Below are 72,089 nucleotides of genomic sequence, written 5' to 3' on the forward strand. Positions count from 1 at the left end.
TTTTGTTTGTTTATTTTGTTTTTTGTTTTATCTCTAGCATTTCTTTCTTAGGATTCCCATCTCTCTGTTTACATTGTCCATTTGTTCTTGCATGTTGTCTCCTTTATCCAGATAAATTAGAGTCTTTAGCATATTAATCCTAATTATTTTGAATTTTCAATCTGATAATTCCAACATCCCTGTCATATCCAAGTCTGGCTTTGATGCTTGCTCTGTGTTTTCACACTGTTTTCTGCTCTTCAGTATGCCTTGTAAGGTTTTCTGGATTGTTGAACATGATGTACTGGTAAAAGAAGCTGCCGAGCACTGGTGCCCGGTAAAGTTTGTTATTGGCACTATCTCCCAGGAAGGTTGTTGCTTGTGAGTTTCTATTCCCTTGGCTTGTGTATTTGCCTGCCCCTCTCTCTAATTTTAGGGATAACGATTTGCCCAGTGACCTCAGTTCTCTTGCAGATCTAGGAAAAGTTGATGGTTTTTCAGTTTGTTCAGTTTTTACTTGTTAGGATCTACTATATACATAAAATATATGCATATTATATATATAATATATAATATATATTTCACCCTTTGAATATTTATTTATTTAAGATCTGCTCCATAATTTTTAATGGATAACTGGTGTGTAGGACATAACTACACTTTTACATAAGTAATTGTGTAGTACTGGGAATTTTTAAAATAATTTTATTTATTTATTTAACAAAGAGGCACAGCCAGAGAGGGAACACAAACGGGGAAAGGGAGAGGGAGAAGCCGGCTTCCTGCTGAGCAGGGAGCCCCATGCGGGGCTCCATACCAGGACCCTGGGATCATGACCTGAGGGGAAGGCAGACGCTTAACGACTGAGCCACCCGGGAGACCCTAGTATTGGGAATTTTGATTGTTCAAATAAGGCTACGGTAAATATATCTGATCATCCTTTAACAGGTTCTTCTGGGGGAGTAGAGGGTGGGGGTTGTTGCTGGTTCCGAGCCTCCACAAGCAGGGGGCGCTGTAGGACCCACGGCAGCCCCAGAAGAACCAGACGCCGCTCTCTCTCGGAGGACACTCTACCCCTCCAGTCGTTGCCCCCACCCAGGCCTCGGGTTTGGGAAAGCGTTTCTAGGAGACGGCACCCGCCGGCTGCGCCTGCGCGGTTGACGCTGCCAGGGGGCGGGCTGACGGGCAGCGGCGCTGGCCGGCTGGTAGTTCCTGCTGGGCCTGGGTCGTTGGGTCCGCCCGGCTCTCTCGCTCCATGGTACGCTTGTGAGTCGCGTTGCCGGCGGACGTCTGCTCGGGATGGAGCACATCCGTACGACCAAGGTAGTCCGACGCGGAGAACTGTTAGCCACTAGCCGTGGTCTGACCTGGCATAGGTGGGAGGCGACGGTGGCTGATCTGGCCCGACCGGGGCTGAAGACCGGCCCCGCGGGACCGTACCCGGGCCTAGTCTGGGAGGGCAGGGGCAGTTTGGGCCAGGGTAGGTGCGGAGGCCTCCTGTACCTATGCGAGTGGGAGTCCCGTTTTCAGTCCTTGGTGTTGGGGTGTGGACGATTTGGGCTCGTGGGGGTTGAGTCCCATGAAATTGGTCGCGCTACACTTCTTGGGCGAAATTGGGGCTGCTTTAGCTTCAGCTCCTCTCAGGCATTCGCTGCCCCAAAGACCGGGAAACGGGTGGGTCCCCAGATCAGCATTGCGATATTGTGTAAGCTTTTCCTTGTTCACGTTGAATTGTCCCGTGTCCCAGATTCTTGATGCAAGTTTTGAAGGCGCTGAGATCAGCACTCTGCTCCACCTCACTTTGTTGTCTCGGTCAGCTGTCTCCGTCTCTGTGCTTCAAAACTTCATTGTCTTTAGTGTCAATAGTCAGTTAAACAGAGGAGTTACGGAGAAGGAAAACATGTTATCCCATGTTTTTAAGTGTCTGATGGAACTTTTTCAGTTGATCTTATTAATCCCATGCTTAATTTTTCCGTGTGAAAGGCATTTATTTTTAGGAACGAACAAGTATTATAATTCCATTACAAATATTGAAACGGAAGAAAATGGCATCAACATATTAACAAGTTACGTTACCAAGAATTAGGTTCAGCTTCAGCCTTGGGAGGAAGAAAGCATAAATCAGGACAAGAAGAACTGAATAATGTAATTTTAAGATCGCCTGGAGCCTAACAAAATCAGGGAGAGGACCCATTGTGAATCCTGACTCCTGGTGTTTTGCTAAAGCCATCACTCAATTGCCGCGCATCCTAAACTTACAGTTCATTTAGAAAAAATAGAGACATACGTTATCTTCATTTGTCCGATGAGAATTTGAGGTCTATGTCATTAAAATGCTTCACGAACCTTTTTAAGGTGTCATGGATTTTTGTTAGAGCTTGTTTATAACATACTATAATAATTCTGTAATACTATACTATAATAATTGAGGATGCTAAAAACTAACCCCTTTTTAAAAAAAATTTTTTTTTCCTTGTCTATGGCCATACCACCCTGAACGCGTCGGATCTGGTCTGATCTCGGAATCTAAGCAGGGGAGGGCCTGGTTGGTCCTTGGATGGGAGAGAAGAATCTCTCTCTCTCTTTTTTTTTTTACTTAGGAGAAGAATGGTAAAATAGCTATAATTCAAGTTGCTGGCTCTTAAAGTTTGAAAATAGAAGGGTGGTTTAGTAAATAACCAAACTAGTAGAAAATACAGAGATGGAAAAGAGGACTAGATCATGCATCAGATCAGGTTCTTGTCCTGGTTCCAGGGTTCCAAATGTGTATTATATAGTAGTTTTTCACAATGGGCCTATCCTGACAGTTTAGTGAGGTCCTTTTATGACTTTAAGGAGCAGAAGATTCATGAATAATTTTCTATTAAAATTACTTTTCAGGTTGTGCTCTTTCATTACTTTGAGTTACTCTTCTAGCATAAGATCACCAGTAATCTGGAATAATCGTAAGTGGCTGTAGGTGCGCTGCATTTAAACTAATACTAACTAGGTCCCAGTTATGTGCCAGGCACAGGGCAGACACTGGCTATAGAGCAGTGAGCACGATAGACATGACTCTCACTGTACATTATGATAATTGCTGTGTGAATTATAATATTTTCACAAATTATGACTTATTATTAGAAGATTGTTATGAACGTACCCTATTGCATTATTATACTACTTTCCATACTACTTTCCATAACCTTCACTTGGACTTTACTGCAAAAATGATTGTATTTCAAAACTAAAAATGAATTACTTTAAGTTTACTTAGCCATTTTGAACTATGCAGTTTCGTCACTATGATCAAGAATTGACCGTAGAGTAGTCCCATGTAATTATTTATTTGTTCTATGTTAAGGCAGCTGTATTTGAAAAGTAATAATTACCATTTCTTCAGCAACTCTATGTCAGTGTAGCCAACTATGCAATATTACTTTATAGTATTTATAATTTCACAAGTAATGCTAATTTATACACAATTGTCCTAATTTCTTAAGTAACCCTGCGAGTTGGGTACATTATCAGCATTTGCAGATGAGAAGGAAATAGGCTTGGAGAGTCGAAGTAATCTGCCCAGTTACCTCATGAGGGGGTAGAGTTAAGATTTAAAACTAGGGTTTGTCATCATTTTCTTTTCATTATTTCTCTAGTTTTAAAATAACTGTTAAAATGTATTAATACTCAGAAGTGAATCCTAATGATAATTCTAAGAGCTTTTTTCCCTCTAAACCCTTTTCTTGACATTTTTGTATTGTTTATGGTTTTTTTAAAAATTATTACTACTTACGAACCAGAGATTTATCAGATAAATATTTTAGCTGAGTACTGACTAAATGGCTTTATAATGATAAAGTTCAGGAACAGATATAATACCATCCTGTTTTGGTCACATTTAGTTTACTTACTGTATAGCATCACTAAAGATGTCCAGTCTGAATTTGTATTTCTGAAAGACTGTTTCCAAGCTCTGCTTATCATTTTGAGTTCTAATTTCGCCATAATGAGGTAGTCTTGCCAAAAAACAATGGGAAATATGCAGAGACAGTTCTTCTTTATGCTGTCTTTCTCCTTTCCCTGCCAGGCTCCAGGGCTTTGGCTGACATCATCTTTTGATGTCCAGTGAAGTGCTGTTTGTGAATGGAACTTTACAGAACGGTACGGAAGAATCTTTTCCTAAACTGTATATGGAAGACTGCTCTCTAGAGTTTGTTGAGGAATGGAATCTCCCATGAAAATCTGACCCCATTAGGGCTCAAGTTGAATTATTCCAAAAGTAACGCCTAGTTTGTTCTTAGCTTGCTACCCGTTTTTGTCATTAGAATGTGCAATCATAGGTGTTATGTACACAAATATGTGGAAGCAGTTACAAAGAGGAAAAGAGATGCAAACTAATAATGACTAAGAATAAGAGCCAGTAGATTGTGGGGAGCAGCACCTGAATGCTTTTCCTCACATGAAGTGCTATTTTGACTCACTAATATTACCACATTATATAGGTGAGAAAACTAAAATTTGCAGCAATTAAATAACTTGTCCTTACTCAAACAGCTCCTTCTAACAAGGACGAGGTGCTGCTGGGAACTTGAATATGGGTCTTTGTGATACCAGTCCTGTTCTCTTAACGGTAACACTCCTCTGCCTCACAGAGTAATGGTCTAATCAAGAGATTTGAGGGGTGCCTGGGTGGCTCAGTTAAGTGTCTGCCTTCAGTTCAGGTCATGATCCCAGGATCCTGGGGTGAAGCCCCAGATGGAGCTACCTGCTTAGTGGGGAGTCTGCTTCTCCTTCTCCCTGCCCCCACTTGTGCACCTGCACATGCTCCCTCTCCTTCTCTCAAGTAAATAAATAAAATCTTTTAAAAGTAATTAAATAAATAGATTTGAATAGTAAGATAGGTCAGTGTGAGTAGGTCTGGAAAAATAGTAGGGAATGGAGGAGAGGAACTTAGGTGATAGGATTTTGTCTAGTAGATAGCCTATTTTAAGGGTATAGGGTTAGGGAAAACGTGTGGTCCAAAAGAATACATTTGGGAGTTGTCATTGTTTAGGCAATCATTGATGTTTTCTTTTATGGATGAGTTTATGCAAGGAGTACTTGTAGAGGCTTGAAGGTTAAAACCCTAGGAATACTTCCAAAGGGGCAAGCAGAAGAGGATTCAGAGAAAAAGTATTAGGGATATAATGGGAAGAGGTGAATCACAAGAAGGGAAGTCTTCCCTATTCTGATTTCCTTCTTTGCTGCCCCTTCTTCTGCTTTCTCCTTTTCTTAGGGCCTGGTACTGTTCTGTGTATGGGGAAATGGTGGTTTGCAGACAAAAGTCCCTGCCATTCCAAAACTTATTTTCTAGCTGGGGGAGACATAACAGTAAACAAAGTTAATAAGCCAAATATATAATATGGTAGATGGTAGTGAATGCTATAGAGAGTGCCAGGGTGAGGTTGGGGGAGGATAGTTGTAAACAGGGTAGTTAGGGAAGTCCTTACAGAGGTAGTGACATGAGTACAGACAAAGTGATGAGGGAGCAAGTCATCTTCCCAGGGGCAGGGAGTGGGGAGGAGAGGCTGGGAGAACCCTATGTTGGACATGCCTGGTTAGTAAAAACTAGCAAGAAGACTGGTGTGGCTAGATCAGAGTGAGTGAAGGAGAGAGCACAGTAGGAAATGAGAGTTGGGGACAGGGGTAAGCCTTGAAGGCTAATGTGAAATCTTTGCTTTTACCGAGTGAGACAGGAAGCCATTCATGGAAAGTCACCTGTGTCCAGTGTTGCAGAAAAACAAAATAAGATAGGACTGAAAAGTGCCCTTGGGTTTATGATCTGTTTTGTTTGGTGATTTATGCACCCAGACGCTGTTGCAGGAACTTGGGATACATGAGCAAAGAAAGATGAAAATCTCTGCCCTTTTGAGGGTTACCTTCCACTTCACAAAGGCAACTTGATGCTCTTTCTTTTTGAAAGAGTGTGGAATAATGATACTAAGAGTCCCAAATGGGTGCCTGGCTATAGGGGTAGCTTACAAGTCAGAGAAGCCATGACAGTGTCTTTTGCTTCAGTAGCCCTTGTTTTATGTAGTTGTAAAGTACAACTGTTGGCTACAGAACGTTGATTGAAGATGGCCATTGGTCCTTTTTTGTCCCAGAGGCCACTTGATGTCCGAATATTCTGGATATGATACTGAGTATGTGTGGTCTGTATGTGTTTTTTCATTTCCAGCTTTGTATAATCAGCTGAAATTTGAACTTCCTGTTTAGAGTACCTTTTAGTGCAGGCCCAAAGTTGGCAACAGTTCAACTCAATGGTCCTCAAAGAAATGTGTTGGCATTCCCCATCCTTACCATAATGACTACACCCTCCAGTTCTCTTCTCCCTACTCTATTTCTTCTTTGTTTATTCTTTCTCTTCCCAAAACCTTGTTTTTCTTCCCCATTCTCTTTTTCCCCATAATCATACCTATAATTAAAGGGTCCTAACACTATTTCCATAGCATCTCAGTGCTGGTGACCAGAAAGAGATTGCTTCCTAAATACCTGACTTAAAACATTTCCGGGAAAGCATTGGGAAAAATCTGTGGCGACATCTGTAAAGTACTTTCAGTTCCTTGGTGAAAAAGGGAAATACGAGGCAGCAGTTGGTGCTTAGAAGTTGGCTACGTCTCTGGTTTGAAATTTCTATGCTGATAATTTTAGCAAAGGAAAAGCTCTGCTTTCTTTTGTTTTTTATAGTTACCTTATTATTTGCAGCTAAGAACAGAATAATCAATCAGTAAGTTTTCTCAGAACCTAAAGTTTCTCCAGAGCCTAAAGTATTAAATAAATGTTTTGGAATAATGTTCAGATTAATTTTATTATCAGTCATATCCATATAGCAATTGCCATATTGAAGCATTCATGTAATGAATTTTCTATTATATGTTCTTGATTTGAATATAATTTTCCATTTACTAAGGTAATAAATAATCCTCAATTTATTAAAGTCCTTTATAGTCTCTTTTCTCTCAGATTTTCATTTCTTTCTTTTTTTTTTTTTTAAAGATTTTATTTATTTATTTGACAGACAGAGATCGCAAGTAGGCAGAGAGGCAGGCAGAGAGAGAGAGAGGAGGAAGCAGGCTCCCCGCGGAGCAGAGAGCCCGATGCGGGACTCGATCCCAGGACTCTGGGATCATGACCTGAGCCGAAGGCAGAGGCTTTAACCCACTGAGCCACCCAGGCGGCCCAGATTTTCATTTCTTTTTATACCTTATCTTAGTAAATGGCAACCAGTCTGACAAGCTTAACATCTTCAAGAAGCCTCTATTTCTCCTTCCTTCTCACATTGGTTTCATTATCTCAAGATGGGCTTTTTCTTTATCCTGTCTATTGTAGCTTAATCATATCCTGTCTATTGTAGCTTATCATATCTCTCCCTGGCAGCCCTAGATAACATCATTAGCCTTTTACCTGGTTACCCACCTCCAGTCTCTTCTGTATTCTGCATTTTCTCCACATTGCCACTGGAAAGATCTTTAAAACCATAAAACCCTATTTGGTCATGGGCTACTGTGCTTAAAATACTCTATCCTTTTATCTACAACATAGATGCTCTACCTTAACAGGTGTTTCTTTTTCATCAAATGTTATTGCCTATCCCCTTTTATGTTCTCTGTCTTCTACTGAGAATTCTGTATTTTCTGTGTTATAGTTAAGAAAATTTTGTTCGGCTTTACTTTCAATATTATATTATGAAAACTTTTTTTTCCAGCTGTATGACACATTAGAATATTGAATTTGCTTTTAAAGTCTATGTGCCTCCTCCTTCCTTTCTCCATTTGAATTTGAACATTAGTTTAAAACAGAACTTACCTCATCAGCTTACTAACTTGCTAACAGTAGTCATTTTTGCAAATGTCTGAGCACTTTATTACTTACTGTTTGTCAAGCAAACTTGGAGTAAAGTACCTACATATATTATCCAACCTTACTTACTACAACCCTCAGGAAGAGATTGTTGTCCTTATTTTATACATAAAGAAAATGAGATCCAGACAGTTTGGCCTTTAGTTGATAGCCAGTAAATTTCTGTGGAGTGAATCAATAAACTCTCTTTCCTGAAAATGTATATTTATGTGGATGTTCTTCAAAGATGTGGGGGGGGGGGTATGCATACAACCATAATGCAGTTGTGTACTTTAAGGGACCATAGTTTTAAGAAGCTCTTCTAAAAAGTGGGAGGACTACACAAGCTGGGGCCTTAAATATTGGGAAAAGAGCAGAGAAGGAACCTAACCTAATGAGAGTTAAGAGCAAGAGGGATTAATTTGGAGTTAAAGTTAGAAGGAATATCAGTTGCGTAAAAATGACCTTGTGAGCTTCTTAAAAATAGAGATCTTTGGGGGCACCTGGGTGGCTCAGTTAGTTAAACATCTGATCCCAGGGTACTGGAATCGATCCCCATGTGGGGCTCCCTGCTCAGAGGGGAGTCTGCTTCTGCCTTTCTCTCTGCCGCTCCCCCTTTTGTGTGCGTGCCTTCTCTCTCCCAAATAAATAAATAATAAATAACCTTTAGGAAAAATGCAAATTTTTGGTCTCCATCTCCTGAGATAACTGAGTGAAGTTGAGTGGGGCTTAGGATTTGTATTTATGCAGAGTTTCAGATATGATTCAGATGAACGGCTAGGCTTTGGGACTTGAATGTAGGTAACCAGAATTAAAGATCAATAAATGGAATTTCAGATAATTTTGGATGTAGAAATTAGGGGGAATCAAGAAATAGGCGTGGAGTGTTAGGAAGAGTATTTTTAACCTGAATTTCTAATCTTGATAAGCCCGAAAGAACTATGTAGTGTTATGCAGCTCTAGAGGAAGAGTGACTTTGTCATAATTGGGTGGTGGGATGGGAATAGCAGACTGAGAGTCCACACATGTATTTAAAAACCAAAAAAGCTGAACTATAACTGTACACTCTTAGTAATTTTTCTACTTATTTCAAGTTTGTTCATTTATTTGTAAATTACTGAATATTTACTATTCACCTTCTATGTAGGGAAAAGGTGGCAGAGAGAAATGAGGGACAGTAAATGTTACAAAGAAGAACTTTATATAATAAATCTCTTGGGTGATTTCAGCAAGAGACCACTGGTAAGCTGGGGGCACCTTCTGTTTTCCCCCTGTGGGAAATGTTTCTTTCACTCTAGTTCAAAAAACATTTATTGTGTCAGATGCTGTATCAGTCATTAGGTAGTCAGACATAAATAAGAGACAGTTCTGTCCTGGGGTGTGTTACAGCTTTAGTAGAAGAGATGGACACGTGCACAGATGCTTTACAGTGTAAGAGCTACTCTAACAGTAGTGGAAGGTGCAGATTTTAAAAATATTTAGGCTATAAAATTTGATAGGAATTGGTGGTTAATTGAATATTGGTGGTGAAGAGGAAGTCATAGGAAGATTCCCAGATTTCTAATGTGGGTGACTGGATGAGGATGGAGTTATATTAACTCTAATCAGAAATACAAGATTAGAAACCTACTTGTGAGGGGTGAGGGAAAATTAGTTTCATTTTCTGTGTGCTTAACATGAATCTTAAGACATCCAAGTAGAGCAATATAGTGTAGTATGGTGGGACAGTGTTCTACCTCAGGAATCAGACCTATGACATAGGGTTATTACTATACTACTCCACTTACTACTGTCACTAGCTGTGTGGTGTTGGGACATTTAACTAACTTCTCTAAGTCTCAGTTTCCATATAGAGATAAATAGTACTTACTACACAGGAATTGTGAAAATTAAAAGAAATAATGTATGTTAAGCACTTATAGTACTGGTCATGTGATAAGACCTCAATACTATGTCAGGAATTATTATCGTTATGTGTATCGCCCGCAGTGTGAACTCAGGAGAGCTCAGAGTTGGGCATTTAGTTAGGAGAGTCATTAACGTATAGGTTAAAATAATGACAGTGGATAAGATGCCTATAGAGAATGGAGCCCCTGAAGAAGAATAGTAATGAATAGGGGATGGACAGAAGAGGGTTAAAATCCAAATGAAAGTGGTGTGGTTGTTTTGCATGTAGACAATTGTGTGTAGAGAATTTGTGTGTTGCCAAGAAGTTATTTATGGCTTATGATTGAAGCCTAACAAGAAATGTTTATGATCTTTTGAAAATCCACAGATTAAAAAACTTCATATGGACTTCAAAAAAAGCAAACTTTCTGATGGAGGCACAATACTCCATAGTGTATATGGACCACATCTTCCTTATCCATTCGTCCGTTGAAGGGCATCTTGGTTCTTTCCACAGTTTGGCAACCGTGGCCATTGCTGCTATAAACATTGGGGTACAGATGGCCCTTCTTTTCACTACTTCTGTATCTTTGGGGTAAATACCCAGTAGTGCAATTGCAGGGTCATAGGGAAGCTCTATTTTTAATTTCTTAAGGAATCTCCACACTGTTCTCCAAAGGTGCACCAACTTGCATTCCCACCAACAGTGTAAGACGGTTCCCCCTTCTCCACATCCTCTCCAACACACGTTGATGCCTCCATCAGAAAGGATGAATACCCAACTTTTGTAGCAACATGGACGGGACAGGAAGAGATTATGCTGAGTGAAATAAGTCAAGCAGAGAGAGTCAAGTATCATATGGTTTCACTTATTTGTGGGGCATAACAAATAACATGGAGGACATAGGGAGATGGAGAGGAGAAGGGAGTTGAGGGAAATTGGAAGAGGAGGTGAACCATGAGAGACTATGGACTCTGAAAAACAATCTGAGGGTTTTGAAGGGGCGGGGGGGGGGTGGGAGGTTGGGGGAGCCAGGTGGTGGGTGTTAAGGAGGGCACGTATTGCATGGAGCACTGGGTGTGTTGCAAAAACAATGAATTCTGTTACGCTGAAAAGAAATTTAAAAAAAAAAAAGCAAACTTACTGTTCAGTTAAATAAGTGGTAAACATCAACCACCACTCCCTTTAAACTACTTGCCAATATCCTTTTTTATATCACTTTTGAGTAGTTTGTGAAGTGCTACAAAATGATGTTGGCACAAATTGTTTGAGTAGTGTTGTTACTTTATAGTAACCTTTATTTCCATATATATTCAATAATTCTCTCTTCTTTAGAACCATTAACACTTTGCTTTAATTGCTTCAGAGATAAGGCAGGTGAGATTTATATTAGGTATTGCTGTTGGTTAGTTTCAAGTCTAGTGCAATTGAAGGGGAGTCAACAGTAGTTGATCCCATTGTTTTCTTTTTTTTTAAGATTTTATTTATGTGTTTGACAGAGATCACAAGTAGGCAGAGGGGCAGGGGTGGGGTAGGAAGCAGGCTCCCTGCTGAACAGAGAGCTCGATGCAGGGCTGGATTCCAGGACCCTGAGATCATAACCCAAGCCGAGGGCAGAGGCTTAACCCACTGAGCTACCCAGGTGCCCCAATTCCATTGTTTTAAAAGAGTTTAAATTTAAGGTTTTTTTTCAAAGTGAGTTGTGTAATGAAGTTAGATTTTTAATTAAGGAAGAAATGGTCCTAGACAATGAAGTAAATGCTGATCTCCAAGAGAAATTTTCATACTGGTTTATAAAAAGGAGGTTTTCCTATTAGCTTAAAGGACAATGTGTATAATGATTTGACAGTTTTAAAATATTTTTTTAAAGATTTTATTTATTTATTTGAGAGAGATCACAAGTAGGCAGAGAGGCAGGCAGAGAGACAGGAGGGAAACAGGCTCTCCTCTGAGCAGAGAGCCCGATGCGGGGCTTGATCCCAGGACCTGGAGACCATGACCTGAGCCAAAGGCAGAGGCCCAATCCACTGAGCCACCCAGGCACCCTGATCTGACAATTTTTATGTGTTAGATCAACTGTCAGACCTGAGCTACATAAATTAGGTCATATCTCTCTAAGTTTCCAGAAGAAAGTATTAAAACTCAAATTCATTTTCACCCCATATAAATAAAATTTTGTATCAAAAATAGGCATTTTAATTTTTTTAAAAGATTTTATATATTTATTTGACAGAGAGCTCACAAGCAGGCAAAGAGGCAGGCAGAGAAGGGGAAGCAGGCTCCCCGCCAAGCAGAGGGCCCGATGCGGGCTCGATCCCAGGACCCTGAGATCGTGACCTGAGCCAAAGGCAGAGGCTTAACCCACTAAGCCACCCAGGCACCCCTAGGCATTTTAATTTTACATTTAAATTTTAACTTACTGGGCGCCTGGGTGGCTCAGTGGGTTAAAGCCTGTGCCTTCGGCTCAGGTCATGATCCCAGGATCCTGGGATCGAGGCCCGCATTGGGCTCTCTGCTCGGGAGGGAGCCTGTTTCCTCCTCTCTCTCTGCCTGCCTCTCTGCCTACTTGTGATCTCTGTCTGTCAAATAAATAAATAAAATCTTAAAAAAAAAAACAAATTTTAACTTACTTGAACAGCTTGTTATTTTAAATTTAAAAAAAAGCTCTGGAATTAAATTTCTTTGGGAGAGTTAATTAGCTTTTTACATGGTAGTTATTATTTTGGAAGTCATAATTTCATAATGAGGGACATTTTACTTCTATTTTAGTAAGAAAAAATATATGTGGGGGGAAGTACAGAATTAATGATATAATTGTTAGTAATCTGGTTTTGAAGACATACAAGTTAAAGAACTATCTACAATCTGCTGTTATAGCTGTGAATTAAAAATTTTATGTTGGTTGTTTTACTTTTTTTTCCCTCCTGAAGAGAATGGACAGCAATAAATAATTGTGTTTTCCAAACAGTAGTCCCTTACACAGTCCTGGCCAACTCTAACCCCACTCTCCAGTGGCAGCCGTGTGTGTGTGTGTGTGTGTGTGTGTGTGTGTACTATTAAAGAAGAAGTACTATGTACCTCACCGTCTCAGCTGCTAGAAGACATAGAGCCAGCACACGATATAATCTGTAATGGAATTCGGAGCCAGGAGGAACTAACTACAAAGCTGAGACATTAAGTAAGTCAGTTAATTTTCTGAGAAGGATTCCAGTTAGGAGACAGGACATCATCAAACCCTGAAGAACGCTTAGCACTTGACTAAGCAGAAGAGACAGTCTTAAGAAGGGAGAATGAGTATAAGTATGAGTAAAAGCACAGAGCTGACCACGAAACACTGTCTTGGGTGGAGTGGTGAGGAGAATATAGAAATTAAGTTGGACTTTGCAACCATTTAAGTGTTTCTTGATTTAATTTTTCTGATAGTTTACCTCCATGATGCTGGATATATTACTTGATTTGCTAATTTAAATATATGGACTCTTGCATCTGTCAGAAGGCTAAAATTAATAACACAGGAAACAACAGGTGTTGGTGAGGTTGTGGAGAAAGGGAAACCCCCTTGCACTGCTGGTAGGAATGTAAACTGGTGCAGCCACTCTGCAGAACAGTATGGAGGTTCCTCAAGAAGTTAAAAATAGAACTGTCCTATCATCCAGCAATTGCACTACTAACGATTTACCCAGAAGATATAAAAATACAGATCCAAAGGGTCATATGCACCTCAGTGTTTATAGCAGCATTATTAACAATAGCCAAACTATGGAGAGAGCCCAAATGTCCATCAACTGATGAGTAGATAAAGAAAATGTATATATATACAATGGAATATTACTCAGCTGTCAAAAATTATGAAATCTTGCCAATTGCAATGATGTGGATGGAGCTAGAGGATATTATGCTAAGTAAAATAATGTCAGAGAAACATAAATACCTTATGATCTGACTCATATGTGGAATTTAAGAAAGAAAACAGATGAACATATGGGAAGGAGGAAAGGAAACATAGAAGAGAGGGAAATAAACCATAGAGACTCTTAATGGTAGAGAATAAGTTCAGGGTTGATACTGGGAGATGGTGGGGGATGGGCTAGATAGGTGGTGGATATGTAAGAGGGCACTTGTGATGAGCACTGGGTATTGTATGTAAGTGATCAATCACTGAACTCTACTCCAGAAACCAGTATTCACTGTATGTTAAATAATATTTAAATTAAAAAATGTATGGGCTCTTGGATACAAAAACTGTTGTTTATCATGTGCCTCCTTCCTGTTCTGCTTAGTATTTGTGGTTTTTGTTTTTTTTTTTTTTTTTTACAGAGTTCCTTTATGGGTTGTATTTCTAACTCTAAATTGTACCTATTATTTGTGGTTTACATGTTCCCCAAGATATGTGAAATTTGATGTTCAACATTAAATAAACTCATGTTTTTTAATAGAAAGGGGAAAAAATTTGAAAATGGTGCATTTAAATCATGAGATAACAAAGAATTTGTATCATTTTTGAAATGACAAATAACTTTTTTTTCTTTTCTTTTTCCTTTTTTTAGGTTGAACAAGTGAAATTACTTGACCGATTCAGTACCAGCAACAAGTCGCTAACAGGAACACTCTATCTTACGGCCACACATCTATTATTTATAGACTCTCATCAGAAAGAAACCTGGGTAAGGGCATCTGCTGTACTGCCTACCATACTTAGAGTAATGGACTTAGCCTATTGCTGTATTTCATTTTGTTTGTTTTTGGTTTTTTTTTTTGAAGATTTTTATTTATTTATTTGACAGACAGAGATCACAAGTAGGCAGAGAGGCAGGTGGAGAGAGAGGAGGAAGCAGGCTCCCCATGGAGCAGAGAGCCTTGATGCAGGTCTTGATCCCAGGACCCTGGGATCATGACCTGAGCCGAAGGCAGAGGCTTTAACCCACTGAGCCACCCAGGCACCCCCTGTATTTCATTTTGATCAGTACAAAAAATTTAATGAAAAAATTTTTCATAGTCACATGATCACATCTACTCTCCCTCCTAATAAAACAAGGATACCATGTAGAATATGGAGCTCTTGTCTACGGCCATACCACCCTGAACGTACCCGATCTCGTCTCATGTCGGAAGCTAAGCAGGATCAGGCCTGGTTAGTACTTGGATGGGAGAATATGGAGCTCTTTTATACGATATAGCAAGACTCTTTATCTGCATTAATAATTATAAAATACCTGCTTATTCCTTTCAATTTTTAAAAATGTAAGTAATAGATGTACATGTTTAATATTTAATAGTTTAAATGGCATGGTCCATTTAAAAGATTTTTTTTAAAAGATTTTATTTATTTATTTGAGAGAGAGAATGAAAGTGCACCTGATCCATGGTATCTTTATACTAAATTGCAATTACAGTGTTTTTTAATCGATTGTAGATCAAACAATATAGTAATGGATATTTTATGTATATTTCTTCCTGTATTTGCCTGGGAGTAAAATTACTGGTGCTTAGATAAGTATGTATTTTCCTTCACTATATGTGGCCCCGCTCCAAAGTAGTTGTCTCAAAATATTCTCAGTAGAGTGTGATATATTGTCCACCATCGTCAGCAACATTGATATTGTTAGCTTTAAAATTTTTGCTTCTCTCGTGGATGTGCAATTGTGATTTTTAAATTGCTGATTACAAGGAAGTTGTCCTTTCAGATATTGTGGCCTTTAGATTTCCTTTTCTTTTTCTCTTGGGCAATAAAAGCCAATAAAGCTTTTATTGGCTTTATATGAGTCTGGTTTTTAATGTTTTGTCTGGTATGTGTTTTGTAGATAATTTCTCCCAGTGTGTGGCTTGTCTTGTATGTATACATGTCTTTGAATTAAAGTTTAAAATTTTAGTGTATTAGATTTTTCATTTCTTCTTTTATGGTTTATGCTGTTTTCTGACTAGGGATTCTGTCATAAAGAGTCTCCTGTATTTTTTTTCTAAAAGTTTACATTTTGTATTTCAAGTATAAATTGTTAATAATATGGAAAATATTTCCTTCAGTGATATAACTTAGGGATTCATTTTTATTTTTATTCTTTTTATTATTTGGATACTGGTGCCATTTATCGACAGTTTCAGTGCATTAATGTGTAGTATCAACTCTGTTATAAATAAAGTGAGGGTTTGCTTTTGAACTCTGTTCTGTTCTTTTGATATATTGATTCAACTGTATAGGAGCATACTGCTTTATTGACTCTAGCTTTTTTAATAAAATCTCTCTTTTATTGTACTCTCTTGATTTCCCCAGGAAGGCCATCCAGTTTATATGTGATTGCATTAAATAAGTCAAGATACTTACCTGAGATGTTGATCTCAGAGATGTTGTATTCCCTCAAGGCATTGGAGCTCTTCCCTGTCCAGTGCTGGCCCAGGAACTGTCAAGGGTTTCACCAAGCCGGGCCTTGTCAGATCATTCATTCTCATTCACTCTGTCTACCCTTCATTTGTCCATCTGCCTCAGTATCTTCTCAGTGTGTTTTCCATCTCCTAGAGATAGACAGGGAAGTTCCCCAAGGACCTCTTCTTGCAGATGTTGGGAACATAGTTTGGGGGCGGCGAAAAAAGTCTCTATTATTCTTTCTGATTATTGTCTTTAAAATGCCTTTTTATCAGTATATTCCCATATGTCTCTCCTGAATAAAATCTGTTTAGTACATTTGGTCCATAAAAATGAACATTTTAGATCTAGAAGGAGGCTTACTAACTTTATCTTTTTTCTTATTTTACAGATTATTATTTTTTCAAGATCACATAACTAGTTAGTGACAGAGCCAGGTCTCTCCAACATTTTCTTACTGCAAATAATATTGGGTTTGAATTAGAAGCATAATAGTGATGTAGTAGCTTATTGTCTCTTATTCTCTATTTTGATGTTGCTATTATTCAGATCATTTTGAATAACTTGGCACAGGCCTGCTAATATAAATGTTAGTGCTAAATCTTAGCCACAGGTTGGGTTATTTGTAGCAAGTACTAAATATCTGTGTTATATATACTTTTTATGTCTGTAGAACAAGTTCTTATTAATCTTTTTTAAGCTTTTCTTGATTATTTTATGCACTTAATCTTGCATGAGAACTTTAGAAAATACAAATAATTAATATTAATATCAGCATTTAATATTATAATCATATAATATATATGTGGTATAAATAATCATCTATCTCTTACCCTGCCACAGAAAAAGGAAAAAGCAGTCTGGGATTTTTTTACTGTACTTGTATTAAAGTTTTAGATTAATTTGGGATGCATTGATTTCTTGCCATGATTGAGTTTTATCATTCAGGAACCTGCTATGACTCTAAGATCTTTGACTTTCTAGAAGAACTTGTTATAAATATTTTAAATTCATAGGAATGGGATTGAGAAAAAGAAAACTTTTTATTTTTAGTAGCAAGCAGTATTAGAACTGGTATGAATGATAATCATTTAAATTTTAATCATATTTAAAAGTATTGAGTTTATAGTAGGACTTTCTATTCATTCAGTAAACATTGTGATGGAGGTATAAGCAAAGACACTTGTAGTGCTCATTTGGTCAAATTTTAAGTTTGGATTTATAAGGTATAACATTTGAAACTTTTTTTTGAATACGGTGATTGTAATGCTCCAGATACCGTGTTAAGTGCTGGAGATAGAATGATGCTCAGCTTAGTCGTAGTATTGCTCTTTATGAAGTTCCCAGCATCTGGCTAGAAAAATAGACATTCACTATACAAAGAATTACTCATGTTCTAAGTGCTGTGAAGGAAAAGTATAGGCATAAGAAAATGGAAGGGATCTAACTTACTTGGGAAAGGCAATGGGGGTCGTCAGGCTGTTCTTCTTGATGATGAGGTTTAAACAAAGGTCAGAAATAATACTAGAAGTTCCTAGACAAAGAAGTAGATCTATAATTTCCCAGTTAGTAGGAGCAACTCAGTGTATGTAAAGAAGGTTGGTGCATTTGAGGAGCCAAAGAGAGGACTCTGTCACTCCAACTTGATGTGGAGAAGGACTTGAAATGAGTCTAGAGCCAGAGTCTAGTAAATGACATGACTAGATTGCCCTTTATTTATTTTTTTTTAAATCGCTTTTTAACGGTCACTCACCTGCCCTGTAGAAAATGGGTTAGAGGGGGTCAAGAGTAGATATGGAGAGAGCTTTTAGGAGGCTACTTACAGTGGGAGCATTACAGCTAGGGGAGTGACAGTGGACATGGAGAGAAGTAGAGAGGTTACAGAGGTATGTGGGAGATGCAGTTCTCAGGGTTTGATGATGTACTAGTATGTGGAGTGATGGACAAAGTGTCAGAGAGCATAGTTCTGGCTTAGACATTCAGTCACAAGTTTTGAGTACTTTGTTTGAAGAGGGCATTTCTAACATGCATGTGCTCTGGAAGAGAATACGGTATTTAGCGCTTTTTTATGATGATGATCACGTTTTTTTCATGTTGTAGATATTGCACCACCATATTGCCTTAGTAGAGAAGCTAGCTTTGACTACTTCTGGATGCCCACTTGTGATTCAGTGCAAGAACTTCAGGATTGTGCATTTCATTGTTCCCAGAGAAAGAGATTGCCATGATATTTACAATTCTTTGCTACAACTATCAAAACAAGGTACTGTTTTTAGAGACCAAAGCTTACTTAATTTTGAGATGGATTATCTAAGATATGTAATATGCCGTTGTTACTTTATAATTGAATTTACCCTTAAGTTCTTGTGTACTCTATTCCAAAAAATTTGGCTTGGAAATAATTATATGCTTCTGCTCTAAATTTTAAGAATGATTTCCAAAGAAGGGATAAGAGTAAAGAAAAAAGTTAAGCATTTAGAGTTCAGATTTTTTTTTTAAGATTTTATTTATTTATTTGACAGAAATCACAAGTGGGTAGAGAGGCAGGCAGAGAGAGAGAGGGGTGGAAGCAGGCTCCCTGCTGAGCAGAGAGCCTGATATGGGGCTCAATCCCAGGACCCTGGGATCATGACCTGAGCCGAAGGCAGAGGCTTTAACCCACTGAGCCACCAGGTGCCCCTAGAATACAGATTTTAAAAACTATTGATTTATATTAATGTTTTTAAAGTTTGTTGGTGCCAACAGTGCAGCTCTCCCCACCTCTCCCCCCCCAAGTGGGTATCCACAACCACGGGGAATAACTTGGGAATTGATTGTTAAATGAAAAGTTAAGGAAGGTCAAGCTCCTCTGGTAGCACTGGGACCAATGAATTTAATTGATCAGAGGGGAGCATAAGGGAGATGACCAGAGGGAAAAGAGAGGGTGAATCCTACTTCAGGAGGTAGGTATAGGAGGAATGAGAAGAGTGTAGGCCAGAAAAAGGAATCCTGTCACTATGCCTTTGGGATCTGGAGGCTTCCTTCCCCCAACATGACTTGAATTAATGTAGATCTCTCCAGGAGACAAAGCACACTGGTTACTGAATATTACTTTGTTGTTGAACACCTGGACTGCAGTGGTCTAGGAGAGAAGGGTGTGTCTAGGAGCAGGGGTACGCACACCCTTCTCTCCTAACACATAAAGCCTATAGCATTTACCCGTTGTCCCAAGTTTAGCCAGATCTTATAGTAAAGATGGTTCTGTCACTTTAGGGGCTTAATATTATTCAGGAGTAAGTGCTCTCTGGAGCTTTGTGCAACCATTGCCACTGTCTTATAGGAATGTATATGCAAGTTCATGTTCCATAGGCCACCTCTAGTTTTTTATCTCAGCATTTAGTATTTCCATTTTATATCTCATTTGGGAAGTGTGGTGGGTGAGAAGTACCTGGGTCTGTGTCATTAAAATTTTACTTTTAGGAAAAAGAAATATTACATTAGAGTAATATAAAATTATGGTTTATTAGCTTTTGCTGATTATATAAATTGAATCTCAGATTAATGTGTATGCCTTTAGATATGATCCTTTGAATTAAAGGACAGAGAAAATAAATTGAGTCCAGATATGTTCAGGTATTAGTTATCTCTTTGAAAATTGTAAAGAAAAAAATTTTTAAAAAAATTACTGTTATTTATAGAGTTTTAAGTCCTAGAAGTTGCATCATAATATGTATGTATTTTGTATACGATAGCAAAATACGAAGATCTCTATGCATTCTCTTACAATCCCAAACAAAATGATTTGGAACGACTACAAGGTTGGGAGCTCATTGATCTTGCTGAGGAATATAAGAGGATGGGAGTGCCAAATTCAAACTGGCAGCTGTCTGATGCCAACCGAGAATACAAGGTATCTCAGCAACATTTTTGTTTGTTTTTATTTAAATTCCAGTTAGTTAACATACAGTGTGGTACTAGTTCAGGTGTATAGTATAGTGATTCAACACTTACATACAACACCCAGTGCTCGTTACAAGTGCATTCCTTAATCCCCATCACCTATTTCCCCCATCCCCACACCCACCTCCCTTCTGGTAACCAGTTTGTTGTTTATGGTTAAGAGTCTGTTTCTTGGTTTGCCACACACTCTCATTTTCCCCCTTTACTCATTTGTTTCGTTTCTTAAATTCCACATAATGAGTGAAATCATATGGTATTTGTTTTTCTCTGACTGACTTATTTCAACTTAGCAACCTTTGGAGAAATGCAGAATATGTTAGTACTGAGATGGAGAGTGTAATAGTAGTGTAGTAAGTTGTCTATATATTGCTATGTACTGTTCTTGCATTTAATAAGTCTTAAAGTTTTTTGAAGGTGATTTTTAACCTCATAGTTTTTGAATTGTGTGTAGAATGGATATGTTTTATTTGATTTTTACAGATTTGTGAAACTTATCCCAGAGAACTTTATGTTCCCCGAATAGCAAGCAAACCAATAATTGTTGGTAGTTCCAAATTCCGGAGCAAGGGAAGATTCCCAGTTCTTTCCTACTATCATCAAAATAAAGAGGTAAGAAAAGAAGATTTTTTTTCTTTTTTTATTTTACAAATGTGGCATAACCCCTCTTCAGGTTTAAGTGTCCAAATGAACACTCATTTTTACATAGGAAGGTCATTATTATAATGTTGCTGATAGAGAAGTGTCAGCTTTTCTCTTGATTACATTTTTGAAATTTTAAAATTACCCTGATGTATAGAAACTTTCATACTTTTCATCTTTCTTTCCTCCTCCACCCTCCTTCAGCCTTTCCTTTCTTTTAGTAGGGACTTGAAAATAATGAGATGAGTGAACAGATAGGCTCTTCTTTCCTGTGGTTCTCTTGATCCTGCTTATATTTGGGAAGAGAAGATAGCTTTGACAAACCAACTATTGAGAAAAAGAAGAGAGCCAAGGGTATTTCAGGCTCACAATTTTTATAGAAAGCACTTCTAATCAGAAGGATTTTGCAGTACGAGGAGGTGGAGGAGACATCTTTATACTGAGATGCTGTGATAGGGATTGCTCATTACAGCAAAATTTTCCTTTGTAGCTTGTAACAGTAGGTCACAGGGTACAGTGTGTTAGATGCTTTATATGCATGAAGTCCCATGATAATTTTATAAGGTAGGCTCTGCTAATTTCCTGTAACTTTCAACCTGTAAAGAGAGGGTAAATCACTTTTCCTATATCAACAGCTAGCCACCTGTGGAGTTTAGTTCTGACTCCCACTGCTTGTGACCTGATTTTTTTCTCAGGAAGCTTTTCGAATCTTTTCTCCCCAGTGTTCTGAAATTTCACAGTGAAGTCCTTGGCGTGTTTTTTTAAAATTCTATCTAGAAACTCACTTTTGGGAAATTACTTCTCTATTTCTGTGGTAACTTTCTCTCTTCTGTTACTTTTCTTTGTACTTGTGTGTGTGTGTGTGTGTGTGTGTGTGTGTTAGTTGACAAGTGGGCTTTTGTAAACCTCCGTTTTTCTTAATTTTCTCTATTTTCCATCTTTTTCTAGTTTTTAGAAGATTTCCTTGACTTTGTTTCCAGTCCACCTCTTTATTTTTGCTATTCTATTTTTTAAAATCTAAGCACTCCTTCCTATTTTCTGAACTTTTTAGACACTTTTCTGTTCTTGGCTATGATGGCTGGGTTCTCTGAGGATGTTAAGGATATTTTAAAAAGAATTCTTTTGCTCCCCACATTAGTTATCTGTTGCTCAGAGTTCCTTTTTTCTGTTTATTTTTTTTGTTTGTTTTTTGTGTCTTTGAAATATCTGATTCTTGGCTGGGCTCTTGTACTTTAAAAGTGAAGTACCACAAGCTTTTTAGAAGTTTGTGTGCAGGAGTGATCTCTATCTTTGGATTCTTTCTGTTGTTAATTTTCATCCCAATATGTGTGTTAGTTCTGTCTAGGATTCAAGTGTGGGAAGGTGGATGGGAGGATTTCACATTTTGTTTTGTAGGCTTTACTTCATCCTCTTGTTTTTTTTTTTGGTGGGGGCTGGTATTGAGCTTCGCTCCCACCTACATCTGTGCATATTGTCCAGAGTCTTCAGGTTAATCCTTTTCATAGAATAAACTTTGTGTTCAGGGCAAGCGAAGATCTGGGAGCCTTAACTAGTCGCTATATGGATATTCAACCAATTCTATTTTCAGTTATACTCCAAATCAGGCTTTTAGAGGTACCAAATCCTAAGCCTTTCTGGGATTTAGCTGCTCAAAATGCTTATTGTTGACCCCCAACAACTTGACAACTTTCTCTGTTCTGGTAAATTGATCATTACTAACTTCTCAATCTGCTTCATGTCCTGAAATTTTGTTAACATCTCTATTTTTCTCTCCTTTTCCATTCTCTTTGACCTTTTAATTTTATACATTTTAGATATCCCAATTAGAACTTTAGTTGGGTTTTAGAAGGGAGCCAGAGGTAAAAAGTAAAATTTTAAACAGAAATTCCTAATCTGTTCTTCATAACAAAGTCATAGGGAATGATGACTGGTTCTGGCCTCTGTTTGACACACCCATGTTTGTATACCTTGTTTATTGGAAAGCTAGGCTGAAAACAGATATTCAGTGCCTAACTTAACAAATCAGAAAGTACGTCTGAAAAGAATTTTATATTTTATATTTCATTTTCTTCTATTTTATTTAATTCACGTGGTTTTATTTTGTGTGTGAATTTAGAATGTATGAATTTATGCATACTTTTTTTTCCCTTAATGATACTATGGTTGGAATGATGGGCTATGGTTAAGTTGGAGTTGGTATGGATGAGATTGGAGAAAAAGTATATGGGTCTAAATCTGCTAATCTCTTTTTAAGACTTGGAACAAGAGTAAATATCTAATCCACCATTCACTACTTCTAACAGATATTTTTGTCCTCTTAGATTTATATTTTAACACAAACTTGAATTGAAGTTCATTTTTCTCATTTTATATAAAGATTGCTGATTCCTAAATAGAGCTCTGAAGACTTTTGGAATATAAAAGCTCAAATGTTACTATTTTAAAAAATCCTATTCTACCTTTATTGATTAATCCCTTACTTGAACTTGAGTTGAAAGTGTTTTGTAATCTAGAGCATAGCATGCAAGTATCTTAGTAGGATACATGATAGAGAATTGATGAAGTGTTGCTTCTTAGGACTTAAGATTTTTTTCATCAAACTACATAAGGAGGCATTTCACTTTTTCAGAAGAGAATATTGGGAAAACTTATGTAACATCAAGATGTTCACATAGTGTTTAATTAAAATAGGATTTCAAAGTTAATGTCTTCGAATTGTCCTGCCAACTTTTAAACAGATTACCCGTTTGATTTAACTTTTGTTTTTCTTTTAAGCATTTTTTAAAGACATGTTTTAGACATCTTTGGATAATCTGTTGTTTTCTGTCCTTTAATATTAGGCTGCCATTTGTCGATGTAGTCAACCACTATCAGGATTCAGTGCCAGGTGCCTGGAGGATGAACATTTGCTTCAAGCCATTAGTAAAGCCAATCCAGTCAATCGCTATATGTATGTCATGGATACCAGGCCCAAAGTATGTGTCTTGAATCTAGTACAGTCTGTTAGTTTAATTATCTTTGTTACTTTAATTAATGAGAGTTGATCAGTTTGCCCATATTTAACCTGTCTGAATTCCAGTTTTAAATTAACTGAGGCTAATGACACTGAGGAAGGCAGTCTTTAAAAGGATACCAACTTAGGAGACCTGTTTCCCAGATGGTGATATCTTATGTCTTCTGATTTATGTATAAATTTAGAAAAACAGATTTTTATGTTGGGAACTCTTGATCATGTGGAAGTCTTACATTATTGTGAAGAAATATTAAATAATGTGTTGTGAAAAATTAGAAAATCTTACTAATTTTTTCCGTAGAATTTTTAATTGTCAGAACACTTCATGTTAAAATAATGGGCATTAACTTGAAATATTCAAGAAAATAAGGAAAATAGTGAGTTAGAAAACATTGAACTAGAGAATTTTAAATAGTGAACAGGAAATAGTTGTTCTGTTAGGCATCTGTAATGTTAGGTTCAATTTTTGTCATTGAGACAAATGTCAGAATCCCTTTTTCTTTTTATAAACATAGTTAAGCAACTAATTCATATAGGATCCTGAAACTAAAGTAATTAAAATCTTCAATGGTAACAGCTAACATTACTTTTAATTTTTATTATAGCATCGAATGCAGAGCTGGTGGGCTACACAAAAGGACATTGGCAGAATTATAGTGAGGATTTCTTCAAAAATCTGGAATGATGAGAAAATAAGAGAAAGCGATGAGAAAAAGCGAGTGAGCGATATAGAGCACAATTCTAGGCAGCTTTGTTGAAAGGAATGGTAGCTGTTTTAGAAGTTATTCTCATCATTATTCGTTTTCACAAAAGATAATGGAGGAAACAAGATGAGATTAACTTGAGTAAATTAAGAAGTATTAAAAACTAGAAATGATAATTTGATAATTTTTTATCTTGTTAATAAGAAAAGACTTTCTCAGAAGTCACGAATGTTGGTGATATCTCTTGTAAGACAAATTTTATTTTTCTTCCTTTTTTAATCTGGTGGTTTCAATGGTCAGAATTACTTTTAGGTGATAATAGATATAAAAGCTGGTTATAATACAAGTTTCTGAATGTGAAGCCTGAGGATGATCTGTTTCCTAGGACCTAGTACCTCTTATCTGTATAATTGCCTTCTACACAGAAAACAGGCCTTTCTTAGATTGCTTTGTTTGTACTGTTTAAACTTCAACTTAACTAGTAATAATGCGGAAGCATTTTAATATCTAACTCTCACCTTAGTCATCATAGATGCTGAATAACCAGTGAGTCAGTAGGTAGAGTTGAACTTCCTTGTTACCAACCTGGGCCCCCATCTACTGAATGAAAAGCTGCTTTGTCTTCCAATTTAGATTTTGTTTGATCCAAGTTCATAAGAATATTTTTTAAACTTAATAATGTGCAATATGAAATCCAAGTTTGAAAAAATTAAACATACCAAATCTTAATGAGCCTCCGATAGCATTTGATCTAGTGACCAAAAACAAAGACCATGGGCCTACTGGCGGTCTGTTTTCTCCTTAGAGACCAATTTTAGCCCAGTTCTCGGAGGTGTATCAAGCTAGTGGGTTATATGCCATGGTCTATACTGTGTGGGCCTCCAGTAATTTTTAATATGGAGGATCTCAGATAATCTGGCGTGTATTTCAGATCTGATTTTTCAGGGTCCCTGTGGCTCTCTGAATGATCATGTGTTCCCCAGGCTTGCTCTGAAATGAATCTAATAGGTTCATTCTGTAACAGGAAACTTCCCAGCTTGGCTCATCTCTGAATCATTTAGGATTCAGATGAGAGATACTTCTTTCTTTTTTAAATTTTGAAATATTACAAACTTATGGAAGACTGAGTAAAAACATAAGTGAATTAGTTTCATAAATTATTTGTGGGGGAACTTCTTGTCTGACCTTTCCATTATATAGCAATCATGTTGTTACTTTATATAAAGTGTCCTTTTTTACTCTTAATAACATATATGACACTTTTGCTTATTTAAAAAATGGTAGCATATTCAGTTCAGAGTTCTTTGAACTCTGCTAAAATGTGGTTTATTTAGTATTTTCATGATTTTTGGTAAACTAGGTTAAATGATAAAAGCAATTTGTCTCTAAATTTCTAAAACTTTATATTTTAGCTGAATGCAATGGCCAACAGAGCAGCTGGAAAAGGTTATGAAAATGAAGACAACTATTCTAACATTAGATTTCAGTTTGTTGGAATTGAAAATATTCATGTCATGCGGTCCAGCCTTCAAAAATTATTGGAAGGTATGATTATTTTTTGCCTTTGAGGCAACTTTGTCTAATAGAAATAAAATGTTAGCACATTATAAAATTTAAAATGATGTAATTTAAAATTTCCCCATATGCACATTCAAAAAAGTAAAAAAAAAAAGGAAATTAATAATATATTTTACATAATGTATTAAAACATGTTAACATATAATCAGTAAAAAAAATCAGTAATGACACGTTAATTTTTTTCTTTTAAGTCTTAAAAAATTGATGAGTATGTATTTTACACTGTTAAACCACATCTCAGTTTAGACTACCCATGTGTCAGTTTGGGGGAGTGGCTACTGTAATGGACAGGACAGTTCTAATGGTTCTGAAAAAAAAATGGTTATTATTAGATAAATATTCTTACTTAGTGTGTACAGTGAAGATTAGTTGAAAATAATGCTCCGTTTAAGTATTAAGGTATCTTTCCAGTCATGGTGTGGAGTTTTAACAATTAAAATATCAGATTTTTAAATACTTTGTACTCCAAATTTTTTTTAAAGAGAGATTGGAGCTTTTTTTTTCTTTTAAAGATTTTATTTATTTATTTACTTGTCAGAAGAGAGAGAGAGGGGGGCGCTTGGGTGGCTCAGTGGGTTAAAGCCTCTGCCTTCGGCTCAGGTCATGGTCTCAGGGTCTGGGATCGAGCCCCACATTGGGCTCTCTGTTCAACGGGGAGCCTGCTTCCTCCTCTCTCTTTGTCTGCCTGTCTGCCTACTTGTGATCTCTGTCTGTCAAATAAATAAATAAAATCTTAAAAAAAAAAGAAGAAGAAGAGAGAGAGCACACAAGGGGCAGAGTGGCAGGCAGAGGCAGAGAGAGAAGCAGGCTCTCTGCTGAGCAAGGAGCCTGATACGGGACTCGATCCCAGGATCTCAGGATCATGACCTGAGCCAAAGGCAGAGGCTTAGCTGTCTGAGCCACCCAGGTGTCCCGAGAGATTGGAGCTTTTTTTAAGCACAAGGAATGACAAAAAAAAAATGTACCTGAAAAATCTAATAGTGAGGTCCTAATAGCATCTTTTCATTTATTCAGTCTCTTTTTTTATTTTGTCCTCTTCCTCCCAATTTACTCACTTAAAGAGAACTTGAATAGGAGAAGTGGAGACTCTAGCCACATTCTAATGAAATGTTTTTTTCCCCTTCATAGTCAATGGTATCAAAGGGCTTTCTGTCAGTGATTTCTACTCTGGTTTGGAGAGCTCAGGATGGCTTCGCCATATCAAAGCTGTTATGGACGCTGCAATCTTCTTAGCCAAAGTAACTCTTCTTTGTTCATATTTTGTTTGGGGATTTATAATGGTTAGGAAGGAATGAATTTATTCTCTTGGCTGCTGGTGCTGGTACCCTTTCCAGTCAGAGAACTTTTATGTTTTACCTCTTTAATGAGGCTTACTTTAATTTGAGTTTTAAAAGACCACATAGCACTTCATGTAAGAACTTAAAAAGAAATCACCAGACACTTGGAAACAACAATTTTGGTTTTGTTTTTTGTTTGTTTTGTGTTTTGTCTTGTTTTTTGGAAATTATGCTGTGACAGCATTATCATTGCAGTCCTTGCTCTTCTGTGTAATGCATTACTTGCTAGTGTAGTTTTTGAGTAAGTAGAATTTAACTGATGTACCAGAAATGTATTCTGCTGTAATCTAAGTATGTGATCTTTCTTTTCAGGCAATAATGGTTGAAAATGCAAGTGTGTTGGTACATTGTTCTGATGGTTGGGATAGGACTTCCCAGGTTTGTTCCCTTGGCTCTCTTTTACTGGATTCCTACTACAGAACAATCAAAGGATTCATGGTAAGGAGTGATGTGGCTAGACCAATGATTCTCAAATAGGAGTGATTTTTGTCCTCCCAGGAGACATTTGGCAATGTTAGGAGACAGTTTTGGTGGTTAGAAAGAGAAGGGTGCAACTGGCACTTAGCTGGTAGGGGCCGGGATGCTGCTAATGTTCTGTACTACAGAGGTTAGCCCCCGCAACAAAGACCTAACTGGCCCAAAATGTGTGTAGTAGCTGTGGTTGAACAACCTTGAGTTAGACTGATTTCCATTTGTGCCATCTGTTTGACAACAAGTTTTAAATTTAAAAGTTTTTTTTTCTAAAATGTTATAGTAGAAATATTCAGTATTTTCTCCTTCACTTTTATCTGACAAATGTGAGTGATGTAAAACAAGGCACAAATAAGAGTACTTAAAAATTATGTTCTAGAGCAAACTTTCTGTTTAAAATGCCTTCATTCGTTAATTGTAATTACACATTAGGAAGCATGTTTTATATCCAAAGATTAAATTTCTAGTTGAATAGATTTTCTGCTTTGTGAAGCTAAAGCCCTGCCTCCTGTTTTTTGTTTGTCTTTTGACACATGATCAGATTAACTTGTGTTTTCAAAATATACATCTTAATTCATGGCAACTAAAGTAAGCGAAGAGATGGTAGAAAGTTTTCATTGGTTTAGAATAATGAAATGCAGTGCCATCTTAAAGCAGGGGAAGGTTTAACATCACCAGATCCCTTTCAGCACCATTATTTGATGGCACTAACATACTGAGTCTTGGACAGGCTGAATGGAAGTGCCACTAATAAAATTATGTGCAGCTTACCGTAAGAGTATAAGATGAGAAATACATTCTCTGCCATGTTTGGCTTTAATTGCTTGCTAGACATTCAAATGAAATCATGTAATAAATGCCCAGGGACAATGTGAGAGCTTCCCAGGCAAAAGGAACAATGAGAACCAAAGCATAGCTCCATAGGCTGAATGCAGGTGATGTGTGATGGCTGGAGTTCAGGGTGTTAGAATGGGACACTTGGGAGCAGAAGGATATAGTGGTATGAAGGCTTCAGGAAGAGAAGACCGGAATATGGCCTTTAACCTTTTCTGGTAGTGAGAGCCATTAAAGTACTTTAAATAGAGGAAACAGTAACTTGCTTGGATCTGCTTTGTAAAAAGACAGCTTGGTGTCCTAGGTGGAGGGTAGTAGAAATGGAGGCTGGGAGACCAGTGTAGAAACTGGTAAGATAATTCAGGAGAGAAAAGAGGGCCAGGAGTAAGGCCATACCACGTGAATACAAGAGGTAATAGGTTCAACCTCCAGGGATGTTGAGAAAGTAGAATCAGTAAGAATTATTTCTCGTTTGGATATGGAAAAGAGAGGAGGCCTCTTCCAGGATGAATTAACGTCTCTGGACTCAGTTGCTAGGATGGGTGTGCATTCTCTTGCTCCCTACTGAGAGAAGCAGAAGGCTAAATTCAGTGAGAAAGATAGTGAGTTGAGTTTTAGATGTAGGTGTGTAGAGGACAGGCAGAGAGCCTGCAGTAAAATCTGGAGCTCCAAGCCTGAAGACCACTTGCCTGTGGTCCAAGCCTGAAGACCATAGGTGTGGAAGTGGCAGAGCTAGGATTTGAGCCCATGCAACATGGTTCCAGATAACTGTATCTTTCTCTATCATTATATGGCCTTCTGGAAAGATTTACAACAAGGAGAAGCTAAAGGTGGCTGTTTTTTTAAATCCCTGGCAGTGAGTACTACCTCCCTTGCTCCTTTTGGGGTGACTTTCTCTGTCTTTTCATTTTGTCCAGTAGGAATTTAACCTCCCTGTCCAGAGTGTGCACAGCTGAAAGTAAAGATCATGTTGCCTCTCGGTGCATCTTTGATGAGTCTTCTCCTCTCCCCTTAGTTGTGGACTTTGTCCTGTCAGTCTTCTGGCTGATTTCTGGGTATTTAGGATGATTTGATAATTATCTATTTGTGTTCAACTGACAAGACCAGCCTAGGATCCACCCACTCTGCTGCCATCTAGCTTTCCCCCCAAAGGTGGCAGTTTTGACACTGTAAAGAATGTACTTGGTGATTATATAATGAAATTATGAGATATGTTAAATACTAAGAAGATATGTTGTATAAATTAGACTGAAAAAAATTAGAAGCCTATTACTTCAGTAGAGTTGTGACAGAGAAAACAGATAAAGACAGTCCATTCAAGAGGTTAGATATCACCATCTGAATTTGAATATATACTTTTTATTGGTGTTTTTATCATTCTTTTTCTGATAAGTACTGTGTAAGTAATGTACAAGTAAGCCAAAAGGTTTAAAGCATACACCCCAGTGTACCACCCACAGCTAACACCGTTAACATTCTGATTTACATTTTCTTAGCCTTTTTCTATGCAGATATCATCATTAGACATACAGAAATGTAAATGTGTTAGCACTTTAAAACATGTAGTTTTCACTTAAAATGTAATAAATACAGCCTAAGTGATTTAGGTCAAAGACTACTGTATTTCTTCTAAGTGTCATTTCTACTCTTTGTTATACCAATCTCTAATCCAGGTTCTTGCTATCTTTTGCCTATAATTACACAAAAGTTTGTTTTGTTTGCAACCATAAGTTAAAAGCGTAAATGCTGTTAAGATAATAGGACTCAATCCATTTTAAACAGAAGAAATTGAAAGTAGTTGTAAAATGGATTTTGCTTTTTCTCATTAAGGTTTTAATAGAAAAGGATTGGATCTCTTTTGGACATAAGTTTTCAGAGAGGTGAGTCATAGTTTTACATTTATATATTTTGTAAAATTAGTAAAACCATTTTAGAGTGCCAGAATATTTGTGTTCTTCATGAACTTGCATAGATGAGAGTGCTATTGTTTGTTTGTTTGTTTTTGTATGAAAACTGATTCAATTTTTTTCTGTGATTTCTTTCAATTCTCAGACCTTTGTTAATTTTTGTGGCAGTTTATTACCTTCCTTTTTGTCTGGATTGTGGTACTTAGAAGGTAATAGACCCTTTAAAGTTGTGGTTGAAAAACTCATAGATTTAAATTTTTCAAATAAAAACATTATGCTTTTTTTTATGACAGTAGATATTGTGTTTTAGGTTTGTGTGTGGATGTTTAAATTTGACAATACCTGAATAATTGACTTCTTTCAGAGGCATTTTTAAAAGCTTTTACTTTCTGGGGGGCTAGGTGTGGCCATTTGGATGGTGACCCAAAGGAAGTCTCACCGGTGTTTACTCAGTTCTTGGAGTGTGTGTGGCATTTGACCGAACAGTTCCCACAAGCCTTTGAATTCAATGAAGCATTTCTTCTTCAGATCCATGAACATATTCATTCATGCCAGTTTGGAAACTTCCTTGGAAATTGTCAGAAGGAAAGAGAAGAGCTCAAGTAAGATAGTTTGCATAAAATGGGCTCTTTTTTTCCTACTTGGTTGAAGTCTAACATAAATCATAGTGGAATATAATAAAATATCTTGGCAGTATATAATAGAACTTAATTTATTGTAAAGATTTTATTGCCTGGTATTTCTGAAGCTAAGTACCCTCTATCCCTCACATCCTGAGGTTAATAGTAAAAACACATTTTAAAAATTTGTTTTGAAATGAAGCATACATACAGAAATGCTTCTTCATGAAGCATACATACAGAAAAGTGATATGGCATACATACAGAAAATGATATGGCGTAAGTGTGAAGCTCAGTAAATCTGAAATTCATCCATCTATGTAACCAGCACCCAGAACAAGAAACCTTATCAACACCCTGGAAACCGCCATCCTACTCCTTTCTAGTCTGAATATATATTTAGAACAGAAAAATCTTAACATTATTTCATTTCTTAGAAAGTATTGGTCACTAAGCTTTAAGGTTTGGTAAAGGATTTAAAAACTGTTGGTTTTAAGTTAAATGAGGCCTTATAGTTTTCCTCACATTTCTAAGCAGATAATTCTTTGGGGAAAATAGATCTATGTTGGCTGTAGTGTTTCTATCCCTGAGCTGGGTCGCATACCTCTTCATTCCTAACCAGTCTTTGGGAGTAGAGGTTTTTGGCTAAATTTTGATGCAAGGGAAATGTGGGGTAAGGCTGTGAGAAGTGATTAAATATAAATTTTTTTTAAGTTGGGTTTCTGAGTTTAGATTTCTTAAAAGTCAATAAAGAGCAGTTAGAGATTCTTGAATGTCCAAGTGACATATTAGAGAAGCTAAATCTGGTAGTAGTTTGAAGACAGCCACATATTCTCAACTCTCAGCAGAGTTGAAGGCAGAACTGAGAGCACTTGGAAGATTCTAAAGATGTGTAAAGGGAATTACAAGTGGAACAAGAGTATGACAGAGGTGAACAAATCCAAGAGCATTCAGACTTTAGCTCTGTGCTATAATAATTCACAGTAGTGTATCATAATTAGGACCAGAGGACTCTTTTTTTTTTTTAAGTTTACTTATTTATTTGACAGACAGAGATCACAAGTGGGCAGAGAGGCAGGCAGAAAGAGAGGAGGAAGCATGTTCCCGGCTGAGTAGAGACCCCGATGCGGGGCTCGATCCCAGGACCCTGGGATCATGACCTGAGCCGAAGGCAGAGGCTTTAACCCACTGAGCCACCCAGGCGCCCCGGACCAGAGGACTCTTAAGAGTACAGAGCTCTTGGGACGCCTGGGTGGCTCAGTTGGTTAAGCAGCTGCCTTCGGCTCAGGTCATGATCCCAGCGTCCTGGGATCGAGTCCCACATCGGGCTCCTTGCTCGGCAGGGAGCCTGCTTCTCCCTCTGCCTGCCACTCTGTCTGCTTGTGCTCACTCTCGCTCCTCTCTCTCTCTCTTTCTCTGACAAATAAATAAATAAATAAATAAATCTTTAAAAAAAAAAAAGTTTAAAAATTAAAAAAAAAAAAGAGTACAGAGCTCTTTTAGGAATAGCTCTTCTCAGTCTGGGCCACACATCCTCTTCTAAAGGAAGATGATAATAAAAGCACTTATTTCCTAGTAGTTTTTCTCTTAAGAACTTATTTATTGGTCATCTTAGGGGTCATAGAAAAATGATCAAACTCCATTTTTCCCCTGTAATCCTATCTATTTTATGTTTATTTGGTAAATATACTATCTAAACCATTCTACCCTTTATCCACTTACTTCACTTACTCTTAGAGTTGCAGTATGATTGGCATCTTTTTACTGTTGAATAACATTCTGATTTTTCCCAATTCCCTTTTTGCTACTCTCTCACACTTAAATTTATCCCTGCTTTATTGATACATGTTACTACAACCCAGATATAGGGCCAAGAGAATGAGGCCAAAGAGTGATACACGTGTCTGCTCTGTATACATGTGCATGGTGATTTGAAATAGGTATAAGAGACCATGTTTATGAAACTATGTGAGTTGAAAGGAATCTCTTAATGTGTATGTTTGTGAGAGAATGGTAGACCTGTGTTATGTTCAGAGAGACATGGTTTTATTTATTTCATGCTTATAAGTGAAAGGAGAAAAGGGAGAATACACAATTCAGAGACAAGGTGAGGTTAGGTTGCAAAGAGAAGGAAAAATTAAAACTTAAAGCTACTTGGGAAACAATTGCCTGATTTATAAAAATAAATATTAGCATCTGTGGAAAAGGTCTTTGTTTTTCTCATTACATTAAGGTTAAAGGAAAAGACTTACTCCCTGTGGCCATTTCTCCTGGATGATCAAAAGAAGTACTTAAATCCTCTCTACAGTTCCAAATCTCCGAAATTTGCAGTTTTGGAGCCAAATACAGTCTCTTTCAATTTTAAGTAAGTTGGCATCATTGAGGTATTTATACTTGATTTTTCTCAAACACAATTTATTGAGTTGTTTTTTGTTTTTGTCATAAAGGTTTTGGAGAAACATGTACCACCAATTTGATCGAACATTGCATCCTAGACAGTCCGTGTTTAATATAATTATGAATATGGATGAGCAAAATAAACAGTTAGAGAAAGATATTAAAGACTTAGAATCTGTAAGTATTCTGAAGCGTCTAATGTAATATACTTGGAATATTAAATTAAGTGTATTTCCTATGTTCTCAGTGTAAATTTGTATATATAGAAACCTCATAAGTACATGACTGTTTCAAAATCAGATCTCCTCTGCTTTCAATAGGTTAGTTTGAATTGCTTTCCCTGAATTTTAACATTGAAGTATTCGAAGTACAGTTGACCCTTGAACAACATAGGTTTGAACTGCACAGGTCCACTTACAAGTGGATTTTTTTCGATAAGTAGAGTACGGTACTGTAAACGTACTTATTTTCTCTTGTGATTTTCTTAGTAACATTTTTTTTCTCTTGCTTACTTTATTGTGAGAATACAGTATTAACACATACAACTTAAAAATATGTGTCAATTGACTGTTTATGCTATTGGTAAGGTTTCCAGTCAACAGTAGACTATTAGTAGTTATATTTTTGGAGCGTCAAAAGTTATATGTGGATTTTTTATTGCATGAGGGGGTTGATTCCTCTGACCCCTGTGTTGTTCAGGGGTCAACTGTATAGAGAAAAGTAGAGATAGGAACATAATAAATACCAGGGAATCTACCACTAGCTTTGTAAGATTTTAACCTTTATCATACTCGCTTCGGATCTTTCATATTTTTGTTTTAAGAAATGAAATATATTTGAAGAAATTTACCCCTCTTTAGCCCTCCCCATCTACTTTGGGCTGCATTTGTTGTTAATTATTCCCGTGCATATTTTTCTACTTATATATGTTTTTATCCACAATTTATAATATTGTTTTGTGTGATTTGAAATATTTTTATTTTATATTGAAGTACAAAAGAATATATTTTTATAAGGTATAAAAGAGCAACAGAATCATGAATGGCCATGTACCCCTCACCCAGCTTAAGGAACTGCATGTTTTGAAACTGTATAGAGATGGTTATACTGTCATGCTTCATTTTATCCATATTGTTTTGAAATTTATCCATGTTGATACATATAGCTTTAATTCATGTGTTTTATTAATAACTACTATATAACATTCTCTTATATGCATATATCACAGTCTTTCTGTTCAGCCTCTGCAGAACATTTAATTGTTTTCAGTTTTTGATTTCCATGATAACAAAGGAAGTTGAATGACTTTTCAAATATTTACGGGTCATTTCATTTTTCCTGTTCTCTGAATGACCTATTCAAACCTCTGCTCATTTTTCTGTGGCATATTTGTCTTTTCCTTATTGATCTGTAAAAGTTCTTTATATACCAGACATTAATTCTCTTTTAGATATATATATAGAGATATATCTATATCTCTATATATATCTCTCTCTATATATATATATATATATCACAAGTGATTTTATATATATAAATATATATATTTATATATATATTTATATATATATTTATATATATAAATATATATATATTTTATATATATATATCACATATATATATATATATCACAAGTGATTTTGTTCAGTCTGTTCTCATCTTTTCCATTTTATGTATGGTATGTTTTGTATGGATGTTATGAATTTTAATGCAGTCAGATTGATCAGTCTTTATGTTTTATGCCTTCTTTTGTATCTTGTTTAAAAAGTTTCTCTCCACAGTAAGACTTTCTTGTAATTTTTTCTCTGTCATCACATACAAACAAAAAAGAATCAGTGAGTACATACTTTAAAAATCCTAGACAGTTGTATAACTCACTGTCATGTCTGCCTGTCAGGCAGGACTGTTCCGTAGTCATCTCTTGGATAAGAAGGTATTAATGACTGCTTGAGGAAACGATAGGGTGGTTGTGTAATAAGAGAGGCAGATCCAAGACATAGGTAAATATAAGCAGAGTGACCAGAAATCAGTCCAAGGATTTGGAGAGCATGATACTCTGCCAAAGAATACTTTTAAAAATCTTCTGTTTGGAAAAAAATTCTGTTGGGACACGTGGGTGGCTCAGTCAGTTGAGGGTCCAACTCTCGGGTTCGAATCAGGTCATGATCTCACAGTCATGAAATCAAGCCCTGAGTTGGGCTCTGCACTGTGGGGAGTCTGCTTGAGATTCTCTCTTCCTCTCCTCTGCCCCTCCCCTGCTCTCCTGCTCTCTTTCTCTCAAAAATATATAAATAAATCTTAAAAAAAAATTAAAAATATTTAAAAATTCTCTTGTGTTCTAAAGCTGGTTATGTTCACCTAACAAATCATCGTAAGAAAACCATGTAAGAAAGTTCTTTAGGTAAGTAAGCGTGTGTTTGCTATATTATACAATTATGATTCAGGGTGAAGTCTCATACACCTTTCTTTTATTATAAAATATTGTCTTTTTATACTTCCTAGGTAATTTGTGTCTTTTTTAAATATCAAGACTTAATGATCTTTTGCAATCAAGCATAATAACCATTTTCCACTGTAAAAGTTGTAAACAGGATTCTCAGCCATCTTACTCTTCTGACTTTATTTCAACCATTCTACTCTTCTGACTTTATTTCTTGAGATTTAACTTTGTATTCATAAAGAGAGAACATTTACAAAAGCATGGTTTCTTCTTTCATCTAAGCTATGTTGAACATGTAGTGTGTGTAATTAGTAATTGTTTTCAAATTTTGGATTTGTTCTAGAAAATTAAGCAACGTAAAAATAAGCAAACAGATGGGATTCTCACCAAGGAGTTATTACATTCAGTTCATCCTGAATCACCTACCCTCAAAACTTCCTTGTGTTTTAAGGAGCAAACTCTGTTGCCTGTGAATCATGCTCTTCGAACTATAGAGGGCAGCAACCCAGCAGATAATCGTTATAGTGAATACGCTGAAGAGTTCTCCAAGTCGGAACCTGGTGTGGTTAGCTTGGAGTATGGTGTGGCCAGAATGACCTGTTAGATCCGTAGAGTATTTTCTGGACTGACTGTAATTCAAGAAGTGGATTCTTGTGATAATGATCTGTGCACATGACCAAAAGGAATTTGTCGAGTAATGATCTTAGAGCTTAATAGTTGAAGAAAGGATAATAACTGCTCTTGTGAGAGAAATAAGTCAGTTTAATTGCATTTCCAGCAGAGAATGACTTTCAGTTCTTTAAGAAATGAGTGGTGGTGGCAGATTCATTCAAAACACAATTTGTACTGTATACTCTTGAATTGACATTTCTGTATGATTTATATGTTAAAATTACAGCCAAACATGAATAACCTTCCTTAACTATAATTGTCAGGAAACAAAACTCCACAAAGTTCTCCCTTACTTAATAATTGACATGGCATGTACCTTTGATTATATAACTCTGTAACTATGGGTATTTACATATTTTGCCTGTTAGTAATGTTAACGTTGAAGTGCCATGAAAAATACTCTAAGAAAGCCTTAAAATCTTGGTTTATTCTTTACCCTTAAGTTTTATAGCTAAGAGCAGGTTTTGGTTTTTATGGGGTTTTTTTCTTTTGGTCAGCCTTGTTTTATTTGGAAAGAATTGCAACATCATTACTGCGGGGGCTGCATGCTACAACACTCCTGTGGAAACAGATGTGCATGTACATTGTTAAGTTCATGGTCAGCTGTTCCCACATCCATATTCAAAATTAACGAAACTGAAGATTTTATTCTGATTACAGTTTATGCAGTACTACTTTTGATATTATTTACAACTTAGATTATTGATCTCTTGAATATGTACAAACATATTTGAGTATCTTTTATGTATGGATTACTGCATCCTTTTAATTCTTACTTTGTGGCTTCAGTTGGCTTTATTCTTTGGATAACTGTGTAACTTTAAAAGGCTCTAAAACTGTTCTTAGACACAATGAAGAGTGTGTATGTATACACACACACATACTGTTTTATCTCTCAGTGAGTTGCTCTTCCTAGAACAAACTCAGTTTCCCCCAAAGTTTGGGGTTAAAAAAGGGAAGTATTGATAGTTTAGATTTTGCTTGGTTGCATGAATTTTAAAGCAGCCATTTCTATGTGGAACATTTTTTTCTTCTCCGTTAACATAAGAATAAAAAAGGAAAATTAAGAATAGCCTAGTACAAAGTTAATGTTTAGCAAAAACAACTTAAATGCTAGGAAAAGTTTCATTTTGCCATGTTAAATTAACTGTTCTGTGTGCTAGTAACATATCTTTAAATGACCAAAAAAAAAAAAAAAGGCAAAAAAAAAAAAAAAAACCAAACCAGCAATTCATATGCAATTGATGGTATCACCCAGCTGGCTTTAAAATTGAAGGTTTAAGTAACATGACTGGCAAGAGGTATGATTCAGGGGTAGTAAGAAACCTGGGTAGAATCCCTAATGCTTCTCTTTACTGTACTTATATTATATCTATTATATTAGTTTTGAGCATAAATATCTTTTTCAAATGGAAAAAAAGCTTTATTGTATGAGAACTTAACTAATCTGTTTATTTTTCCAATGCTTTTGTGTAATGTATTATGTAATAAGAAAAATACTTCTTTTTAAACAGTAACAGAAATGTACCATAAAATATAGTTTGTGATTTAGCCAAGCCTATTTCCATACTTAAGTACTGGGACAGGAATCTTAATCTTTGTGACCACAAAGGGAAACTTTTGTGCCTTGTTACTTGGTTCTAGTTACTGATTATGGTTTTAGAATCTTCCATGGCAGACTTCTTATATTCAAGTGTTTTTTTTTGTTTGTTTAGTATCTTCAACTTCAGGCATATACATGTGTGTTTTTGTGCTCACACTTGGGCTGAGAAGTCAGTTAACATCTTAAGTGACCTACGGGGTATATGTTGGCAAAAAGCGGATTATGTATATGTCTTATAAAAATTTATGTTCAGTGTATTTGGGAATGTATAGCATGTAAATTATTACATATTATTTAAAGGTAATTAAATGTTCATATTTTACTTCAGATGTTTTTCTTTAAAAAAACAACAACAAACAAATGGGATCAAGTTGTGATTGGTTTTTTTCTTTCCTCACTTAGGCAAATGGACCTGCACATTATACTAATCATAACACTATAAGGTTTAAGCAAGTCATTTTCCAAAAGGTTGACAATGTTGATAAGTAACAACATATATAAAAATAATTTCAAAAAAAATTTCCAAAATATTAAAACAGGCATAGTAGGCTAAAAGGTACAGCAGATATAGTTGATAATGTCACTTAATTTTGGTGGAGGGCAGTGTCCAGTGAATATATACATGTAATTCAAGGTGAAATGTAGATCGGGAGGTAAATATGATGAAGAAAATGACTTTCAGGAAAGAGTTTATATGGAAGTGTTTTTGAAAGGTTAGCCAGGCCAGAAGTAGCTCAGGGAACCCTAACTAAATAAAGATGGAGGGAAGTCTTTTTTTGTTGCTGTTGTTTAAGTTTTCTTTACTTGGTAGAGTAGCAGGGCAGGGGGGTAGTACCAGGGAACCCCCCCCTTTTTTCTTTAAAGACTCTTTTTTTTTTTTTTAAGAGAAGTTTTAAGTTCACCACAAAATTGAGAGGAAGGTCCAAAAATTTCTTACATACCCCACCAGAGTAGTACATTTGTTAAAATTGATGAACCTGCACTAATACATCCTATTCACCCCAAGTCCATAGTTTACCTTAGGGTTCATTCTTGTTATTGTATATTCTGTGGGTTTTAGACAACTGTGTAATGAGCTTTATAGTATCATACAGGGTATTTTTCATGGCCCAAAAAATCCACTGTGCTCTGCCTATTAATCCCTCCCTATCCCCAACCCCCTGGCAACCACTGATCTTTATATTGTCTCCATAGTTTTCCCATTTCTAGAGTGTCACATAGTAGTGATCATATAGTGTGTGGCCTTTCAGATCAATGTCTTTTACTTAATAAACGCATATCAGGTTCTAAGTTTTTTCATGTCCTGATAGCTCATTCATTTTTTAGTACTGAGTAATATTCCAATGTCTGGATGTACATTGCACTGTCTGGATGAATAGTTTGTTCATTCACCTACTGTAGGACACCTGGCTTGCTTCCAAGTTATAGCAATTGTGAATAAAGTTGGCTTTAAATATTTGTGTGCAGGTTTTTGTGTGGATAAAAGTTTTTGGCTCCTTTGGGTAGATACCAAGGAGTGTAATTACTGGGTAATTACACTCCTTGTATGTAGTAAGAGCATGTTTAATTTTGTATTACACTCCTTGTATGTAGTAAGAGCATGTTTAATTTTGTAAGAAACTGCCACACTGTCTTCCAAAGTGGTTGCTCCATTTCCCACAAGCAGTGAATGAGAGAGTTCCTGTTGTTCCACATCCTCACCAGTGCTCAGTGTTGTCAGCGTTCTGCATTTTGGTCACTTAAGTAGCCTTTTCTGACCTCTTTTTTTTTTTTTTTCAGGCCAGTTTGAGAGTACTGAAAAGTTGTTTTGTTTTGTTTTTTGTTTTTTTAAAGATTTTATTTATTTATTTGACAGAGAGATCACAAGTAGGCAGAGAGGCAGGCAGAGAGAGAGAGAGAGATTGGGAAGCAAGCTCCCTGCTGAGCAGAGAGCCCGATGCGGGGCTTGATCCCAGGACCCTGAGATCATGACCTGAGCCGAAGGCTGCGGCTTAACCCACTGAGCCACCCAGGCACCCCGAGAGTACTGAAAAGTTTTCAGTTGGCATTCTAAGTTGGATGAAGTTCTGTTCATTTACAAAACTTTTGAGTTTTTGTCTCCTTACAAAACTATTGAGAGCAGTTACAGGCTTGGTAGAGTAGTGGTATCGATCCATTTTTATTGGCCAAGTTTTAGCTATTTTGTTGGCATTTTCATGCAGTAGTTCCAAATGGCATTAACGTTTTGGTTAGTTAAAATGTAGAACCTATTTTTAAAAATACATATCTATAAGCTTTAGAAATCTGGCTCTAGAAAAAGACCAACTGTAATCTAAAATCATTGACTATCTGAAGAACAGCATATATACCATACTACTTGTCTTCTAAGAAAATAAAACACTAATTTCTGCTGTTTGTATAAACACATCAGTGCTACTCTAGTTATTTCTAAGCAAGTAAAATATCCCTTTGCACAGCAACTTTTGTAAAATAGTAGAATGGGTAACTGAAAGCAACTTACAGAAGTGTTTGCATTTAACAATATTTTGGAGATTCTGTTGCAGAAGGTAGAAGAATCACACTCTAAACCACCTACCCCAATCAGTAAGCATTCCTCTTGTGCTTGAAGGAAATGCACAATTACTCCTGTATGAAGAACAGTAGCTTGGGGGCATCAAACTTACAAAACAGCTCACAACAGACGTAAGAAATAAACCTTTGTTTTAGGCCACTGAGAGTCTGGGTTTTTTGTTACTGTAGCATAACCTAGTTCATCCTGAATGATGAAACCTTTAGCACACCTAAGATATTAATAATCATCTGATTTCATCTAAAATCCAGTCTTTCATTGACTCCAGATGGCCTCTTCCTTATTTTTGCACTCCTATCCAGTTAAGGGTCCTGTAGCTTGTAGCTCTTGAGTCTCTTCTCAAACAGTCCCCTCACCTTCCTTTGCACTGATGTCTTGAATCAGACCAGCTATAGACTATCTTACACTTCCTGCTTTTTCCTAGCTGTTTTCTCATGGTATAGTTTAACTTGTTCCTTTATGTTCTGTACCTCCAGTAAAGTGGGCATTATGTGAGATTCAGATCAAGCATTTTAGGAAAGATGCTTTGGACTTCATATTGAATTACTCAGGAGAGTATAATATCAGGCTGTTCCACTATTTTGATGATAAGTTGGATCACTTGGTTGATGTCTCCTTATAAAGGGACATTTTTTCTCCCTTTGCACTTAGCAAATGCTCCGCCAGGTATTTTAACATCAAAATGAATAACCCATTCCCTACCAACCTGCCCACTGATAATATTTGCCTGAATCAACATTTCATTATGGTGATTTTATTTTTTTTTAAAGACTTTATTTATTTATTTGACAGAGAGAGACACAGCAAGAGAGGGAACACAAGCAGGGGGAGTGGGAGAGGGAGAAGCAGGCTTCCCACTGAGCAGGGAGCTGGATGCGGGGCTCAATCCCAGGACCCTGGGATCATAACCTGAGCTGAAGGCAGGTACTTAATGACTGAGCTATCCAGGCACCTCATCATTATGGTGATTTTCTAATTTGTCTTTTGTTTTACATTTATTTGATGGTATTCTTTAAAGAAGTGCTTTCATTCATCCAATCTGAAAATTCCTCTGAAAAAAGACATGATAAAAACTTAAGTCTTCCTCTTTAATCACTAGTTTTCAGAGTAAAGAGTTGTAATGGTCACCTTCAAACACTAGTTTTCTCTCTGTAGGGATGTGTATTTTTATGATCAATTACAGTAAATGCTCTTTTTGCTCAAACTATTCTAAGTCTGTCCAGAAGAGCTCCCAGGTCCTTTCATATCCTTTCCTTGTACAGTTAGTTTTGAGCACATTTTAGGTTTCTGACATGAGTAGATGTCCCAGGCTCATCTTGTGCTTTCTTTACTCCAGTTTTGGACTAGTCATTTCTTGAAGAAACCTTTGTTCCTATTAGTGGGAAATGAAACTCTGGACATTAGATGTGTTCATAGCTGCTGGAGCATCACTGCTTCCAGGCCTTTTCAATGGAAAGAGCTAGAAAATATATTTTTTAAAAAACAATTTGTTTAAACAACATTAATTCAAGTGATTATTACTACAGTGTTTTCTTCTCTGATGTGTATTTCTATTTCCCTTATACTAAAAATCTTAAATTCTCAGGATGCCTGTGTGGCTCAGTCAGTTTAGTGTCCAACTCTTCATTTCAGCTAAGGTCATGATCCCAGGGTTGTGAGATCAAGCCCCACACTGGGCTCTGTGCTGGGTGTGGAGTCTGCTTAAGATTCTCTTAAGTCACTTAAAATAATTTCTCTGTATGCATTATAGGCATACCTCAGAGATACTGGGGTTTGATTCCAGACCACTGCAATAGGGTGAATATCACAATAAAATGAGTCAAATGAATTTTTTGGTTTCCAGTGCATATAAAAGTTATTTTTACACTACATGATAGTCTATTAAGTATGCAACAGAATTATGTACATAATTCCGTATATACCTTAACAATACTTTCTCGCTAAAAAATGCTCACCATCATCTGAGCTTTCAGTGAGTCATAATCACTGATCACAACTCACCGTAACAAATATAATAATAATGAAAAAGTTTGAAACATTGCAAGGATTGCCAAAATGCATCACAGAGCTATGAAGTGAACAAATGCTGTTGGATAAATGGCCCCAATAGACTTACTCAATGTAGGGTTGCCATATACCTTCAATTTGCAATAAAAAAAAATGCCATATCTATGAAGTGCAATAAAACAAGGTATGCCTGTACTAATTTGAAATACAACTGAGATGCTTTGTTTTCAAATTTAGGATTTGCTAATTTTCTTTCTGATATAGTGGATTTTTAAATAGGTAAAACATAGTTCAAAAATTCAAATTTATATTAAAAGGTAAATGCGGAAGTCTTGCTTTCATTACCTTCCCTTCCACCTTGTTTTTTTCCACAACTCTTCCATCCTCCCCAATAGGTAGCCTCTTTTACTGATTTCTATTACACTTCCAATGTTTCTTTTTGTAAATATATGTGCATACTTATGTATATACATATATATATATATATTTATTCCCTTTTTTTAAGACTTTATTTATTTGACACAGGGAGACAAAGCAAGAGAGGGAACACAAGCGGGGGGAGTGGGAGAGGGAGAAGCAGGCTTCCCGCTGAGCAGGAAATCTGCTGCTGGGCTAGATCCCAGGACCTTGGGATCATGACCTAAACCAAAGGCAGATGCTTAACCAACTGAGCCACCCAGCGCCCCATTCCCTTTTTTTCTTGAACAAAGGATACTGTATATACTATTTTATATCTTGCTTTTTTTTTTTTTACTTAATCTTGGAGATTACTTCATATCATTACAAATAGGGCTTCCTCATTCTTTGCTTATGGCTGCATAATACTTCATTGTATAGATTCTTTATTAAATTAATTACTTCAAGTCATTCCTATTTTTTTAACTTTTTATTATGCAAATGTCCAAAAGTTCAAAAATAAGAGTAGTATAATGAACTTTCATGTATCTTTCTAGAACCAATTATTAATAGCAGTTTGCTAATCACATTTGATTGATACTCCACCATTTTTTGTTATTAGCATCTATTTAAACAGATTTCAGACATGACATTTTACCCAAATAGTTCAAAATGTGTGTGTGTGTAGATAGATAGATTATAGATGGATAGGAAGGTATGTAAAAATACTGTTGGTTGATGGATAAAACATCAACATATTTTTTATTTTTCATATATTTAAGGCCATTTGAACTTCTCTGTGAATTGTGTGTTCATGTCTTTTGCCCATTTTATTTCTGAACAGGTTCTATTTTATCTTAAGAGTTTTCTATATTTTAGGGAGACTAACTCTCTATGATATAATGTGCCAAATATATTCTCCTTGTTTGTCATTTGCTTCTGGTGCTTTTTGCCATGAAAGATAATTTTTTTTTTAAAGACTTCATTTACTTATTTGACAGAGATCACAAGTAGGCAGAGAGGCAGGCAGAGAAAGAAGGGGTACCAGGCTCCTTGCAGAGCAGAGAGCCTGACGCAGGGCTCGATCCCAGGACCCTGAGATCATGACCTGAGCCGAAGGCAGAGGCTTAACCCATTGAGCCACCCAGGAGCCCCCCCAAAAAGCTTTATATTTTGGAGGTGGAATTCTATTAATCTTACGTTGCTTCTTGTTTTGAGTTATAGTTAGACTTTCTAGTTCTAAGCTGTAAAAGAATTCACCTATGTGTTTTTTAGTTTTTTCTTATAGGGGCTTCCCAACCCCCCACCTCCCTCCATTTCACTCTGATTGATTTGTAGTTTGTTCTGGTATATACAAACAAATATGGATCCAAATTTATCTTTTCCCACCTGGTTATCTGGTTGTTTCATTCATTTATTAGTAAATTCATCTTGTCAGTGATTTGAGACATTATGTTTATGTACTTCTGGATTCTCTTACTTAGCGTTGGTGTGTCTATTCATGTACCAGAGCCAGACAGTTATATTTATCAAGGCTATATGGTAAAGCTAATCCTGCCTTGTCACGTTTCTTTCTCAGGCTTTTCTTATTATTTTTATTATTTACTTTGAGACGATCTCAACTATTCAGAAAAGTTGAAAGTACAAAAGGAACTTTTTTCCTGAACTCCTTTGATAGTAAGATGCCGACATGTTGTCTTATCTCCTTTAGGCACTTAGTGTATTTTCCCTACAAAGACATTTTCATCTGACCACAATGCAGCCATCAAAATCAGAAAGCTAACCACTGTATAATCCTCAGACCCCCATTCAAATTTTCCAGCTGTTCCCTAAATTGTCTTTATTTGAAAAGACAATCCAGCTGTTGAATCCACATGTTGAATTTGGTTCTCCAATCTCTGCTTCTTCAATCAGTTCAAACAGTTTCTCAGTGTTTCCTTGAATTTCATGAGTTATTTTGTACTATCAAGTGAAATCAGTTTATTCTGCCACTGGTGATATTCATTATGATCCCCTGATTAAAGTGGTATGTTCAAGGGCACCTGGGTGGCTCAATCGGTTGAGCCCTTGACTCTTGGTTTTGGCTCAGGTCATAATCTCAGGGTTGTGAGATTGAGCCCTACAGTGAGCTCCATTCTGGGTTTGGAGTCTGCTTGGGATTCTCTCTCCCTCCCCCTGCCCTCCCCTGCTTGCTCTCACTCTCTAAATAAATAAATAAAATCTTAAAAAAAAAAAAAAATTCTCTCCCTCTGTCCCCCCCCCTTTCTCTCTCTAAAAGCAAGCAAACAAATAATTTAAAAGAGTGGTATGTCCCAGGTTTCTTCAGTGTAAAATTACATTTTCTCTTTAAAACTAATTAGTATTTTGTGGAAAGTATTTTGAGCCTATGTAAATGATCCTTTTTATCATCAAATTTTCAATTTATTCATTTATTTACGTTAACATAGACTCATCTTTGGTGTTAGCATTGCCATAATTTCTTAATTCATCATGTGTACATTTACTGCAGCTTTCTATATTTACTGTATCTTTTTACTATGTAGACTTTTTAAATTTAAAATTTGTAAACATTTCTTTTAGTAATTACATATTGGGACTTGTATTCAAGTGGTTCCCTTTCTAGTGATACTATATATGATGCATCCAGTTCATTTTTTACCTTACTTAGGTTTCTGATTTTCGATTGTCCTCTATATGTAATAATCTTTGGCTCTCATCTGTCACTTACCTGTCAATCAATGAGCTGATTCTACTCTTCCCTTTCTCTCTCACTTCTCCAGCCTTGTTTAGCTGTGTTTTATTTCCACTTTTTCAGAGCATATTACATTACCAAAATATCCTTCCACCCTTATCCTCAGTTTTGTTGTACCCTAGAATTTTTCACTAAATATCTTAGATGTCAACACCAGTCTTTTGCCAAAATTCCCCCAGTGAAATTTATCCCCTAGAAGATTCTGCAAAAGGGCTTGCAGGTATAATCTTTCTGTAGTTCTTGCTTGTTTCAAATATTTTCTATAGATTTTATTCTTTAAGGGTAGCATGGCTGGATATAAAATCCTTTGCTCACACTTTCTTTCCTGGAGTTTCTTGAAAATGTTGCTTTCTTTATTTATTGTTGAAAAGTCTGATGCCAGCCAGATTTCTTCTCTTATTGTTTTATTTTACTTTTTCAAGGGTTCAAATTTCCTTAGTGTTGGATCTTTTAGTTTTCTCTATCAGTTTCTCTTTTTACCATTTTTGTTCATTTCTGTTTAATTTTTTACATTTTTTATTTCTTTCCTCTATGCTGCTTATTGTGTTTTTAGTTATTCATATTCTCCTTTTGGAAACTTGAAATTTAATCTTTGTTTCTGGAATTATTTTCTTTTGCTTCAGTTTCTTTTTCAAGTTCATTAATTCTTGTTTCACATCTTTTTATTTGTCCATTTCCATTCTGAGATTTTTGAATCTGTGATTAGTGGTTGTTTATCTTATCAGCACATCTTTTAATTATATTTTATGCATATTTTAGTATTACTACAGTTTGCCTTTACTTGTAGCCTTTCTCTTTGGGGTTTCATCTACTGAAAAGTTTTAATTCTAATCTTTGTCTTCTTTGTATAATAACTTCACATTGATGCCTGTTTCTTGTTTTCATAAGTATTTGTGTAGAATTTTCTTGGAACAGTTGTAGCAGGTGATCTAATGAAGAAGAATGGAAGAATTAGCATGTCTTACCAGGTTTCTTAGTTCAAGACCTTCCTCTTCTGTTGCTGTAGTGAAGTACAGTTTCTTTAATAAATGTGCCTTTATTGTCTGTCCTCTGATTTATTTATATTATCTTGTCTCAATAGAAGGCTTATCTTTAGTTGTCTTCTTCTTTTCCAGTATCTCCACCTTTCAAAATGCTTTCTTTCCCCGAGAGGTAGCATCCTTCTAAGATCACAACATATGTTCCAAGCCCCTTCTTTTTGACTCTGAAGTTTCAGATATGCTGTCAATATTTCCTCACTTAGAGAGGGACCCTCTGTCTATGGGAATGAACTGTAGTTGGTGTTAACTGTCCCATCACCACCGAAACTTCATTGGTATTTGATGTGTACTTTGGAAACTGGAACCAACTCTACTGGTCTGAGATCTTTATTTCCCCAGTCACAATTAAATTGAAATCTATAAAATTCTCTTAGTTATGCTGCAAATGAGGGCCAAGAGGGACTTAATTAGTCTTCCTGTTGATTTTTACAGTTACATTGATGAGTATGTGGAAGTTCTAATGGAAGTAATGGCTCTAAGGGTGACAGGGGTCAAGTGGCTACATTTAACTGCCAAAGGAAGGTGGGCATGGTTACTGTAATGGACAGCAGACTCAAAACAGCAATCAGAATAGTCTGACTCATAAAGACTCATGGCATTGGCTAGTTGATACTATTGTTTCAAGAAGTCAAGGAGATAGGAAACCTACTAAATTCTTACTTGCTCTGTATAAACAGAAAAGTTTATGCTCACTGGTCTTGTCATATACCCTACCATACTGAAAGAGCTAGCTTGATAGAACAATGGAATGGCCCTTTGGAGATTCAGTTGCAGTGCCAGCAAGGTGGCAATACCTTGCAGGGTTGGGACAAGGTTCTCCAGAAGGCTGTATGTGCTCTGAATCAGTATCCAATATATGTTGCTTTTTCTCCTATAGCCAGCATTCATGATTTCAGGAATCAAGGGATTAAAATGGGACTGGCATCCCTCACTATTACTCCTAATGACCCACTACCAAAGTTTTTGCTTTCTATTCCCATGATATCATGCTCTACTGGTCTACATAGTCTTTTTTTTTTTTTTAAGATTTTATTTATTTGACAGCGATCACAAGTAGGCAGAGAGGCAGGCAGAGAGAGACAGGGGGAAGCAGACTCCCTGCCGAGCAGAGAGCTGTATGTGGGGCTCGATCCCAGGACCCCAGGATCATGACCTGAGTCGAAGGCAGAGGCTTAACACACTGAGCCACCTAGGTGCCCCTACATTCTCTTTTTAAAAATAATATTTTATTTATTTATTTGAGAGAGAGAGAGAGAGAGAGAGAGAGCACACAAGCAGGGGGAGTGGCAGAGAGAGAGGGAGAAGCAGGCAACCTACTGAGCAGGGAACCTGATGCAGGACATGAGGATCATGACCTGAGCAGAAGGCAGATGCTTAACCAACTGAACCACCCAGGTGGCCCTGGTCTGCCTAGTCTCAGTTTGAGAGGGAGAAGTGCTTCCACCAGGAGTTACAACAATGATTTCATTGAACTAGAGGTTAAGACTGCCAGCCAGTCACTTTGGGCTCCTCATGCCTCTGAATAAACAGGCAAAGAAGGGAGTTACTGTGCTGGCTGAGTGATTGATCCTGGCTACAAAGAGGAAATTGGACTGCTATGACACAATTGAGGTAAGGAAAAGTATGTCTAGAATACAGGAGATCCTCAGGAGCATCTCTTAATATTACCATGGCCTGTAATTAAGGTCAATGGAAAACTACAACAACCCAATCCAGCCAGAATTACTAACAGCATAGACCCTTCAGGAATATAGGTTTAGGTCACTCCACCAGGTAAACCAGCTGAGGAGCTGGCTGAAGGCAAAGAGACTATAGAAGGTGTAGTGGGTATACCAGAAATGACCATGTGATCAATTATACATTAAGAACTATAATTGTCATGAGTATTTCCTTCTTATTTTGTTATGGATACATTTCTGTACGTATATATATGAAGCAAATATCTTTGTTTTCTTTCCTGTCTTGTTCCCTTATTATATAACATATAATGTATTGACTGTATCATAGTATCTAAGTATTGTTAATTTTATATCATAGTAGTTAAGTGACAGAACATCAAGGAAAAGAGCAAACATCACTCAAGGATTTTATTTCCTTTTTTGGGGAAGTGGTTAGTGCTTTTTCAGTTGTATGAAGTAGAGTTGTATCATGTTAGGCAGAATTATGATCCAGTTATTTCTTTTATTTGAAGATTAAGTATAGTTTAAGGAGATGTGTATGGGTGCTAAGTTGACAAGGGCGTAGGCTTGTGGTGTTAGTTTTATGTGTCAACTTGACTGGGTCATGGATACCCAGATATTTGGCTGAACACTATTCTGGGTATTCTGTGATGGTGTTTCTGAGATTAGCATTTAAATTGGTGGAATCAGGAAAGCAGGTTGTCCTCCCCAATAAGGGTGGACATCCTCCCATCCACTGAGGGCCAAGTAGAATGAAACATGGAGGAAGAGAGAATATACCTTCTTCTGCTTGAGTAATTTAGCTAAGACACTGGTCTTCTCCAGGCCTAGGACTGGGGTTTACATCATTGGGTCCGCCTGATTCTCAGGCCTTCGGATGTGGACTAAATTATATCACTTGCTTTCCTTGGGTCTCCAGTTTGCAGATGGCAGATCATGGGACTTCTCAGCCTCCATAATCATGTGAGCCAATTCCTCATAATAAATTTCTTTCTCCACGTATACCCTATTGGTTCTGTTTCTCTATGGAACCCAAACTAATAGAAGTAGATACCGTTAGCCCTTGGGAACCCAGAAATCCCCAATTTCTTCTTTTTATATTATTATGATGGTAAAATATACATAACATTGAGCTTACCATTTCAGTTGTTTTTAAATGTACAGTTCAGTAGCATTAAATACATTCACAATGTTGTGAAATCATCACCCCTGTCCATTTGAAGAGCTCTTTAATCATCCCAAATGGAAACTGTACCCATTAATCAATAACTCCCCAGTGCCCCTGGCAGCCATTCTCCTACTTTCTGTCTCTATAAATTTGACTATTCTACTTACTTCGTGTAAGTATAATCACGCAGTTTATGTTCTGTTGTGTCTGGTATATTTCACTTAACATATTTTTCATTTTGACCCATTTTGAGTGAATTTTTGTATATGGTAAGATAAGGGTCCAACTTCATCCTTTTGCATGTGGATACCCAGTTTTCCCAGCATTTTTTGTTTAAAAAAAAACAAAACTATGTCTGTTCCCCATTGAACAGTCTTGGAACTCTTTTTTTTTTTTTTTTTTTTAAGATTTTATTTACTTATTTGAGAGAGAGAGTGTGAGAGAGAGAATGAGCATGAGAAGTGGGAGAGTCAGAGGGAGAAGCAGACTCCCTGCCAAGCAGGGAGCCCGATATGGGACTCAATCCCTGGACTTCAGGATCATGACCTGAGCCAAAGGCAGTCGCTTAACCAACTGAGCCACCCAGGCGTCCCCAGTCTTGGAACTCTTATTGAAATTCTAGTGACCATATATGTGAGGATTTCTTTCTTTGTTCCTGGGCTCTATATTTTATCCCAGTAGTCCATATATTTGCCTTTATGCTAGTACAACACTGTTTTGATTATTATAGTTTTGAAGTAATTTTTGAAATCAGAGTGTGAGTCCTCTAACTTGGTTCTTTTTTCAAAGTTGTTTGGTTATTAGGATCCCTTGAAATTCCATGTGAATTTTTGGATGTGTTTTTCTATTTCTGCAAAACACACTGTGGGGTTTTTGATAGACATTTTATTGAACCTATAGATTGCTTTTGATAGTACTGACATATTAACAGTAGTAAATCTTGTGATCCATGAACATGGGATGTCTTTCCATTTATTTGAGTTTTCTTTAATTTCTTTCAGCAACATTTTATAGTTTTCGATGTACAAGTCTTTCACCTCATTAGTTTAAGTTTATTCCTAAGTATTTTGTTCTTTTTTATACTATTATGAATGAATTTCTTTTCTTTTTAAAAAAAGATTTTATTTACTTGTTTGACAGAGAAAGAGAGTATGAGCAGGGGGAGTGGAAGAGGAAGAAACAGACTCCCCGCTGAGCAGAAAGCCAGACGTGGCTTCCTAGGACCCTGACATCATGACCTGAACCAAAGGCAGATGCTTAACTGACGAAGCCACACAGGCACTCCAAATGGAATAGTCTTTTTAATTTCCTTTTGAGGCTGTTCATTGCTAGCATATAGAAATTCAAATGATTTTTGTCTGTTGACTTTGCATCTTGCAACTTTGCTAAATTCATTTATTAGCTCTAACTGTTTTGGGTGTATATAGAATCTTTAGGGTTTTATACATGTAAGATGTCATCTATGAATAGAAAATTTTACTTCTTTCTTTCCAATTTGGATACTTTTTGTTTCTTTTTCTTGTGTAATTGCTCTGGCTAGAACTTCCAGAACTATATTGAATAGAAATGGTGAAAACAGGCATCCTTCTCTTGTTCTTGATCTTAGGAGAAAAGGTTACTGTCTTTCACCATTGAGTGTGGTGTTAGCTATGGGTTTTTCATATATGGCCTTTACCATAATGAGGAAATTTCCTCCTATTCCTAGTTTGTTGAGCGTTTTTATCATGAAAGGGCATTGAATTTTGTCAAATGAATTTTCTGCATCAATTGAGATGATCATGCTGTTTTCTTCCCTTTTTGCTAATGTGGTTTACATTGATTGAATTTTGTATGTTTGAACCATCTTTGCATTCCAAGAATAAATCCCACTTGGTCATGGTCTATAATCTTTTTAATGTGCTGTTGAGCTTGGTTTGCTAGTATTTTGTTGAGGATTTTTACATCAATGTTCATAAGGCATTTTGCTCTCTAGTTTTATTTTATTAATGGTGTCTTTGGCTTTGGCCCAGCCATTCACTAGTGTTGGCTTGGGTATAGGTTGAAAAACTAGAGCAAGAGTGACCACCATGAAAAGCTGACACTTCAGCAAGGAAGAAGAGAGAAAAGCATTTCTTAGCTGCATTAACAGCCATCATCCTTCAACTCTTCTTTTTTTTTTTTTTAAGATTTTATTTATTTATTTATTTATTTATTTGACAGACAGAGATCACAAATAGAGAGGCAGAGATCACAGAGAGACAGGCAGAGAGAGAAGGGGAAGCAGGCTCCCTGCCAAGCAGAGAGCCCGATGCGGGGCTGGATCCCAGGACCCTGGGATCATGACCTGAGCCGAAGGCAGAGGCTTTAACCCACTGAGCCACCCAGGCGCCCTCCTTCAACTCTTCTTAAATTTTTGTTTGATATGGTTACCAAAAATATGAAAATTAAATTAATAAATGTGGCTAAAAGGATCACATAAAATATATGAGAAATTCTAAACTCATAACCATCTGAAAGCAAACACAGAATATTGTAAAGGAAATGCATTTGGAGGTAAATTGAAGAGCATACATGGGTGTGAAACTGGGTGAATGAGAAGCTGCTATTTAAGTTACCAGATCATCATCTGATGTTATTATCAGAGAATGTTCCTGTGATAAAATTGTGAATGAGAAACAGCTATGAGGAAAGTCCAAATTAATACTCTTCTTTAATACCCTCCTATAGAACCTGAGTGACTCAGTTTATTAAGTATCTGACTCTTGATGTTGGCTTAGATCATGATCTCAGGGTAGGAGGATCAAGCCCTGAGGTGAGCCCTACATTGAGCCCTCTGTGGAGCCCTAGATCAGGCTCTGCATTCAGCAAGGAGTCTGCTTGAGATTTTCTTCCTCTCCCTCTTCTTCTGCTTCTCCCTCTGTTCATGCTCTCTCTTTCTCTAAAATAAATAGACAAATCTTTAAAAAATATTTTTAAATGTTCTTCTATAGAAATATAATGCAAGGGGCGCCTGGGTGGCTCAGTGGGTTAAAGCCTCTGCCTTCGGCTCAGGTCATGATCTCAGCGTCCTGGGATTGAGCCCCGTATCGGGCTCTCTGCTCAGCGGGGAGCCTGCTTCCTCCTCTCTCTCTGCCTGCCTCTCTGCCTACTTGTGTTCTCTGTCTTCAAATAAATAAATAAATAAATCTTTAAAAAAAAAAAAAAAAGAAATATAATGCAAGCCATGTGTGTAATTTTACAATATTCTAAGACCCACACTTAAAAAAGTAAAAAGAAACAGATGAAATTAATTTTAATTATATATTTTATTTAACCCAATTCATCTAAAATATTATTTTCACAAGTAATTGATATAAAAATTATGAATGTGATATTTAACATATTTTTTGTACTAAGTCTTCCAAATCTGGTATATTTTGCATTTACAATACATATCAACTTGGACCAACCACATTTTACAAGCTTAGTAGTCACATGTGCCTACCATATTGGGCAGTAAAATCTAAACAGTGAGATCTCACTTGTCCAGATCTGTTTGTTAGTTTAATTTTCCAGAGTTTGACAGATGTAAGTGTTAGCTTTTCTGCTCTCTGTTCTTAACAGACCAACAGTATGCTCTTCTGCAAAGTGGCTCTGTAGGAAGGTATCAATCTTGAAGTCTTTATCGAATGCCGTATTCTTTAGAAATAGCCGACATTGGACAGATTGTCAAGAAACAAGTCCTTGGCAAGAAATCTTGGCATGTGTGGAGGGGGACGGAGGTCTGGTAGCTAAGTAGTTGTGGCAGGTGAGGGCCTAGGGGAATTTGTTGAGGATTTTAGGCTCACTGGATCCAGCAGGAGGTAGATTTCTTGAGCAGTTGGTAGATAGGGGAACAAAACATCAGGGAGATTGGGAACAAAAGTTGAGTGGGCAGAGAAGTTGGCCTTTCTTCCCTCTTTCTCTGCCCACGCGTGAGTACAAGGGAGGTATGTGTACGTGAGAGTGCAGTCTGCAGGACCATGGCGTCTGGATGCCACGTGTACCGCAGCCGCAGCTCACACAGGTTCCCTTTCACCTTGCTTACGGTTCCACTCCCCAAACACCCATTCAGAGTGTTTAATGGGTGTCATTCTTGTCCTGAAAAACTGTGTGTGTTTTACATTTATGTAAATGTGTTGAGCACTTCTTCCTGCCTGTTCTTCCTACCTTTGTCTCACTCCTGCTGCCTTTGTTCTATCCTTTCCTTTGACGCTTTCCCCACTTCAGTGCTTTTCCCCATTTCTTTTCTTTCAGCCCTTGGCATTAGCTGAGCGTCTAGTGCAAGCCAGAAAGGATGCTGGGTACATCACAGACGTTGTTTCATTAAAGTCTCTCAGTAACCTCATAAGGGTGGTGACATTGTCCACATTTTGTAAAGGGAACAAATTAGAGCAGTTAGGTGACATGCCTACTATCAGACAGCTAATGCTCTGGAGTCACACTTCACCTTTCTAATTCCAAAATCCACACTCATTCTGCTGTCCCAAAACCCTCCTCATTCTTTAGAAAAAAATTTACACATCCTTCTCTTAAATGAAAAAATACAGGCCAATTTGGCTATCTCTTGGGACATAGGGAAACTAGCTATTTGCAGAGTTGGTGATAAGAGCACCTAACATTTACTCATTGCTATGGAAGGCCATATAGAGCAGGGATTAAGTGCACAGACTTTGGAGCCTGGCTGATCCCAGCTCTGCCCCCAAGCCCATAAGTATCTGTTGACTTTGGGCTGGTTGTCAAACCCTCCCTGGAGGAAGAAGTTAAATTCTATGTAGTACACAGAGTGCATAATAAGAAAATAGAGGTTTGTGTGTTTTTCACTCATTCATCCATTTGGCAAACATTTGACAGGCCTATCATGTACTGGAGATTACTCTAGGATTATTCTAGGAGCTGCATATATAGAAGGGAACAAGGTATAAAAAGTCCCTGCCGTTGAGAAGTTTACCTTTTAGTAACAGCAAGCAGGAAGGCTGATACTAAAGGAAGGATGGGGACCTCCACTGGAGGAGGAAATAGTAAAGGCAATAACTGCAATTTACTGCTGTCTGTTGTGTGCTAGAACCTGCTTCTGACCAAATTCCATTCCCTAAGGATAAGATTTCATTGTTTAATAGCTTTATTGAGGCATAATTTACACACTCTAAAATTCAACCATTTTAAACATGCAATGATTTTCAATAAATTTATAGAGTTGTACAACCTCTACCTTAACCCAGTTTCAGAACATCTTCATCACTCCATAAAGCTCCTTCTTACTAAGAGCAAGGTGTTTTTGTTTTCTTGATAAATGAACGGAGGCAGTCTTGTATGTGGAAGGAGCACTGACCCAAGGGCCAGGAGAAGCAGGCCCTAATCCTAGCTCTGCCACTGTATCCCCCAGGCAAGACTCCTCCCCGCAGAGTCTCACTTTCCTTGCATGTAATGTAAAGGGCAATGTTCACTAAGTGTTCTTACAGTTTTAAGATCTTACAATTTTATTTAAGAAAGATCTGAATATCTGTGGCATTTAGAGAAGAGATATAAAACATAACAGGAAAGGGAATGTTGATCAGAAAATTATTAAAAGGCATTCATGTGGGAGTATAGTGGGGGTTAAATGGCTCATCCTTTTCTTTCAGCACTTTTTCCAGTGACATTAAATCAACCAACCAATGTTGTTGTATGCCTTAGTTTTCCAAAAATATTCTTAAGTATCATCTATGGAGTCATTTAGTGTCTTACTTCTTATAACTGGTTGATCAGGAGATCTAATGCAGATGTTTCCTATCTTCCTAGAGATGGTTCATACCATCAGTGGTCTCTTAACTACTGGAAATAGATTCATTAGCATATTTTAACCTAATCAGATTAAAATGCCAATTCAGAAAACTCATCTCTAAAATTCTGTACCTCTAGGCCACTGTTGGTACCAAATAGTGAGTGTTAGGGTTCTCTCGAGACACAGAACCAACAGATATACAGGCATACCTCACTTTAGTGCACTTTCCTTTATTGTTTTGCAGATACTGTGTTTTTTATGAGACTGAGATACTGTGTTTTTTATACACTGGAGGTTTGTAGCAAACGGATGTCAAGCAAGTCTCTTGGCACCAACAGCATTTGCTCACTTTGTGAATGTGGGTGACATTTTGGTAATTCTTGCATTGTCTCAAACCTTTTCATTATTGTATCTGTTATGGTGATCTGTGATCAGTGATTGTTGATGTTACTATTGTAATTTGTTTGGGGATACCACAAAGTCTGCCCATATAAGACAGCAAACTTAATCCATAAATGTCATGTGTGTTCTAACTGCTCCACTGAACAGCCCTCCCTCTATCTCTTTCCTTCTCCTTGGGCCTCCCTGTTGCCTGAGACACAACAAAGTTGAAATTAGGCCAATTAGTAACCCTACAGTGGCCTCTAAGTGTTCAAGTTAAAGGAAGAGTTGCATGTCTCTCACTTTAGATCAAGAGCTAAAAATGATTAAGCTTAGTGAGGAAGACAAGTCAAAAGCCATGGCAGGCTAAAAATGAGGCCTCTTGTGCCAAACAGTAAGCAAGCTGTGAATGCAAAGGAAAAGTTCTTGAAGGAAATTAGAAGTGCTACTCCAGTGAACACATGAGAGATAAGAAAGTGAAACAACTTTATTGTTGATACAGAGAAAGTTTGAGTGGTCTGGCTAAAAGATCAAAACAGCCACAACATCCCCTTAAGACAGAGCCTAATCCAGAGCAAGCCCCTAATTCTCTTAAATTCTGTGAGGGCTGAGAAGGGTGAGGAAGCTGCAGAAGAAAAGTCTGAAGCTGGCAGAGGCTGGTCCATGAAGTTGAAGGAAAGAACCAGCTCCTTACCAGAAAGTACAAGGTGAAGCAGCAAGGGCTGGGGAGAAGCTGCAGCGAGTTCTCCAGAAAGTCCAGCTACGACAGCAATGAAGGTGGCTACACTCCACAACAGGCTTCCAGTGTACATAAAACAGCCTTCTACTGGAAGAAGATGGCATCGAGACCCTCATACCTAGACAAGAGAAGTCAATGCCTGGCTTCAAAGCTTCAAAAGACAGGCTGTCTGTCTCATTAGGAGCTAATGCAGCTGGTGACTTTGAGTTGAAGCCAAACTCATCAACCATTCCCAAAACCCTAGCGCCCGTAAGAATTATGCTCAATCTATTCTATCTATTCTCTATAAATGGAATAATGAAACCCGGATGACAGCACATCTGCTTACAACATGGTTTACTGAATATTTCAGGCCCACTGTTGAGATCTATTGCTCAGAAAAAAAAAGATTCCTTTCAAAACATTACTGCTCATTGACAATGCACCTGGTTACCCAAGAGCTCTAACAGAAATGTACAGTGAGATGAATGTTGTCTCCATGTCTGCCAATACAATTTCCATCTTGCATTTCATAATAAAATAATAAAAATAATAAGCAAAATAATAAAATATATTTCATAAAGCTATGTAAGTGCCATAGAGAGTGATTCCTCTGATGGGTTCTGGGCAAAGTCAACTGAATCCTTCCTGGAAATGGGATGCCATTATAAACAATTGGAAGAGGACAAAATAACCACATTTACAGGAGTTTGGAAGAGGTTGGTTCCCACCCTCACGGAGGACTTGGAGGAAGTCACTTCAGAGGTGGTGGAAACAGTGAGAACTGGAATTAGAAGCGTGGCCTGTAGATGGGACCGCATTGCTGTCATCTCATGATCAGACTTGAACAGACAAGAAGCTGTTTCTCGTGGATGAGCAAAGAAAGTGGTTTCTTAAGATGGAATCTGCTCCTGGTAGAGATGCTATGAAGACTATTGAAATGACCACAAAGGATTTAGAATCTTACATCAACTTAGTAGATAAAAGAACAGCAGAGTTTGAGAGGATTGAGTCCCATTTCAAAAGAAGTTCTACTGTGGGTGAAGTGTTGTCAAATGGCATCGTGAGCTACAGAGAAATCATTCATGAAAGGAAGAGCCACTCAATGCAGCAAACTCCATTGTTGTCTTATTTTAAGAGATCGCCACAACCACCCCAGCCTTCAGCAATCACCACCCTGATCAGTCAGCAGCCATCAACATCAAGGCAAGACCTTCCCCCAGCAAAAACATTGTGATTCGCTGAAAACTTAGATGATGATTAACATTTTTTACCATTATTTTTAAATTAAGGCATGTACTTTTTTTTTTTTTTTTGAGATACAATGCTATCTTCCGCTTAAAGGACTATAGTATCTTGGAAACATAACTTTTATATGCACCGAGAAACCAAAAAATTCATTGACTTACATTGTGATATTGACTTTATTGCAGTGGTCTGGAACAGAACCTGTAATATCTCCCAACTATGCCTCTGTGTGTGTGTGTGTGTTTATATAGAGAGATATAAATTTATATGGAATATAGAAATTTATTATGGCAGTTAGCTCATGCAGTAGGGAAGGCCCAGGAGTCCCAGTCTGCTGTCTTCTAGCTGTTGAACCAGGAAAGTTGGTACTGTAATTTGTTTTGAGTCCAAAGATGTGAGAAAGGGGGAGAGGGAGGCTGATGGTGTGACTCAGTGTGAAAGCTCAAGCTGATGGAGAAGACAGATGTCTCAGGTCAAGAAAGGAGAGTAAATTCACCCTTCCCCTGCCTTTTTGTTCTATTTGGATCCATAATGGACTGGGTGATATCCACCCACATGGGGAAGGAACATCTGCTTTACTCAGTCCACCAAATGAAATGCTAATTTTTTCTGGAAAAACCTTCACAGAAATACCCAGAAATAATGTTTTACCAGCTATCTTGGCATCTCTTAGGTTAGTCAAGTTGGCACATAAAATTAACCATCACAAGAGGCAGGACTCTTAAAGGCCTTCAAATCCAGGTCGAGGATTTAATTCAGTTGAATGTCATGGGGACTCCATTGAAATGTTTGGTCATTGCTTTTATAGGTCAGTGAATGATTCAAAATATGGTATCCTGGAACAAGATTCAAACTTAAATCCTATCATTCCTATTTGTGAATTTGATCAAATGAATTTCCATAACCTCTATTTCTTTATCTATAGTTAATACCAACTTTACCAATCTTAAGATAATTGACAGGTATGTGTGAAGTACATCATTGTGTTTGATGCCAAGTACTTGATGCTTTAAAATTATAAAAGGTACTTTATGAGTATTAATTTGGTGGCAATGTATTAAGTCAATTGATGGGAAGCCAGTTTGATGTTCAGTGTTTTTCAAAATATAGTTCCTAGGTCAACTGTGTCAGAACCAGCTTGAATATTTTGTTACAAATGTAGGTTCTTGATTCCAGTCCCAAATCTGATGAATCTGAATACTGGAATGAGCTTCCCAGGTGATTCTAATACACATTTAGATTTGAGAACCATTGTGACTGGTTTGCCCTCAGTAAGTATTAGATGTTTCATTTTTGCTGCTGCTGTGAGTTATTATCATCATAGCATAGAGAAATCATAGCCCAGCTTGTGGAGGGGCCATCAAAGGCTTCATTTTGAACTGTTTGCATGAGTGAGTAGGCTTGGGATGTATGTATAGGGTTTGGCCAGGTAAAGAAAAGGGGAATGTTATCTATTTAGAACAAAGGCACAAAAATATGGGAGAACATGGCTTTTGCAGGGAACTCCAAATAGTTCAGAATATGATCATAATGGAAAGTATTTAAACTAGAAGGTAGTAAGAGTTGATATTGGATGTTGAAGAAGATGGAAAGGCAGTTCGAAGTTTTGTTTTTAAACAAGAGTGATGTAAGTTCAGATTTGTATTTTAGAATGATTACTCTGGATGGGAGCAATCAAAAGGAGAGGGTCAAAAGGAGGTTGAGGTTGCTGAGATAATACAAGAGAGAAGTTATGGAGGCTCAAAATACGATTTTGATGAAGGATAAAGCGGGACCTGAATAGAGAGCTAGAATAGACTGGGTTTGCTGACCAATACGTTGCTAAAGCCCTGAGTGTGTGGATAAGCACAGTCAGTGATGGCTTCCAGATTTCTCTGGAAGGGTAACTGTGTAGGGTGGGACAACCCTTCACCTAGGTGGGGAAGAGAGAGGGAGAATCAGGTACATGGGGGAAAGATGCTCACCGGCTTAGTTATATCACACTGGAGGTGTTAATGAGACATCTAAGTGAATATATTTTTAAAATATAGGAATATGAAGCTGGTATTAAGAGGAAAGACCTCAGTTAGAAAAGGAAAGTTTGGAAGCCACAAGTTTCTAGTGGAGGATTAAGATATGGGTGTTTATAAAATTTATCAGGAGGTCTTAGAATAAGATAAGAGATTGAAGATTGAGACCTTGAGGAGGCAGAAGAAGAGAAGCCCAAAAATTGCAAGACAGAGACAGCATTGGAAAAAACAAAGAGTCAGATAGGCTTCAGGGAGGAAGAGCCTGAGAAAGTTATTTACTGTGTTAAATGCCATAGAGGTCCTTTAATTTTGTAGTAGAAATTGTCTATGAACTTGTCATTTGGCAAGAGCAGTTTTAATATGAGATCGTGGAGGCAGAAATCAGATTTAAGTGGTTTTATGGCTGAATCGGAGTGAGCTAGTAGAGAGACCATGACTAGAGACTATACTTATAACTGGGAGAAAGAAAATTTCTTATCTATATAACTATTTTAAAAATCAAAGTATATTAAAGATCACTGATTTAAAAAACCTGAATGAACATATCCTATGGAATGTACATGGAAAAAGAAAAAAAAGTCTCAGGGGATTTTGGTCCTGGACTATAAGCCTTTTGATAGCAAGGAGTGTCTTCCTCCTTTTATCGGCAACCTGTGAGCATCTTGCCGGGTGCACAGCGATTGTGCAGGAGAGATTTATGGATTGGATGGATGGATGGATACAAAGGCCCAGAATTAATTAATTAATTTTATAGGCCCAGAATTTTTAAGTTTTTTTTTCTAATTTCAGATGGAGTTAAAAGAAAGGGAACTAAAAGGAACTGTGTTAAAATATTGATACATACCAAGAATGATGCTTTTAATTTTCATAGAGCCCATTTTTTTCCCCAGTTTGCCAGGGATTGCTCTCTCCCTCTCTCTTCTAATGAGCTCTCTCTTCCCTTTCTCATAATTCCATGGGAGTATTTAATCTAAATATTTTAGTATCTTCTAGAGCTTGGAAGTGAGCTAGGATTTTAAAATTTGTATATTGCTACTGGGCAGTAAGAACATCGGATCCTAGCAGGGATAGAGCTAAGGCCGCTTGGAGCGCTGTGCCCTGCAGCGGAGACTCCACTTAGAAGGCCCGTGTGCTCAGAAGCCGGTCTCTTAGCAGGCAGGGCTGGGGCCACTGCTCCAGGAGTCAGGCCAGGTGGCTCTTGGCCAAATGGTTTCTGAAAATGGGCAATACTGATAAATGTTTAATGCTCCTCCTTCCTGTGCAGCTGCTACAAAGTGCTGTCCTCTTTGTGAAAACCTTGTGTTTGGCACTATTTTCCCTGATGGTTCCCAATGAATGTTTTAATCCAGTTTCTTATTCTGCATCGCCATTGTCTCCATTTGCCCTTTCCCGTGCTGTCTCTGAAGCCACTGCTTTGATGTCCATTTTCAAGTTTCCGGGGACTCTGAACTAGTAACATTGACAGCAGTTGCTCTCACAGGACCATAGATGAAAAGTGTCAAATGTAAGAAGGAAAGAGAGCAAGCTGCTGTCTCTGGTAGAGCAGGGTCAGCCGTAGAGGGATGGAACCGTCAGCTCTTTATATCTGACTCTGTTCATTTAACCATTCTCTGACCACGTGATGGCAAGTTTTTGATTCCTCCATGTACTTATATGACACATGCATTAAATGCTTAGTTAAGTGGCTGTGTTGTTATTCAAGAAATATTTAGTGAATGACCTTTGGGTCAAACACTGTTTAAGGCACTGAAAACACAGAATTATATAGGGCATAATAGTACAACCTCAAGGGCCTCACAAGACAGTGGGGAAGGGGGGTAGACATGTATAACAAGAGGATAGGTGGAATTACTAAGTGTGTACATTATTCCCCCTGTAACATTTCCTTGTAATTACCTGTTATAGGAGCAAAGGAGGGGAGCTTTAGGTCTTTCTTTGTGGGCCAACCAGGGGCTACATGGTAGGCATCAAGAAGGTTCTACAGGACAGACGGGAGTTGGGTTGGGTTTTAGATGGTAGAGAACAACATTTAAGATGGAACGATGAGAAGAGAGAAAAATCATGACCAGTCCAGGGGGAAACTTTGGTAGGGCTGGAGCCCAGGGCATTAGTGGGAATGAGTAGGTGGGAGGGGAGGTCAGGAAGGTTGTGGTGGCCTGATAATGCAGACTGTATATTCTGTTCACATAATCAGATTTATATTTTAGAAAGACATTTTAAAGAAAGGTGTGTTCAACGGGACAGGTGTCAGATATCCCCAGTACCTGGCCCCACACCATCTCACCTTGGCTCCTAGGTATAGGAGATTAAACAATCTCATGGTGAGGAATGGGAGCCACTGACTACATGCTTCTTCTGTTCTCTCCTCAGTGAATAATTCTGAGGGCAAATCTGCCTGTGTCTGTGAATACGATCAAGCCCAAGCTACCCACAGAGGTGATCTTATATCCTTATATTGGCTTTTGCTCCCACCACTCTCCCAGCTCCCTCATTCCTGCTGCCTTGAGCAGGTTCTAATCAAACTCTGCATTAGGGCAGGAAGCGAGACACACAGGCTGGGGCAGAAGGTAACCAAAGAGGAAGATCTTGCAGTAGTTCAGGTGAAGATGATAAGTGATCAAAGCAAAATATTAATTGCCATGTTGCCAAATAGGGGAAGGAGACGAGAAGTTTGTAGGAGTGAGAATGGAAAGGTCTCGATGGCCAATTCAGTGTGTGGGGTGGAGAAGAAGGAGGGATTTCCGATGTCCCTTGGATCACTGAGAAGGATGGTAGTGTCATTAACCAAGTTGAGAAATAAAGCTTTTAGAACAGGGGTATGTGGAGGAGAATATGGGTTCTACTTTCCATGTGAAGAATTTAAGGCATTGTGGGAATCATGGGTAGAAATGCTTAGTAGGAAGTTAGATTTAAGAGTCTAGAGCTTAGGAAAGAGTTCTGTGCTTGGGAGTTTTGTGAATCATGAGCATACAGGAAAGAGAGGGCACCTACAATTATTGAGGGTCTACTATCAGTTAAATGTAGCTCTTTCCCCAGACTTTGAGAGGAGAGGGCAGGGTATGGCTGAGAGTGCCCAGAAAATACCTCTATTTCCTGCATCCCGTTGTCTTAACTTCCCTTCATGTCACTGTTTTGCTTTCGTTTTGTTTTGTTTTACTAAGACAGTGTTCACATGTTAAAAGCTGTATTATCATAGTTTCCCAATTAAATTTAGTCTTCCTAAGAAAGTGACTCATGATAAAGTCCCTTGATCACATTTGAGAGCAGTACAGGAAGGAGAGGAGGGCAGAGAGGCAAGTTCACAGGTTAGGTACTTGGGTTTTATTCCAAGTGTGCTGAGAAGTCATTGGAGAGTGCAGCCATTCAAGGATGGTATGTGCCGGGGACCTGAGACCTGCCTGGAATTGGGGGAGTTTATTGGCTTTGTCAGTGTAACCCTTGTCCTTACTCCCCCCTGTCATTCTTCTCAGCTAATTTCTCATCCTTCAAATTTCCTCTGAGGCCAGTGAACCCTCGAACTCCTGATCAAACAGGAGTGGCTCATCTGTGATTCCCCCAGCAATTCTGATAAATCCCTGTTTATCTTCAGCGTCGCACTGTGCAGTGAAAATATTTACATGTCTGCCTCATGTATATTATAAGCTCCTTGAGGACAGGGGCCAAGGCTTATTTCGACTTTGTATCCTCAGTGCCCACATATCTACCATATCACAGGCACTACATCATTGTTGAAAAGACCCGAGTATGACATCCAAGGGAATATGTGAAGAACAGGTAGGACAAGAAATACTGCAGGAGACTCAGAAGGAGCTGCTAGGGAGGAAGGAGGTACTCAAGAAACTATAACCACTGGAAGTAATTTGTATTGTATGGTTAAAAACTGATAAGCGTTATGAAAAAAAATAGGGCTTAGGAAGAGGGGAAGGTTGTGGGTTGCATAGGGTGATAACGGTAGGCCTCCCTGAGGAGGTGGCATGGGAACAAAGATGGACAGGGGATGAGGAGCTGGCCATCAATAGAAAGGCCCAGGGGCAGGAGCTGCCTACTAGGCCTGAGGAACAAGGGTGAGGGTGGGTGTGAGCAGACACTGGTTTCTGTGTGTCCCCACTTGTGCCCACCCATTTGCATCCATTTGCAGCACAACCCTCTTAAACTCTCAGCTAGCACCCTTGAACATATCTGCTCCATAAGGACAGGGATGTTCTTGTGTGTGTGTGTGTGATGTAACTCAGGGGCTTAGTGTAAAGCGGACACTCCGGGACTTGGCGAATGAAAGAGTGAATACAGGAAATCAAAAGGGGGCAAGGTTTAGAGAGGAGAATGATCCACAATGGGAAATGCAACAGAGCGACAGAAGAAAATATGCCCCAAAGAACCTCTGACTTTGGTAAGAAACAAAAAACTTCTGAGAATAAAATTTCCTGTGTGATTCTGAAATTAAACCATCTTCATCCTCCTCTGGCCACTTTATTCACTTGGGTAAGGCTATTTTTCTGGCTTCTTTCTCTTGATTTAAATGGGCCCTGTTAAAACTAAAGCTCCAAAGAGCTCTTATTTATTTGAATTATCTATTTTTGTCAACTTCTGCTTATTTATGGTCTCAAGGTCTGACCTAGAGAATGTTCCATTGTTCTCCACAAGGGTTTTACTAGTGTGTTTGGAAAATAGATGGGAATAAGCTATTTAAAGAATTATTTTTAATAGCCCTATCCCAGGGCTCAAATGCAGCAAACATCCCCACTGGGTGTGGCTTCGCATCCAAAATCAAATTCAGTAGTTCACTCTTGGAATACGTACTTCTTGTGTCTGTTTTTTCATAGTATACAACTCACAGTTCACATTGACATGAAAATGAAAGAGGGTCAAATGTCTTTTCATAAATAGTAATGTGGTGAAACCACTTAATCTAGGATTCTAGTCTCTGGAACTCACTTTTTAGATTCAACTCATAACTAGGTATCTGTCATAGAGATTTGACATTGTAGGGAATGTGCAAGAGGAAAATGTCTCACTCTTTTAAGAGTGGCAGTCAGTCATCAGAATGCCAAAGGATAAGGTTAGAGGTGACGATCAGGGCATACAGGCTACAAGGAAGGCTTTTAAGTTCTGGGATTCACTTTCAGTGGTAAAGTACAGTTGTTTTGATAGGGAAAGCTTGCTTTTAGCCATCTCAAATATTTATGTACTTGACTTTTATTCAGCTCACCCACAGAAGAGGAGTACATTCAAAGATAAGCATTTAAACCGCAGAGAAAGGTTGAGGTCCCTGATGGGGCACACTAAAAATGTGTTCTCAGGAAGGAAGAGACATGTTTTATTCAGTAAAAACATGTTTTATTCAGTAAAAGCAAAAGCAACTATGTAAAATAGCCTTCACTAGTTTTTGCAATTACAGGGATATATGGGAGAAGAAAAAGGAGGTCCACATCAGTGAAATTCATATATATAATTTCCAAATGTATTAAGTCCAATTTCCTTCTGGAAGTAGAGTCTGTATCTAGGAGGGTGGTTCTGGTTTGTCTGGGAACGTCAGGAGTGTGGTCCCCGCTGGGTGACCCACTGCTCAGCCTGCTCAGTCTGTCTGTCTGAGCAATCCTTGTTTCCCTCTGCAGACTCTGGACATCTGGTAGACCATTCAAGCTACCGGGGGTTCTCCCTCAGTACCAGCTTTAGGGTGCAATGCAGTTTATCCTGCTTTGATTCTTACATCCTCCGAAATAAAAACACACACGTGCTATGAGGATTGACTGCTACAAAAATTTTGAAATGTCAGAGTTTCAAACGCTCAAGAAATCTCAAAACGATGCCAACCACAGTAGCTGATGGTCTCCCTTTCATTGTGGGCCCACTTGTCACCTTTCCTCAAACCTCCAACATTCCCTTATGCCTCCTTCCTCCCAGGAGATGACTTGCCTTTGCTCACTGAGGTGCCATCAGAAAGAGTGGCTTTAGCTTCCAACTACCCCCAACCTCCATGTTGTCACCTCCAATGGCCAGCTTTCATTGCTCCCCTTATTCAACTTTCTAGGAATATCAACTATGTGTAGTCATCCCTTCTTTGTGGAACTTTTTCTGCTGTCAGATTCTGTAAGTTCCTCTGTCACTATGTGTGTTTGTGGCCCTCACTGCCTCTTTTCAGTGGGGCTCTCACAGCCACCAGTGCTTCCTGGCACTGGCTTCTAATTAAGAGTCTAGTGTCTGTGTCCTAATGCAAGAGGAGGTGGGAAAGTACCCGGGATTTCCATTTAAAATAGGATAGACAGGTTGTGTTTCATATGGTAAGGAGTTCCTCAAACATGACAGGGTTCAAAAAGAATAACAATTGTCCACATGGAAGCTTGACTTAGTGAAATCTGAGCCACTGACATGATGCCATTAGTACCCCAACTGGCAGCGTCTGATGAAATGAAGATTTTGCTTCCTATCAGATTTATGGGATATACTGAAATCTCTAAAAGTCTTTGATTTTAAGGAAAGCAACAAACAAATGAGCTAAGAATCAGAAAAGAGCAAAAAGACAAGAAGTGAAAGAAAAATAGAAAAAAAAAATCAGAGAGGTCAAAACACCATTAATGAATTATTGATAGGAGAACATCAGAAGAGTAAGTCAGGAAATCCAGGAGTTGTTTTTTAGACAAAAGCAATCAAATAGGCAGAATTCCAGAGTATCTACTCAAGGGGAAGTAGACAACTCAAAAGGAAAAAGACATCTCAAACACACTGAGAAAAGGGATATGGCAACACTTTCACCTCTTGCCTGGGCAGACACGGAACCCCTTAACAAGTCTCTCAGTTGCCAGTCTTGTTCCCTGCCCCAACACTCTGAATAACAACCAAACAAATCTGCCAAAGATACATTGGATCATGCCCAACCATGCATAAAACCCTCTCATATCTTCCCATGGTGCTATGGCCAAGTGATTTCACCTGTGCCTGCCTCTTTGGCCTCACCTGTGCTTGCCTTTTTGGCCTCCTTTATCATTACCTGCCTGCCTTTTCTTCCTGTCCTCTTTTCTCTCTTTACCCTGGCATGCTTATTCTGACTTTGGAGACCTGGCAATGTGGGTTCTTGGCCTTTGGAAACCTGCTTCCTGTGAAATTGCAGCTCCTCCAGCTGCTGTGTTCCAGGCAGGCATGCTTGCCCATGTCCATCACACGGTCTTATCATCTTTTTGTCAGTGCAGTCAATCTGTTTACTTCATCTGTGGTTTCCCCCACTAGGATGTAAGCTCTTAATGGAAAGGATTTCTCAAGGCACATTCACAACTGTGTCACCAGCAGCTAAATCAGCATCAGGCACAGTGATTAAATCCCTAAATGTGAAGTCTCCTTAGCAGACATCTTATGAATCGAATCTATAAAGTCAGGGTCAATCGTTATTTGTTGAATGAAGAAAGAAATGAATAAGTATAGAGAAGTTTTGAAAGATTATTTAAAAGCAGTAAATGTTAATAAATAAAAAATTTTTTAACTGGACAAAAAGGGGAAACCTGAATAGACCAATAATAAAAAGTACATTTAAAATTTTTGTTAAAAATGTATTTCCTCCAAATTCTGGAATAAAAATTGTAGAACAGGCTCACTTTTTTTTTTTTTTTTTTTTTACGATTTATTTCTCTGGGGCGCCTGGGTGGCGTATTCATTAAGCATCTGCCTTTGGCTCAGGTCATGATCACAGGATCTGGGATCAAGTCCCGCATTATGCTCCCTGCTCAGCGGGAAGCCTGCTTCTCCCTCTCCGCTCCTCCTGCTTGCATTCCCTCTCTTCTTGTGTCTCTCTCTGTAATAAACAAAATCTTTAAAAGAAAAAAAAAGATTTATTTCTTTGAGAGAGAGAGTACATGTAAGTAGGGGGAGGGACAGAGGAAAAGAAACTGCAGGCAGACTCACTGCCCAACACAGACCCCTGTGCGGGGCTCTATCACACAATCCATGAGATCATGACCTGAGTGGAAACCAAGAGTTGGATACTCAACCAACTGAGCCACCCCAGCACCCCAGACTCACCTTTTAAGGTAGATGCAAAGTCCTCCATAAAAAACTAACAAATTAAATTTGACAGCACTTAAAGCACAGCACTTAATAAATTAAATTTGACAGCATTTAAAGAAAAATTGATTATGATAATGCAGGATTTATTAAGAAATACAAGAATAACTACATTAAAGTATATTAATAAACAAAACAATAACTTAAAAAGGAAAAAGTTTATCTTGTTAGCTGCTAAAAAGATATTTGTAAAATTCAAGGCTCTTCTTATTGAGATAAGAAAAATCTTTAAAACACTAGGGATATGAAGGTACACATTTGAGATAGACTATATAACTCTATTGAACAACAGGTAATTTAAATAAGAAATCCTAGAAGTATTTCTATTAGAATCATGGGGGAACCTCAAGGATGTCTAGTGTTACTATCATTCACCATTATCTGGAAGTTCTGAACAATACAATTAAATATCAAATATAATTAAGATATATAATTATTTAAAAGGAGGAAAAAATTGCAATCAATACTGTCTACGTGAGAAAGTGCCAGATAGTCAGTTAAAGACCCATTCCATTTGATAAAGAATCAGCAAAGTGGCTGAATGTAAGACATATATCTAAAAATTGATAGCTTGCTTCTATACCAGCAAATTGTTGCATTCTTTACCTGGCCTAAAACAAACAGTTTGTCATAATTCCAAAGTGGAACCAGAGTTGCCTTCACTAAGAAAATATCACTCCCCACTGTTTGTGGTTTTGTTTTTTTCTTCCTTGCTCTAAGAAGTCTGCCACATACCACTACCCTAACAGAGAAGTTTGGAGGCTAAGGAAGCAGTTCCAAGTCTTAAAGGTAAGAGCCACTTAGATAAGGTAGAGGTGTGTGTGTTTGGCAGGGGGACAGGGGGCATGAACATAGAACACAGTGTTCTTATGCTGTGTAAAGGGTGGCTTGCAAAAAGAATTACCAAAGGAGTCCATTTCAGTTGGTGCAAGTTGAATAATTTAAGACCTTTAAGTGTTCCTTTTTGGAAAAAGAAATCGAGTTAATTGATCTCTGGAAATGATGAACCCTATGAGGCAATGAAATTGAATGGAAGAAAAAGGGTGGCACCCTCTTCCCAAGCAAAGGCATCAGAAGACTATGAGTTTAGCAGTCCTTACCTTGTGCTGTAGCAGGCACTGCAAATCAGAGGCTTCAGCTTCCACGAAAAGAGCAGCACACACATTGGGTGAAAAACTCTGTTGTTTCCACATCACACTTTCTTTTTCCTCCTAGTTAAAAAGATAGTTTCTGTTAGGAGGGTCGTCTTCTGGCCTGGTGGCCCCAAAGACCAGCTAGCCTGTGGGCCGCTGCTCGCTTCAGTTTTTCCCAGTCTTTGACAAGATGATTGAAGGACAGCGTGATATGTACATATGTGTTTGGATCAGGTTGTGAACTATTTCCTGGGATGAATGATCTTTGTTTCTGAGAACATGTCATCTCTATATTTGTAGCTGTTACAATCTCTTTACTTTGTTTTTGTTTGCTAATTGTTTAATGACCTTACTTGGAGTCATGGAATGCTACTGTTCTATCTGCCTAACTCTTCTCTTCCCAATACATCTCATCTCATCTCATTTTATTTTATTTTGTTTGCTTGTGTATTCATTTATTCCTTTATTCAACATATATTAACTGACCATGGAATTTAGTGGATCTTTGGCCAAAACTAAAAAAAAAACAAAAACAAAAACAACTAACTTTGCCCCTATTGAAACACACTTTGAGCTTTATCATTTCCTTAAACTTCAATGTGGGTATGTTTTAGATTCTCTCCTGAGAGGCTGGAGCAGAGAGAGAGACAATGAGAGAGTTTGGAATTCTAAAGAGAATGGAAAGGATATAGAAAGATGCACAGGAAGTCACCATGTTAAACTTAATCAGTGTCCCAACCTTCTAGGCATCTAAGTGGATGGGTGTTGATTTTGGTAAATTCACTAGCATCAACCAAAGACATTGTTCTTAAATCACACAGACTTTAAACATGATTGAAGGAAGATTTGACACATAAAAAGCTGCTGGATCTCAACACCAGGGAAAATCTGGGTATCATTCTTTAGATGTCTAACTTGGGGTGAGTTTGTAAAACGTATAAAAGCCAGATGAAATTGGAATGAGTCAATCCCAACCAGTACCCATTCGGGCCTCTCTCCAACACCAAGTGTCATAAAGACAGGGGCTGAGTCTTGATCATTATTCCTGGTGTTTAACACAGTGCTTAGCACACTGCTAGTACTGAATCAGTACTTACTAACTGATGAAATGAAAAAGTGCTGCATGATGGCTCAGAGTGCCGAGATCCTATTCTTGAATTAAGCCTTGATTCTGTCTTATGGTGGGATTCTATGAGAAATAGCTGCTTGTAGGGTAAACCTTTCAGGAAATCAAGACTTTGGGAAATTGTTTCTTTTGACCCCAATTTTCTAGCATGTCATTAAAATTTATGAGGGAGAAGACAGAGCCAATAAACTTTCCCCCGATTCTAGGCAGTTCTCTTGAGTTCGCCCGCACACACTGTCTTTGAATGGCTGCACCTTCCAATGACTTCCCAGTGCACTTGGAATAAAATCTGACCGCCTCGCTGCATATGCAGCCTTTTCCCTGCCAGTCTCCTTGCGTGCTGTGCTAGAATGTGATAAAAAGAACCTTTGTCCTCACCATGAATCCTTTCTTAGGAACGTAAAACCAAATACACTGTCAAAACCATGATATTACCACTGTTGGTGTATGAATGCTTGCTCATTGAAAAAGACAGCGATGGGAAATGAAACAGTGGGATGGCGGAAAGAAGGGGCACTTTCACAGAGCCCTTGGCCTGGCCTCTCCTCTCCTCAGAAGGCCTGGGAAAAGAGCTATGTTTAAGACTGAGCTGGCCCTGAAGAGCAGGGCCTTCATTGTGCTGAGCTGGGTTCCCCACTGAGCTGCCACTCAAATGGCAGCGTGACTGGAAGTCAGCAACCCTGTTGCCATGGCCAAATGGGCCTCCGGGTACCATCTCCACTGGGAAGCTGTTGTGGGAAAATGTCGCTGCTCTAACCAGCATCCCCAGTACATCTCCACCAGCACTTTTGGAGTTAAAGCTCTAAGACTAAATCCCCTCTTCTGCTCTCATAACCTAGGATGAGTTGCTGCCTATGGTGAGTTTCATCCAGTAGCCTGAAGGCAGGAGAGAGAAGAAGGGATTGGTTGGCCCTCCTCTCCTGAGTGCAGTCATCTTCGTGGAGGAGAACATTCTGACTCCCATTCCTTTGGTGTCATCGCCAATGCAATTCACAGTTCAGAGATGTATTCAGTTGGGATTACCCAGGAGCGAAAGAAGCAAAATCTGCAACTCCAAATTTAAATTGAATCGTAGTCTAGTTAATATTTTATAATTAATTACTCCGTGTACTGTCACTGATCATTTCAAAATCCTAAGTCCCAAATCTGAGGTAATTAGCATCCGGTCATGTCATTATGCTCTTTTGATTCCATTTGTGTCATCTTCACTACTTTTGAAGGTACAGGATCCAGGTGTTGTGAGGCTTAGACTTTTTCAATTTTCCATTCCTTAGTCTTCTATAAATGAGTTAATACTGCTATAGCTTAAGCTCATCTAATTGTTTAGAAAACGTTTGATTTCAGAGTAGTCTTGGGTTGATGGAAGAGGTGCAGAAATGGCCCAGAACTTCCATCCCTGGATCCAGCATCTCCTATTAACTTCCTACATTACTATGGTGCATCTGTCACAACTGAGGGACTCACATTAGTGTGTCACTATTTAACTGTATACTTTACTCTGATTTCACTAGTTTTTTCCTAATGTTCTTTTTCTCTTCCAGGAGCCTTATCTAGGTGACTATGTTCCATTTCGGTGTCATGTCTTCATAACCTCCTTTGGTCTGTGACAATTTCTTATTCTTTCCTTGCTTTTCATGACCTCGATGGTTTTGAAGAGTATTGGTCAGGTGTTTTGTAGAATGTCCCTCTGTTGGGAAGTATGAAATCTGACAACCATGAAACTATCTCAAGCACAGCGAAGGGCCCTCGAGATGAGATGCCAGGTAGTGAGGGAGAAGCCTGGAAGCCTGGGTACCAGACGTGGATGTGAAGAAGTT

General features: G+C 37.8%; 1 protein-coding gene across 3 annotated transcripts; it reads left to right on the forward strand.

The window, feature by feature from the left end:
• The first annotated feature begins 1,148 nt into the window (after positions 1-1,148).
• On the forward strand, positions 1,149-37,856 carry MTMR6 (myotubularin related protein 6). 3 transcript variants are annotated; one of them, XM_080798919.1, is made up of 15 exons: positions 1,149-1,302; positions 14,272-14,388; positions 18,183-18,345; positions 19,814-19,971; positions 20,502-20,630; positions 23,501-23,635; positions 24,279-24,392; positions 25,790-25,922; positions 27,084-27,193; positions 27,605-27,730; positions 30,428-30,477; positions 30,906-31,106; positions 33,358-33,489; positions 33,572-33,698; positions 36,305-37,816. In XM_080798919.1, the coding sequence occupies exons 1-15, from the start codon at positions 1,279-1,281 to the stop codon at positions 36,563-36,565; spliced, it is 1,980 nt and encodes a 659-aa protein (XP_080655045.1). In that variant the 5' UTR covers positions 1,149-1,278; the 3' UTR covers positions 36,566-37,816. The 3 variants fall into 3 exon arrangements, with proteins under 3 accessions (XP_080655045.1, XP_080655043.1, XP_080655044.1); XM_080798918.1 differs by lacking the exon at positions 24,279-24,392 and adding an exon at positions 4,046-4,119 and having other exon boundaries at positions 1,155-1,302; positions 36,305-37,856; XM_080798917.1 differs by lacking the exon at positions 24,279-24,392 and having other exon boundaries at positions 36,305-37,856.
• Positions 37,857-72,089: the final 34,233 nt, after the last annotated feature.

The sequence above is a fragment of the Martes martes genome (genome assembly GCF_963455335.1).
Source record: "Martes martes genome assembly, chromosome: 3".
In the NCBI taxonomy this organism is placed as follows: Eukaryota; Metazoa; Chordata; class Mammalia; order Carnivora; family Mustelidae; genus Martes; species Martes martes.

What these genes read in the sequence shown, in the direction of transcription:
- MTMR6 (XM_080798919.1), top strand. Translation starts at nt 1,279, where the DNA reads ATGGAGCACATCCGTACGACCAAG. An exon ending in AGCACATCCGTACGACCAAG is followed by an intron (nt 1,303 to 14,271) that starts GTAGTCCGACGC and finishes TCCTTTTTTTAG; the next exon opens with GTTGAACAAGTGAAATTACT. An exon ending in ATGCCAACCGAGAATACAAG is followed by an intron (nt 19,972 to 20,501) that starts GTATCTCAGCAA and finishes TGATTTTTACAG; the next exon opens with ATTTGTGAAACTTATCCCAG.